The sequence below is a fragment of the Spinacia oleracea genome, chromosome 2, assembly GCF_020520425.1.
Source record: "Spinacia oleracea cultivar Varoflay chromosome 2, BTI_SOV_V1, whole genome shotgun sequence".
NCBI lineage: Eukaryota > Viridiplantae > Streptophyta > Magnoliopsida > Caryophyllales > Amaranthaceae > Spinacia > Spinacia oleracea.
This window is the reverse complement of record NC_079488.1, coordinates 75,180,424-75,252,512: the sequence shown is the minus strand read 5'-3', so window position 1 is coordinate 75,252,512 and position 72,089 is coordinate 75,180,424. Positions and strand designations below refer to the sequence as shown.

General features: G+C 35.6%; 1 protein-coding gene and 1 long non-coding RNA gene across 9 annotated transcripts in view; both read right to left on the bottom strand.

Annotated features, from left to right (window-relative positions):
• Positions 1 to 47,891: 47,891 nt before the first annotated feature.
• LOC110800726 (uncharacterized) lies at positions 47,892 to 60,718 on the bottom strand. 8 transcript variants are annotated; one of them, XR_008928007.1, is made up of 7 exons: positions 60,405 to 60,718; positions 52,818 to 53,261; positions 52,588 to 52,708; positions 51,796 to 52,009; positions 49,535 to 49,744; positions 49,291 to 49,440; positions 47,892 to 48,527 (listed from the first exon to the last, which is right to left on the bottom strand). It is a non-coding gene; the product is annotated as an uncharacterized lncRNA (long non-coding RNA). The 8 variants fall into 8 exon arrangements; XR_008928009.1 differs by having other exon boundaries at positions 49,595 to 49,744; positions 60,405 to 60,716; XR_008928011.1 differs by having other exon boundaries at positions 51,796 to 51,871; positions 60,405 to 60,716.
• A 6,579-nt stretch (positions 60,719 to 67,297) lies between these two features.
• LOC110800728 (probable sulfate transporter 3.5) overlaps positions 67,298 to 72,089 on the bottom strand; it is an 8,990-nt gene continuing 4,198 nt past the window's right edge. The window contains exons 3-12 of the mRNA XM_022006039.2: positions 71,894 to 72,065; positions 70,941 to 71,006; positions 70,275 to 70,388; positions 69,279 to 69,395; positions 69,060 to 69,186; positions 68,639 to 68,925; positions 68,330 to 68,520; positions 68,143 to 68,225; positions 67,891 to 67,967; positions 67,298 to 67,793 (exon numbers count right to left, since the gene is read on the bottom strand). Coding sequence (XP_021861731.1) covers positions 67,608 to 67,793; positions 67,891 to 67,967; positions 68,143 to 68,225; positions 68,330 to 68,520; positions 68,639 to 68,925; positions 69,060 to 69,186; positions 69,279 to 69,395; positions 70,275 to 70,388; positions 70,941 to 71,006; positions 71,894 to 72,065 — 1,420 coding nt within the window. The 3' untranslated portion in view covers positions 67,298 to 67,607. The remainder of the gene's footprint in view (positions 67,794 to 67,890; positions 67,968 to 68,142; positions 68,226 to 68,329; positions 68,521 to 68,638; positions 68,926 to 69,059; positions 69,187 to 69,278; positions 69,396 to 70,274; positions 70,389 to 70,940; positions 71,007 to 71,893; positions 72,066 to 72,089) is intronic.

Sequence of the window (72,089 nt, the reverse complement as noted above, 5' to 3'; positions counted from 1 at the left end):
AAAAACATAAATATGTGGTCTTGGCGCTTCCTTGAATTTTTTTATTAATCAAAGGTGTTATATGTACCCTTGATTTTTGTTTACAAGTCGAAATAGATTCACGACTTAAGTCTGGAAATTTGACCATTAAACGCCCGCAAACTTTTGGAGAAGTACAAGAAAATATGACCTAGAAAACTATAATAGTTTCTAAATTTTGTTATCAAGATACTATATTTATCTTTCATGAAACTAGTGTAGTCCTGCAGACATGATAATTTTGAGAAATATTTAAGAGAGCTTTTAAATAATTCATATATTGTCTTTGTGGTAGATGAAAACTTAACGAAATCCTGAAGAAAAATATTATGATCATGTTCAACTAGGTAAATCTCCCAGAAGTGAATGAGAAATTGTATGACTATAAATAGTGAAGATAATATCAATAGTCATTATCGAGAATGTGAAAGTAAAATATAGTATAATCATGGGTAAATAAATGAGTATGGATGTAATTTCAAAATACACATATACACACCAGAAGTTAGATTGTAAATAATGAAAAACATGTAAAAATTAATGATGAGAAAACTCAAATTTTATATTTTTGGTTGTTGCTGAGAAATATAGATAAATATTGGGCTCATTACACCAAAACATCTTGTTGATCTTTATTAGCACTCATCAAAAAATTATAAATTGTAGATAAACATGGTGTATGAAGATAATGAAAACGTCTGTCTAATATACATTGTAGCGCTCTATCCGACCCAAATTTATATATAAAAAAAATACATGCAAGGATTAGGGGGAGATAGCTCTCAACATAATAAAATTAGTGGTATATGATCGAGATGATAATACTACGATGTTATTTTTGGTACAAATATTTGTTCATATCTTATCAACTCGTTTCATTAGAATGAGTACAAGATTACATTATGAAGATGGATACTTTTGTGATATGTATCAAAAGTTTAATGGATACTCCAGAAGAGTACAATCTATCTTTCATAAGTTTTTTTTAGATTGTTTTGCTGTTATAATTGAGACACCATAAGTTTGTGTTGTTATATCACATCACAATATGGCCAAATTTATATTATCATAATTACAATGATCACTTTGATAATCTAACCAGAAGTTAGAGAATGAAATATTACCTATGATATTCATGATGTGATAATCTAGGCCATCCGGGTTTAATAACACCCGTCTCATGAGAATTTGAAAATTCTTGTCAAGTAAAAGTTATGTGCTGACACTCTCTCACATGTTGTATATATCCAAAGGCAAGACATAATGATGAGGTTGAGTTGTATTTCAATCAAAAATTTATAATGAAGCGATTGAGAAAATAAATATTTACAAGAGATATTAATGATTTTGAAAACTTGTATAATGATAGGTAATTTGAAGTTCACCATGTTTCAATGACAGCCGCTCCTCTCTCTCCCTCTCCTTTTTCTCTCTTCTCTCTTTTAGGGTTTTATTTTTCTGGCCATTTAGGCCGGAAGTAGTTTAATTTCTTAAGAAATTATACTATTTCCGGCCCTTCTTCTTGCTTTTAATTGTTTTCTCTTCACATTTTATCTTATTTTGTTTTCTTTTTTGTTTCGTTGTTCCCAATTTATTCTTGGGTTGTTCCCAATTTATTTGGGTTTTTCCTAGAGTTTTCTAGTTTTTTTTTATCCTCATCCATGGATGAGAATATTTTTAGGGTTTCAATAATTGAGAAGAAGATTTGGATTCATACAGGTTTAGGGTTTATCATCAACTCGTCGATCAGAACAATTCGTGCGCAGATTGCGAAGGGCTCTACTTGGAAAGATGTGAAATCATCGAAATCACTGCTCGCGTCAAGATAAAAGCGGTGGATTACGAGATGTGCTTTAGGATGTAGAATAGTAATTGTTTTGATTGTAACAGTTATGTATTTTCTTTGAATTTGTGGTATGCAGATCTATTTTATCATTGTAGATGCAGTATGGCTGATTATTAATGACATTGTTCTTCCCCGTCAAAAAAAAAAGTTCACCATGATAGTAAGTGACCTGGAGTTCACCGTAATGACAGTAGGTGACGTGAAGTTAACCAAAAAGTTTAACTTATTACAAAGACTTGATGATTGATTTAAGTATCATAAATAAGTATCATAAATTTTTTGATTGGGGCAATCATACGTCAACGCGAAAAGAGAAAATATGAAGAAAAACAACTGCATATCGCATCTACTCCCCATAATCAATGTTGTTCTCCAGAAGAAAACAAAAGTATGAAAAATTGATCAAAATACACCTTGAAAAGTGTATTATTTAGTTGGTGAAGAATTTTATGCCCCATAATATATTGAAAATATTTTCCCAAACTTAGGGGGAGACGAGCTAGAATAAGTTGGCAAAATTGAAAAATAATAAATTGATCATCGTATGATGTACGTGCCATCTTTATGTCCAAACATACTTCGAGGAAATAAATATTTATGTCCTCGAAGTATGTTTGGACATAAATATTTATGGCTTGTTTGTGTTAAACTGTTACGTGTTCAGAGGCATAAAGGTGTATAATGTACATAGTGTTCGATGTTACATATATTAAGTGTTGAGAAATATATATCTTGCCAATATCTATATCTATATCTATATTAATATTTTAAAACACAAAAAATTGATATCATGATGCCATGTGTCCACTCTCCTCTTGCATTTTTTTTCTTTCTTTAAACCATCATACCTTTCCTCTCCCTTTATAAATTCATTTTTATTAAATAATCGTGTATTTAATTACATTCTTATTTTTAGTAGCATATATTCCAAATCCAATTGAATAATTTGTATTTAATTCCAAACCTATCATCTACCGTTGTTTCAATGTTTTTTATTTCTCATTCTTTATCTTTTTTTACATGTGCAGATAAATTTGAACCATTTTTTTTTAATTAAGAGTGAATTCGTGTATTGCACGAGTTAAATTCTAGTATTATTAAATCTCTAAGGCAAGTCATGTCATCTCTCCATGAGTCGTGATGATTTGGCAAGTGATATGACATCGCCGGGCCATGTCATATGCACATATAATTGTTTATTGTATTCTCAAAAAAATGTTGCTTCTCATCCTTGAACCCCATGACCTCTCACATGTTAATGCAAAGTTTTATCCATCACTCCAACAATACAACTTATGACTCTAAAACAATGAAAAAAGAGAAAATTTGTTCTTTTGAATGTATAAAAATTCAATGCCCAATTTTATGTATTTGAAGTAACAATTTATGATAACAATTTTTTCCTTATTTTTTATTCATTACTAATCAAATCTATCTTTTCTAGAAATTTATTTAGATCAAACATAAAACCATGAAATTAATAGAGAAAGGAATAGAAAAAAAATGATACGCTTTCTTTTAGCTAATCATTTAATGTTTTTTTCCACTCAAATATATTTAAACTTTGTAACTCAGTATACAATTGTAACTTACCAAACTTTTTAAGTTATAAGTAAAGTACTACAAAAAATAAAGTTTTACACAAATAAAAATTACTCAAAATTTTAGTTAATTTATTCTTAAACTGTATATATAATGAAATTCATACGAAGTATTATTCTCAAATTGCATATATAAATAAATTAATAAGTAAATTTGAAATGAATAAAAAAATAAAATCACATGCAACACTCCAGGGCAGCGCCCGGACCACTAACTAGTTTGCTTAAAACTCTACACCTGATGGTTCCAACATAATGCGAAATAATTTTTTTTTATATGAAAAGGGCAAGATAATGTAGTTGATGATATTATTGAAAATAAAGAAAACACTAATACATAGTGTATGAAATACCCTTGAAGTGGTATAGATAACTGAAATAAAATAGCTGGCCTATGAGAAAAGTTTAATGGTACCGATTTAATATGTATTCAGATATCATTGATGAATAACATGCAAAATATATATTAACTAATATTTGATGATGCCGGTATATGATGGAACCGATATACATATGCGAAAAATAATGGAATTGAGAATGTGGGTCTGAAATATATGTTCTTGTTGATCTCGACATAATCATAATGAACAAAATGAGCTCATGGAACCGAAGTCCAAAAGGTTATAGATTTTAAAATGCACACTGTACAATGTTTTTCATTTTGAGTCTTACATTCATATGCATGTGTAATTAATGGGTAAATACATCATTTATCATACATTTAATTCATCTTACATTTTATCAATGTATCATTTTGATTTATCCAGTTATGAATTTTATATTGTATGCAAAAGTTTCTAAACTATTATAATGACGTACAGGAATATGCATCAAAAGCACAATAAGGCAAATTTCCACTTTGGTAGAAATTTATATGAGGAGATTCTTACTCCGTTGGGGTAGTAGTTGGAAAAGAAGTATATGATGTTGATTTAATAGCATGTTATAATTCATGCAAATAAGAATTTTTGAAGAGCTAATTATACATGATGTTCTTAAACATCTAGCCATTTGAGTTTTGCATATGAACATCCCAACATTGATGAGATACTATCAAAACTCTAAGAGAGTGTTTTTGAAATGTCGTCTCAACCAGTAGTTTGAATACCCGAGGGTTTTAAAATATACATATATTATATTCATGAAAGAATCCTTGTAAATATGAATCATCTTAAAATATAAGATAAAGGTATATAATGTCTTTCTAATGGATATTATTTTATGGTCCAGAAGAACCATAAATAACATTATTAGCTATATTATACCTCCAAGTTGGACAATGATATTGTTATTTATCATTTATTGCCATGAAAGTATGGCCAAAGAAAACTACCATTTATAACAACTAGAAGAAGGTATATATGTCTAATATGTATGGATAAGTTTTTTAATATCATGTACATGCAAGAAAATGCATTTATCACAGGTGAAGCTAAATTATTATTATATTAAGTATCGAAAAACTAAAAAACAAATGTATCGAATGAGATATAGAAAAACACATGATCTTACAGGTATTGTTTTCAAAACATTGGTGATATAAATATTCACCTCATCTGTTCAAGTGGAGAATTGAAGATTCATGTTAAACTTTGGAGAATCAATTTTCTAGGAACTCCATGCTGCTACATTTGAGAAGCTACTCAACAATATTGGATTGACTGCACCAGAAGATCTCGAATGATGTATTCGTCATGGGAGAAATACGCGTTGCACTCTTTTTCCCTTTAACCTGGCCAGGTTTTTAATGAGGCAACATCTCAAGCGTCTTATGAAGAAAGATGTACTCTTTTTTCTTCACTAGGTTTTTTATCGCACATGGTTTTCCTACTAAGGTTTTAACGAGGCATAATATTCGATAATGGACATCCAAGGGGGAGTGTTATGAAATATTATGTGGATGTCCATTATACCCCTAGTATATTTCCGGAATATTCTAGATATTAGGGTTTATTTTCTCCAAGAAAACCTTATTATATTGTATGTATATATACCACATTGTTCATGAAATAATTAATACACACATTTGTTCTCTCTAATTTCTCCCCCCTCTCTTTGCATTTCACAATATCACCATCTTTTTTATAAAATATTTAACTGAAATATTTATCTTCTAAAGTTAATACATAATTAATTAATCCTACACATACTCATTTAATAATCTAATATGCAATTTCTAACCTACCACGTATTACATATTTTAATATGCCAATTAATATGATAATTTTGACAAAATTATTCAATGTGCTAATTTAACCAAAATATTTAGTAAAAATATTTATTATTGATAATGACGATGTAACTAGAATATTATCAAAATCGTTAAACTTATATTGACATGTTTTATAACCTAATTGTTTTTCATACGTAGTCAATTTATAAAAAGAAGAAAGAAAAAAACGGTTTTTTCATGAAATGTCCCCGAGTTTTCGCGTAACGCACCAAGTATCACTCGTGTTTTCAAAAAAAACATAATATACCCCTATTTTTTTAAAAATGCACCAATTTCCCATCCTTTTAACGGAAGTCTAACGTCGTTAATCATTAGTGCTAATTTACATGTTTATCCTAATTATTAACAATTAACCTCTAAATAAACCAGATTAATACCTAACAAACCTAATGACTTAGTAACAAAAAAAATGAAAAAAATAATCTATTTTATTTATTTCTTTTTTTTCATTTTTTTTCTCTTTCCTCATCCCTTATCTTCATGTTTTCTCTCTCCACTGTCATTCAAAAATTTTACCTCAGTTCATTGGAACATTCCTTGCTCGCTCAATTTCTGAAAATGATCTTCATCGCGTAAAGTAGCTGGTTCACCTCACAATTATTGCTCCCTTTGAAAATTAAACTTCAATTCACTCGAAATTCAATTAAACTTCTCGAAAATCTAGGTTCAAAATTTTTCGCCAATTTAAAATCAAACTTATGATAAAATTCTGGATTCGAAAATATGAATTTAATCGAGATCTTCGTTGCTTCTTCAATGGAGTTGGATTTCTGAAAATCATCTTCATTATGAGAGCTTCATTGCTTCTTCAATGGAGTTGCATGAATTTAATCGAAAATGGGGGGGGGGGGGGGGGGGTTTGAGTTATGAATTGAAGAGGAGGGAGAAAATGATATTCGGCGGCAACGACGAGATGTCTTTCGTCTGCGCTTGGCCTCCGCAACTTTGTTAACTGTGCTCGAAACATGATATTGGATTGGGCTGAGATACTCATGGGATTAGAGGAAAATTCAATTTAATTTCTCTTTGCTGGAGACTACAAATCGGTTTATCGAAAACCTTGGAGATTATGTTGATGTAGTAGAGTATGGGGCATTATTGTTGCAGAATTTGGCGGATGCAAAGGGGAGGAGAGGAGAGGTGGGTTTGGGGTGGGGTTTTTGGTTTCCATGGAAATGGGAGAGGTGGTTGGTGTTCCTAGAAGTGAACTACTCCCTCCGTTCCATAATGTTCCTCACTTTTCCATTATGCGCGGTCTCCAATGCACTACTTTGACCGTTAACAATTTGAATTTCGTATTAGTTAAAATTATAAAAAAATGATATTTAGAAAATTTATATTGAAACGAATCCAATGATATCCCACAAGTTAACATTTGTACTCTTAGTCATACTATTAATTACGGTCAAAGTTTTTAAACTTTGACCATATGAATAGTAAACATGAGGAACATTATGGAACAGAGGGAGTACAAGATAAGGGTAGGGGGAGAGTGAAAATAAAGAAGAAAGAGAAGACAAAGAAAAATTAATGTTTTTTAAGGAAAAGAAAATTAAAGTTAATTAAGTTTAGTAGGAGGTTAAGTAAGTTAATTAACGGTTAATCACTAACGGCGTTAGACTTCCGTTAAGTCCAAGGGCATTTGGTGCATTTTTGGAAAAATAGGGGCATATTATTCATTTTTTTGTGAAAACATGAGGGGCTAATGTTTATTATGAAAGGATTTTTTGGCAGGAAAATTTTGCATCAGAAAGTAACATATGGCATTCCTAATGTTTATTTTAGTATAGAGTTATAGATATCCCTGCGCTGATGGTTTCCTAGTGTTTAAAAGCCATTTTCTTTTACCTTTAAAAAAGAGGTGAAAATATACGTGTACCAGTATACATCCGTTGTCCAAAGAATATACTTCCTCCGTTCCGGAAATATCGCACCATTTGTTTTTTACACTATTCACACTACATCTTTGGCCGTTTTATGTGATTCGTACGTAAGGAAATTTTAATCATGTGAGATCATGTTAGATTCGTATCGATATATATTTTCTAAATATTAATTTTTCATAATTTTTACTTGCACCCATTTTGAGATATTAAGAGTCAAAGTAGTGGTTAGATGAGTAAAAGTCAACCATGGTGCGATATTTCCGGAACGGAGGAAGTATAATATTAGAAGAATAAAAGGAACTTTTATTTTATCAACTAAAAAAATCATTTTACCACCTTTTAACTGTGAAGCTAACCACACTATTCACGGAGCCCACAAATTAAGCTTCTCCCCATTTTTTTTACCCAATTTATGCGATTTTATTCTTTACTCCTCCTTCTCATTCAAAATTTGACCTTCTTACTTACTGCTCCTCAATTCTCACCACCCACTTTTGCAATTCAAATTTCCAAACTAATCAAATTACAAACTTAATTATACAACATGTTTAAGAACATCGTGAAATTTACAAGGAAAATGCTATACTAGCCGTTGAAGTGGGTCCGATAATGTTTTAGTTAACTTTGCTGTTAAAAGGTGGTAAAACAGTTTTTTTTAGGTGGTAAATAAAAGTTTGAGATTTTTAAATGGTAAACCACGAATTCAATTTTTTTGAAGGTGGTAAAACACAAAAAATACTTATAAAAAGTAAGGGTATTTCCAGGTATATGCTAAAATTCTCGATCAAGAGAACTCATACTCCGCCGTTTCGAAATAATGGTTGCACTTGGGGGGCGTTTGGTTTGCGTAAGATAAAGGTAATGGAATCAACAAAGGAAAAGAAGGAGAATGGGAAAAAATTTCTTTGATGTAAAATGTTGTTTGGATTAACATCCTCTCTCACCCCCAGCCTCCTTCCTCTTCATCTTTCACTCCCAAACGCCCGCCTCTTCTCTCACCCTAACCGACGCCTCTTCTCTCACTCCCAACCGCCGCCTCCTTCCTCACCCCAACCGCTGCCTCCTTCTCTCACCCCCAACCGCCGCTGTGAATTTGAGGATTTAATGGTCTAATTCGACCTTGAAATCTTCAGATCAAGAGTTTTCATGCCCGAATTTGACTATTTAAAGCAATGAATAAGATAAAAAAGTGATATTTCATTCTTAGTCTTAATTTTTCTTTCAAGATATTTTAGGGTTGTGGGGGGGGGGGGGGGAGGGGGGTTTGGACAACAGGGTGGGGGCGTTAGGTTCGCGGTGGTTGGGTGGTTTTTTTTATAATTGTGGAAGGTTGTATTTCGGGTATTTTTTTAGTGTGAGAGGGGTGGTTGCGAGGTGGTTGCCAGTGGGGGTGGTTTCGAGTGGTTGGGTGGTGGTTGTGTGGTGTTTTGGTGGCGGAAAGTAGAATTGCGGGTGGTTTTTAATGTGAGAGGGGTGGTTGGGAGGTGGTTGTAGGTGGTGAGGGGTGGTCAGTGGCTGGTGGAGTTATGGTGGTGGGATTTCGGGTGGTCAAGGGTGTTGAAGGAAAGGTAATGGAAAATCCAGGGGGAGTAGAGTATCGATGTGAAGGAAATAATGCCCTTGGTCCAAGTATGCATTCTATGTTAAGTCTAATAAATGCGGTTCAGTATTAATTAACAAGTTAATAATTCAGTGAGATCAAGTGAGCTGAATGCCTAGCTAGAGGCCGCTTCAGTTCAAGTGGAATTAATGATATTAATCCACAGCTTACTCTTGACTGAACCCGTAGGGTCACACAAATAGTACGTAAACGGATCAAGTATTTAATGGCATTAAATACTCCATCTATGAATATTCGGAACCGACGGATCTTGGTTTCAGTGGGAGTTAAGATCGTCACAGGCAAGAAATGAATACTCCGGAAACGATGATATTGCCGGAAACGGAAATATGGATCGTATCGGAAATATAAATATTATCCAAGTCGTAGATGTTGCCGGAAACGGAAACATGGTACGTATCGGAAAATATTATCAGAAATGGAAATATTGCCAGAATCGGAAATATTGCCGGAAACGGAAATATTGTCAGAATCGGAAATATTACCGGAATCGGAAAATAATTCCGGAAACGGAAATATTAAATATTTGTTCGAAACGGAAATTAATTCCGGAATCGGAAATATTAAATATTGTTCGTATCGGAAATGAATTCCGGAATCGTAAAATTTAATCGGAAGCGCATCGTACGAATAAGAATCGGACGAGGCCTGCCGGACGAGGCCCAGCACGAAGCCAGGCCATCGCCCAGCAAGCCAAGGCGCCGCACAAACAGCCACGCCAGGCCCAGCGCAAGGCCAGGCCCAGCAGGCTGCGCAGCGCGCACAGCGCGCACAGCACGCGCAGCGCGCAGCGCGCGCGGGCGCTGCGTGGGCTGCTGCTCGCGCGCACGCATGGGGCCCATCGTGGCAGCCGTGCGTGTGTGTGCAAGTGTTTGTGTTCGTGCACGTTTCCTAAAACATGCAGAGTTCGGTTAATGATTAAATTCCTAATTCTATTTGATAAATTAATTAAAATTAGAGTTCTTGTAGGATTCTAGGTTTAATTAATTTGTATCTGAATAGGATTTCGATTCCCTTTCCATACCCCTATAAATATGAGGCTAGGGCTCACAATTTATAACAAGTTTCAAAGTATTCAAAAGTGAGTTTTTGAGAGAAAATTAAAACACACATCTTGCTCATAAAAGTGCCGAAATTTTCTAGTACCTTAAGGGCGATTCTAGTTGGTCAATCTTAAGGCGGATCCGGACGTACTGTGGACTATCTACGGAGGGACGACACTTGGAGTCCTAAAGACTTGTTCTTGTTCGGTTCGGGCGCAGCTAGGGAGGGCACGCAACAAAGAGTATGCATCTAAATTATGCTATATGATTATGTGTAAATAATATGTTGTCCTGGGTTAATGGTTGTTTCCGCATGATCTATGTAATGTCATATGTATCATAACCTAACAGTGGTATCAAGAGCCACTTATTATTTTCATAATCTAAATTGCATGAACATGGTTAAATATTACAAATTTGCAAGAATTAAAAGGGGTGATTAATTTTCGTAATTGTTAATTAATTGCAAATTGCGTTTATTTAATTATACGTACGCAGTTTTTCGGCAGTTTCTTCGTTACTCATCCGAATTGAGTGATTTTTGTGTCAATTCCGCATGTAAAAGGCATTCTAAAATTTTGACAAAAAAACTATTTTTCTGCCGAACCCAGAATTCTCAAATTCGAAGCCTAACTATGACTTTTCGAAGGTTTTAGTTTTTCGAATGCAAAATTTCGTAAATTTAAGATGTTAAATTAAATATTTGCGATTCTTGTTGATAAATCTTGAATTTTTGATTGACCTACTGCATATGTTTAACAAGTTTGAATGCCTAGTCTTGTTAATTATGCAATCTAATTTGTAATTATGATTAATTTGTTGAAAATTAGAATAATTTAGAATTAATTTGATTTTCATAAATTAATTGTAATTTAATTAGAAACCTATGATTAAAAACCACCATAAAAATTGTAAATTTATGATAAATTTTAAATTTTTATGACCTAGACTTGAATCCATAACAATCGGAAATCAATTGGATAATAAATTTTCGATTTTTCGCCCTAAAATTATGAAATTAATATTATTTATTAATTTGTCATTAATTTTAAATATAAATTTTAAATTTTTTATGCGATTCGTTCATAAAACTTGCACGCACGAAGCAATGGACGCTTCGTGTTACCCTTAAGGGGTGTTGTATAATGCGGGCATGCGACGACGAGCAAGGGAGCTCGTCGCCCGTGCGGCACGAATGCAATGAGCAAGGGCGTAGTGCACGAGCACAAGGCAGTAGCCCTGCCTTGTGTCGTGTGCCACGAGCAATGGACGAATGGGCATGGGCGAAGGGCGAGCCAAGGCAGTCGCGTGTGGGCAGCAAGCGAGCTGCGCCACAACGCGCGTTGCCTCGCACAAGAGCGCGCAGCCTCGCGCGCAGCGAGCGCAAGCTCGCGTGCCACGAGCGCTGCGCCCAGCATTGCTCGCGCGCACAACGAGCGAGGACTCGCGCGCACAGCCAGCATTGCTCGCGCGCACAGCGAGCGATGTCGCACGCCCAGCGAGCGATGTCGCACGCCCAGCGAGCGATGTCGCACGCCCAGCGAGCGATGTCGCACGCCCAGCGCAGCGAGCACCAATGCGTGCGGAGGCTTGCGATGGGGATGCAGCAGCTATGCGACGAGCGCATGGGCTGCGCGCACATGGCCAGCAATGGCTGTGTGCGTGCGGCCCATGGGCGTGCAACGCGTAGGGTGTTTGCGTTACGATTAAAGATCGTTTTGAATGTTTAATTTGAAAATTTCAGTTCACGTAATTTTAATTAATTTTAAAATTAATAATTTAAATTATTTTCTTGGATTTTAATTTTGAATATTGTAATTATAATAAATTTTATTTATTCTAATTATTTTACTAAAATTAAAATCATGAATTAATTTAAATACGACTGAAATTAAATTAAACTTTTTGGATTCAATTATAAATTTATATGAGCTTTAAATTTTAATTAAATTTGTATGTTTCCGGTTAGACTAGAAATACATTTTTATGTTTAAAATTAGTAAAGCATATAAATTTATTGGTTTAAGTGGGAGCGTTTTTTAGTCATAAACTCTTGATTAGGTCTACAAATCCTTAAGGTTAAAACAACTTGATTAGAATTAATAAGGACTGAATAATTGGTAGATTATTGGTGCCCTTGATTAATTGCTGCAAATGTTTACGTGATGCATAATGTGTTTTACTAACCAGCTATGTGGGCCATTCATGATAATGAATGGGTGAATGGTATATATTGTATATGTGTTTTGCAGGTTATGAAGTGACTAGTATGGCCCAAATAGGATAGAAAATATGGTCTGCGTACCATTAATTTGAATGTAATTGGTCTAAAGTACCAAAGTTATTTTTCAATTCAAATATGGTCTGCGTACCATCAAATAGTTGTAATTAGTTATAACTTATCCTATTTGAAGAAAATGGTGCCTCCCACGGAGATTTTCAAGACGGACTTTGAAGTCAAAGCTTCAAGATGAAGTCGGGCCATACTAGATCACATTTATCTTATGCATGTTTTAAGTTATTTATTGTTTTAAATATGTCTTAAAATGCATGAGATCAAAAGCTTGATTATGTTGCATGATTAAGGATTTTAGTTCACTTAAAATCTAACCAACATAGTAAGAGCCTTAAGTTCCAAACTTAAAAATTGAGTTAAAAGGTGCCATGCCAAAATATACACTTGCTTGGATATCCTTTACATCAATCTAGTAATAGTTTTCGCTCAGCGAGGTGTTACTTATTGGTCCTAAAGGGGCAAGGTACACAAATAATTGTGAGTACATGTTAGTTTTGGTGAAACTCAACGATATAAGTAAGGAGTCCTTTTATGTCGTGGCAAATTCGATAGGTTTACCTAATAAGTTCTTAGACGTACCTATCAACCAAGAATAGTTTCTAGACTATTAGCAAAAGGCTTTTGCTTACCTAAGATGTTCTAGGATTAAGTCGACAAACTGTGCTTAGTTCTTCAATGATTTTAGGATCTTGGAATCATTTTATTCACACCTGCCGGAACACATAACTTGAATAAAATGCTTAATAAACATTGAATTATGCATGTATGCTAGAATTTAAGTTTATTAAGAGAAACTGTGAATGGTTATTTATTTGTTTATTCTTTTCAATTGTAGTTTTAATATGGCAAACAACAATTCATTCAACATTCGATCAATTCTCGAAAAGGAGAAGTTGAACGGGAAAAACTTCCTTGACTGGCAAAGGAACTTGCAAATAGTTCTTATGCAGGAAGAAAAGGAGTATGTCCTAGATGAGGCGATGCCCGAAGCTGCAGGCGACGGGGTCACTCAGGCAGCCCTCAATCGTTGGATTGATGCCAACAAGGATGTGAAATGTCTAATGCTCGCCACCATGAGTGCGGATCTGCAGAAAACGTTCATCAACTCAGATGCTTTCACAATCATCAGTGAGTTGAAGAACATGTTCCAAGATCTGGCTCGAGTCGAAAGATTCGAGACTCATAGGCAAATTCTTGAGACCAAACTTAAGAAAGGCGAGCCCGTAAGTCCACATGTTCTCAAAATGATTGGACTCATTGAGAATATGAGTCGGCTGGATCAGCAATTTTCTCAAGAAATGGCTATAGACACCATCCTCCATTCTCTTCATAGCGGGTATGATCAGTTCAAACTGAACTACAGTATGAATAGTCTGGACAAAACGCTCACTGAGCTTCACGGTATGCTGAAGACCGCTGAAAAGACGCTCAAAAGTGATAAGCAGGATGTGCTTATGGTGCGTGGGGGCAAGTTCAAGAAATCTGGAAAGAAGAGGAATGCTAAGAAAGGTGGCAACAAGGCCAGCCCAACTAAGCAAACTGGCGCCAAATCTGCAAAGAGGAAGGTCAGTCAACCCACTTCTGAATCCGAATGCTTCTACTGCAAGAAGAAGGGGCATTGGAAAAGAGATTGCTTGAAGCTAAAGGAAGATCAGAAGAACGGAACAGTCGTTCCATCTTCAGGTATTTTCGTTATAGACTGTATACTTGCTAATTCAACTTCTTGGGTATTAGATACAGGTTGTGGCTCACACTTATGTTCCAATCCACAGGGACTAAGAAGAAGTAGAAAGTTAAGCAAGGGTGAAGTCGACCTACGAGTGGGAAATGGAGCACGGATTGCTGCATTAGCCGTAGGAACTTACTATTTGTCGTTGCCCTCCGGGCTAGTTTTGGAACTGGAAGAATGTTTCCATGTTCCAAGTCTTACTAAAAACATCATTTCAGTTTCTTGCTTAGATGCTAAGGGATTTTCCTTTTTAATAAAAGACAATAGTTGTTCGTTTTATTTTAAAGAGATGTTTTATGGATCTGCTAGATTAGTCAATGGACTTTATTTATTAGATCACGACAAACAAGTATATAACATAAATACCAAAAAAAAGGCCAAAAAGGATGATTCAGATCTCACCTATCTGTGGCATTGTCGATTAGGCCATATAAACTTGAAACGCTTAGAAAGACTTCAAAGGGAAGGAATTCTAGAACCATTTGACTTAGAGGATTATGGTAAATGCGAATCATGTTTACTTGGCAAAATGACAAAGCAACCTTTCTCTAAAGTTGGAGAAAGAGCAAATGAACTATTGGGTTTAATCCATACAGATGTATGTGGACCAATGAGTACAAATGCTAGAGGTGGTTTCAGCTACTTTATCACTTTCACTGATGACTTCGGTAGGTATGGTTATGTCTACCTAATGAAGCATAAGTCTGAATCCTTTGACAAATTCAAGGAATTTCAGAGTGAAGTAGAGAATCAATTAGGCAAGAAGATTAAGGCACTGCGGTCTGATAGAGGCGGTGAATATCTGAGCTATGAATTTGATGACCATCTGAAAGAATGTGGAATTCTATCAGAATTGACTCCTCCTGGAACACCACAATGGAACGGTGTGTCAGAACGGAGGAACAGAACCTTGCTAGACATGGTCAGGTCAATGATGGGTCAGGCCGAACTTCCATTAGAATTTTGGGGACATGCACTAAATACAGCTGCACTCACTATAAATAGAGCTCCGTCTAAAGCTGTCGAAAAGACTCCATACGAATTATGGTTTGGAAAGCCTCCAAATGTGTCTTTTCTTAAGATTTGGGGATGTGAAGTATACGTCAAACGATTAATTTCAGACAAACTTCATCCAAAATCTGACAAATGTATCCTTGTGGGCTATCCAAAGGAAACAAAGGGGTATTACTTCTACAATACATCTGAGAACAAAGTGTTTGTTGCTCGAGATGGTGTCTTTTTGGAGAAGGATCACATTTCCAAAATGACAAGTGGGAGAAAAGTAGACCTCGAAGAAATTCGAGTCGAACAACAAACTCTAGAGAATGCTCAAGATGACATTCAGGATGAAACTCAGAGATCTTTAGAAGAATCTGGTGAGAATCATGGTCAATCTAGAAATGTTACCCCGCGTAGATCGCAAAGATATAGATCTCAACCGGAAAGGTACTTAGGTATTTTGACGAACGAGAGCTATGACGTTCTATTACTTGAAAGTGATGAACCTGCGACTTACAAGCAAGCTATGATGAGCCCTAGCTCCAAGCAGTGGCAAGAAGCCATGCAATCTGAATTAGACTCCATGTCTGAAAACCAAGTATGGGATTTGGTCGATTTGCCAGATGGCTACCAAGCCATTGGAAGCAAATGGGTTTTCAAACTGAAAAAGGACAAGGATGGGAAACTTGAAGTTTTCAAAGCTAGATTGGTTGCAAAAGGTTACAGGCAAGTCCACGGTGTGGATTACGATGAAACCTTTTCACCAGTTGCAATGCTAAAGTCTATTCGAATAATGTTAGCAATCGCTGCATATTACGATTACGAAATATGGCAGATGGATGTCAAAACTGCTTTCTTAAACGGCGTTTTAACAGAAACTGTGTTTATGACACAGCCTGAAGGTTTTGAGGATCCAAAGAATGCTAAAAAGGTATGCAAGCTAAAGAAGTCAATCTACGGATTGAAGCAGGCATCCAGGAGCTGGAATATACGTTTTGATGAAGCAGTCAGTGACTTTGGTTTCATCAAGAACGCGAACGAATCTTGTGTATACAAGAAGGTCAGTGGGAGCAAAATTGCTTTCCTAGTATTATATGTCGACGACATATTGCTTATCGGAAATGACATTCCTATGTTGAACTCTGTCAAGATTTGGCTTGGGAAATGTTTTTCGATGAAGGATCTAGGAGAAGCACAGTACATATTGGGCATCAAGATTTACAGAGATAGATCTAAAAAGATGATTGGACTTAGTCAAAGCACTTATATCAATAAGGTGCTTGATAGGTTCAAGATGGCGCACTCCAAGCGAGGCTACCTACCCATGTCTCATGGAATGACTCTAAGCAAGACTCAGTGCCCAAAAACACTTGATGAGCGTAGACGAATGAATGGGATTCCATATGCATCATTGATTGGTTCAATAATGTATGCTATGATATGTACACGCCCGGATGTTGCGTACGCACTCAGTGCTACGAGCAGATACCAGTCAGACCCAGGAGAGGCGCATTGGACTGCTGCCAAGAATATTCTGAAGTACCTGAAAAGGCACAAAGATGACTTCCTGGTCTATGGTGGAGATGATGAATTAATTGTTAAAGGCTATACGGACGCAAGTTTCCAAACCGACAAAGATGATTTTAGATCACAGTCTGGGTTTGTCTTCTGCCTCAACGGAGGAGCAGTAAGCTGGAAAAGTGCTAAGCAAAGCACCATTGCGGATTCTACAACTGAAGCGGAGTACATTGCTGCACATGAAGCAGCAAAGGAAGCTATATGGCTAAGGAAGTTCATAGTAGAACTTGGTGTAGTCCCCTCCATTAAAGGACCAATAGCCCTGTATTGTGATAATAACGGAGCTATTGCACAGGCAAAAGAGCCTAGACACCACCAGAGAGTCAAGCATGTACTTCGTAGATTTCACCTTCTACGAGAGTTCGTTGAAAGAAAAGAAGTCGAGATAAGAAAAATTGGAACTGATGACAACATATCAGATCCATTAACTAAACCTCTGCCGCAGGCGAAGCACAACTCGCACACTGCAGCTATGGGAATCAAGCATATTGGAGAATGACTTTGATGTCTCTGTTTAATGTTTTAAAGTTTTAGAGTTTAAATCTTTGTAAAACATTATTGGTTAATCATTCACAATAAATGAAAAGAATTCATTTTTCCATTTAATTTGTGGTTTATTAAATGATGAGTCCCTTCAATTTGACGATATATTCAAGATAGACTGTCAGGACCAGTCCTGTGACTAAGAAATGTCTATCAAGTGAACTTGAATGTCAAAGGTTGAAAATGGTCCCTAATCGGAGTTTTCTATAAAATTGGACGCATAGAAAACGTTAGACGATTAGAATGCAAGATGACTAGTAGTTCTGTTTCTTGAACTATGTGGACATGGCAATGTCATAATCATTTGCATAGATACTTACTTTGGGAAGACTAGTATCGGACAAGACCTATGAAACTTTACTGTAAGAGATGAAAGTCTGTCATAAGTAAATTTCATTAAATTATTAGACACTAAATCCTCAATACTTGAGTGATTTGAGATTACTTGTTTGAGAACTGGTTGCCTTGACGTTGACCAACCGTCGCACCGTAAAAGGAGGCTATAAAGGCAACGCTCAGGTAATCACCTATCAAACGAAGTCTAATCTCAAGATCGCAAGATTGGGATTGTCCTCCCATAAATCGGGATGAGATGCTTAAAAGTTGTACAAGGCCACTCGGAGAGCTAGAAACTGTGAAATGCATGGCCGTGCTCGGATGAATCATAGGCTATGATTATCTGTTTATTTGATCAGTTGAACTCTGAAACCGAGGAACACCTCTGGACGTAATAAGGATGACAACTCTTACCTTATGTTCAAGAGCAAGCATCGAGCGACAAAGGAATTAGGAAATGCACACTTGTCCCTAAGGACAAGTGGGAGACTGAAGGAAATAATGCCCTTGGTCCAAGTATGCATTCTATGTTAAGTCTAATAAATGCGGTTCAGTATTAATTAACAAGTTAATAATTCAGTGAGATCAAGTGAGCTGAATGCCTAGCTAGAGGCCGCTTCAGTTCAAGTGGAATTAATGATATTAATCCACAGCTTACTCTTGACTGAACCCGTAGGGTCACACAAATAGTACGTAAATGGATCAAGTATTTAATGGCATTAAATACTCCATCTATGAATATTCGGAACCAACGGATCTTGGTTTCAGTGGGAGCTAAGATCGTCACAGGCAAGAAATGAATACTCCGGAAACGATGATATTGCCGGAAACGGAAATATGGATCGTATCGGAAATATAAATATTATCCAAGTCGTAGATGTTGCCGGAAACGGAAACATGGTACGTATCGGAAAATATTATCGGAAATGGAAATATTGCCAGAATCGGAAATATTGCCGGAAACGGAAATATTGTCAGAATCGGAAATATTACCGGAATCGGAAAATAATTCCGGAAACGGAAATATTAAATATTTGTTCGAAACGGAAATTAATTCCGGAATCGGAAATATTAAATATTGTTCGTATCGGAAATGAATTCCGGAATCGGAAAATTTAATCGGAAGCGCATCGTACGAATAAGAATCGGACGAGGCCTGCCGGACGAGGCCCAGCACGAAGCCAGGCCATCGCCCAGCAAGCCAAGCGCGCCGCACAAACAGCCACGCCAGGCCCAGCGCAAGGCCAGGCCCAGCAGGCTGCGCAGCGCGCACAGCACGCGCAGCGCGCAGCGCGCGCGGGCGCTGCGTGGGCTGCTGCTCGCGCGCACGCATGGGGCCCATCGTGGCAGCCGTGCGTGTGTGTGCAAGTGTTTGTGTTCGTGCACGTTTCCTAAAACATGCAGAGTTCGGTTAATGATTAAATTCCTAATTCTATTTGATAAATTAATTAAAATTAGAGTTCTTGTAGGATTCTAGGTTTAATTAATTTGTATCTGAATAGGATTTCGATTCCCTTTCCATACCCCTATAAATATGAGGCTAGGGCTCACAATTTATAACAAGTTTCAAAGTATTCAAAAGTGAGTTTTTGAGAGAAAATTAAAACACACATCTTGCTCATAAAAGTGCCGAAATTTTCTAGTACCTTAAGGGCGATTCTAGTTGGTCAATCTTAAGGCGGATCCGGACGTACTGTGGACTATCTACGGAGGGACGACACTTGGAGTCCTAAAGACTTGTTCTTGTTCGGTTCGGGCGCAGCTAGGGAGGGCACGCAACAAAGAGTATGCATCTAAATTATGCTATATGATTATGTGTAAATAATATGTTGTCCTGGGTTAATGGTTGTTTCCGCATGATCTATGTAATGTCATATGTATCATAACCTAACACGATGTAGAGGTATTTGGGGGTAAGTGAAAAAGAAAAGTGTGTAAAGGGAATGACAAAACCATCAAACAAACAAAAACAAATGGAGACAAACCCCATCATTAAGATCCCAACCAAATACCCTCTTTAACTTTTTACATTTCCCAATGTATGTTAGACTGTCAATATCTCTAATTTTGTATTAGTAAAAGTCATAAAAGTTGATATTTCAAAAGTATATATCGATACAAATCAAACAAGCTAGATCCCATACCATTATATTTATCATGCGTATAAATAAAAATGATAGTCAAAATGAAATTTGTGAATAATGTCAAAAGTCAACGTGCAATCATGGCGGTACTATGTACTACTACCTCAATGTCATAAAAATATTTACGGTTACTATTTACACAAATATTAAGACAAAAATAGAAAAGTTAGTTGAATATAATAAAATATGGATAAAGTAAGATAAATGTGTAAAAAGGTGGGTAAATGTAAGAAAAAAAAATGAATAAAAATTAAGAGAAATTAAGTGAAAAATTGTAAATATTTTGGGGTAAAAAGGGTAAGATAGTAAATTTTAATGTCCAAAAAATAGAATAAAGAAGTGTAAAAGACATTATGAAATAGATTAAAATAGAAAGTGTATAGATCATTTTGAAACGGAGGTAGCCTCCATAAGGATTTATCACTTCAACTAGTAGGCGAAAAGTGGAATTTGGAATTACCAATATGAGAAATTATGCATATCCCCCGCCTCCTAATAGCGCTAAAAGCCGCCCCAATACACTCAAAATCGCCCCATTAGTTTACATTAATACCCTTATCCCAACTTTTCATTTCTCTCTCCTCCCAACTTTCACCTCTCCCATTATTGCAGAAAAGACTTCCACCGGCGCTTCACCAACCAACCACCACCAATTGCCACACATTTGTCCGGAGAAAAGACCTCCACCGATTTTTTTACCCAGCTTTGTATTTCATAAGTGTATGCCATGGCTGGATCTCAAAATTTATAAGTCTGTACCATGGTACGAGCTTAAAATTCATAAGTCTGTACCATGGTACGAGCTTAAAATTTATAAGTCTGTACCATGGTACAAGCTTAAAATGCATAAGTATGTTACTTTTTTTCCGGAAAAAAAAACTCTTGTGAAGTCGTCGAGTTTCCGCCGATAGACTCAGACATGTAACAATATGCGGTGGACGGGTTGACACCCGTAGGTGGATGCCAGAGGTGATGATGGTCAGAAATGTGGTGGGAAGGTTAGAGGTAAAAGAAGGTAAATAAAGAAGATACATATAAGATGGTATATTGGTAAATAAATAGGGCGGTTTTGAATAATTTGGGACTGTAAATAGTAAGTCTCCTTAAAAAATTATTACCTGAATCCCGAGGGAAAAAGTGTAATTCAAAGTAACTTCCTTTGATCAAAAGTAAATGGATATACTAAGGTTATCATACGAGTCAGGTTAAGGTTTATGCAGGTCATTAGCGGTTTGGTTGGATGTTGTCAAGAATCATTAGCGGATTGATAATGTACGGGTCAATATACTAGCATGAAAAGGATGGAAAAGAAACTCCAAAATTAGATTTATTTTACGTTATCTATTTTCTTTTACCAAATTATTTGACTAACATTTAAACCCTGTATTGACCATGTCCAATAACATTGTCTACTAATAATACATCTAATAAAGGTAACTTTACATGACCCTGACCCTCTATAACTTTAACCAACGGGTTATCCCGACTTTAACCAATGGGTTATCCTGTAATCAGGTCTAATTTATACTTCGTATAACTTTTACAAACTCTTCAGGCCGTATACAATATCGTTTTTGAGTGAATAAAATATCTTTATTATTGAAATGCCTTGCTTTGGCACCTTATGTGGGTTTGACCCAAAAGGATGTCAAAATGCAATATTATTGTTTTGATGTTTTGATTGGTAATTTAAACTCCGTAGCAGCCAACTTCCACATCATCTGTTGTTACAGCTTGGATGAGGAATTGGGGAGTTGTTATGGATTAGAATTTAGCCTTTTGTCAACCTCATGACACACCCAAATAATTGACACAATAATTTCAATGATGTATTATAGCGGGAAAATTAAATTCAATAAATGATGGCCTCTATTTAAATACTAGGTAGTTAATTAATCTATATATAATGTCAATTCACAATAATGTCTTTTAATTTGTCCACCCTTATAATGAAAAGAGTCGATTTTATAATAAATCAACGGAGTTTTCACCATATCCGAACTGATTCTTAATGTACCTAGAAAGTTACCCCAACGGCAACACCCTATAATCCTATAAGGATTATCTTGAAGAATGGAATTTTATGAATGGACCAAAAGCATGAAGGATGCCACAAATTAGGAGTACAAAATCTAAAAAGACAATCATATTATTCAAAGGCACATAGCACATGTCATGATTGAGAGGTTTCGAATCATAAGGTTTTGTCGCACAATTTTTCAATAACATTTCCTACCTATACACATTCAACAAAATCATATCATTTGGTCTGATTTTTGTAATCATCTTATCATAATATTCCCTTTTATTTGTTCTTCTTGTTACTAAATACTCTAATTCCTTATCATCTTATACCCATGATACATGTCAATCAAAATGATTAAGCTTGGTTAATAAGCAAATTAAAATGTCAAGTCTAGTGATGTTTGAATTATTAAGCCTTGATTGCATTCTCTAATTATCTGTTAAAATTATATTAATTGTATTTATAAAAGTATGTTTAAAATATTTAAAAAATTAAGAGAAAAAATCATATATGTTGCCCTGAGGGTTACATATAAGAAGCTAGAAACAGAAACAATAATTTGTACTACTCCATAGGTATTAAACATTAACTATGCACGGTTATATGTTTTAATCAAACTTACATAATATAATTTGATACAGAAGTTGAAGGGGCAATAAGCTAATTAATTTATTCTACCAATGATGAAATATGATGTTATGAATGTAAGTAACATTAATGAAAAACATATGGAGAGTCATGTAATTTTTTATTTTTTTTCAAAGTAAAATTACGAATTCAAGGATAAATCAATTAAAGAAAAAGGAAAAAAAATTTAAATCTAAGAATGGACATATGGCAAGTAAATCATTGTGTTTTAAAATATTACTTCCTCTGCATTTCTAAGATAGATACAATCCTTAAACAACTGGATTTTAAAAAGATATACACTTTCCTTTTTTAACATGTTTTGGTCCCACTTCCATTATATTAATATTTCTCTATTTCTTGTGGTCCCAACACTTACTCATATCACCTTTTTACTATAATAAATAATTCACCCACTACTACACTTTCATCTTAATTTAAAAAATTCAACTCACTCTCCTAAACTATGTGCCGGCCAAAGTGTACCTCTTTTTAAAATACGGAGAAAATAGTATAGATTACACCGATCGACGCGCGATTTTGACATTCATGTCTAAATCAATTTCCATATATTTAAATAAAATACATAAAATATTTTGATGCTTATTTGTAAGCCTAAAGACTGCGTATATGATTATCAAAATAACAAAAAATGAGGTGGGATGAATAAAAGGGAAGCATAATAAAGACCTAACCAAGTACGGAGTACTACTAGGTTCATGAAATATGAATTAAACCATTTCACAAAGTGCCAACGGAATGATTGCATACACATGTGATTAGGGATGCTAATGAGCCGGGTCGAGTTCGAGTTTGGCTAAGCTCGACTCGAACTCGAAAACTCTTAGTCAAACTCGACTCGACTCGAAAACTCGCGAGCTTAAAATTTTTAAACTCGACTCGAACTCGAAAACTAAACCCGTGCTCGAAATTGGCTCGAAATCAGCTCGAAAACTCAAAGCCGAGCTCAAAAACTAAACTCAAGCTCGAACTCGGCTTGAACTCGACTCGAAGTCGGCTCGAAAACACAAGCACTCGAGCTAAAACTTGACTCATAATTGACTTGAAAACCCAAAATTGAGCTTTAATTCAACTTAAATCAAATTTAAATCTTATAAAAAGTAAGTTTATACCCCAAATCAATATATCCATTAGCCCAAATGAAAGCCCAATGGAAGTGATTTGTACACTTTCATACTCAATGAGTAATACTTATAACCCTTTTCCCCTTTCCTCCCTCACTTATTTACCAATGTGGGACAAAGTTAATATAACATTTTCTTCTTTCCTCCCTCACTTATTTACCCATGTGGGACAAAATGAATATACTTATTTCCTTCTTTCCTCCCTTATTTATGTACCAACGTTGGAGTAACGGTAAAAGACATTTTGACTGCCAAATAGTGTAATCCATATGGACGAATTAGATTTTTTTTTTTGTCCCTAATAACTTATTCATCCATTTTAGGAAGAAAAAAAATATTTTTATTAAAGAATTAAAAAACATAAAATGATGAATAAAAATGATAAAATAAAACATTTATATTTTTATAACAGTTTTTATTATGTATATATAATTCGAGCTTTTCGAGTCGAGTATCAAGTTGCTCGACTCGACTCGTTAAATTTTCGAGTCGATCTCGAGCTCGAGTCGAGCTGATTCGAGTCGAGTTTTGACCGAGCTTTGACCGAGTCGGGTTCGAGTAGCTCGCGAGTTCGGGGAGCTCATAAGCACCCCTACATGTGATCATTCATGAAAGCATTTTTTAATAATAATAATAACTTGTTTTTGGGCTCGGATTTACCCCGATTTACTACATTAATAACATTTGAATTTACTTAATTTTTTTTTCCCACAATGATAACATGAAACATGTCGATCATGTTTTAGTGGTAAAAGTATTATTGTTTAAACACAAGGCCGGGGGTTCAAACCTTATTCAAAGTATATTTGTCATCTTTTTTATGTTTGTGAAGATCGCATGGAATGAATGACTCATAAAAATAGCGTGACATGTCACATAAACTTCTTTAAAAACACATTTTAATCTATAGTATAGACTGGTATTTGGGCCCGGGCAATGCCCATAGTATTATGTGACTAACAATGAATTAATATATTTAATGAAATTACGTCTGATATTTTTTTTTCAAAAGATAATTTTTTGTATATATTAATATTAATTTGCAAAGATGACATATAAAATAGTCATAGCTCAATTGGATAACACTCTAGTGTTGAAAGTGGAGGTTGCGAGTTTGAATCTTAAGCAAACCAATTATCTCATTTTTTTAAATAAAAGTGGATTGATAAAATGAATTCATGGATTGAATGAGCGCGTCACGTGACATGTAAATGTTTATAGAAACGCATTTAATTTATAGTGTAGATTAAACTTAGTCAATAAGCAAATGCCAAGTGGATTAAAATGAACCTCTAGTTTTATCAATGGTGTATGATGAATTGATGATTATTATCTTTCACATAATTGAGACTTCAGAGTGTATATTTTTTCATGCCAACCTCAATCCGTATATCTTAATTAGTCTCTTAGAGATCATTACTAGAAGAATAAGGTAATACTTATCAATAACGCGTTTGAGACATACTACGATACATCAATTACTAGCCTTTTTACTTTCACCAACATTGCTTCTCGTTAATTCAGGATGCATTTTCTTAATTTTAAAAAAATAAGTTTCATGCTTATTTTGGCTCCGTTTTATTAGATTTATTTTGTTGAACTTATATTATCTGCACTTAACTGAACTATTTTATCTGGAAAAAAAAACTTATTTTGTCTAAAATAAACTTATTTGTGTATGAAAATGTCTGAAAAAAACTTATTTTTACTAAACTTATTGTTATAACGGATGCAAAGAAAGATTAAATTAACGTAATTAAAGAACGCAGAGATTTAACGTGGTTCACTAATAATGTGTTAGCTACGTCCACATGCAGAGGGGAAGAAAGTTTTATTGATCTTGAGGAATACAGATTACAGAATACGGCTAGGTTATGACCTAAAGAGTTTATATAGTATTCTCTAGACAGATGCGGAAAAGCCTAGAAAATAGGCCCAAAACAGATAACCCGTGTCCTAAATAACAGATACCGTAAAGTTCGGGGGCATCGGGGACCACGTTGCATCCCCGAACCCCTAAACCAGGGGCGTCGCCTTGACTTGAATACTGGGGCGTTGCAGTAAGGGGCTTGACCGATTCAAGGCATTATCTAACAAATGTCCACCTTGACTTGAATCCTCTCACAAATAACAGATGTACCAGATGCACCATTATAATGCCTGATGTACCAGAAACTCCTCTGCCTCAGATTTTGCCCTCAAAAAGGGCAATCAACAACTCCTAACATTTAGCAAGTTCAAACAGTGTTGAAACTTGCTATGTGGAACCGGCTTGGTGAACATATCAGCTGGGTTATCAACAGTACCCACTTTGTTCACCTTAATTCTCTTCTCACTTCTCAGAAAATGATACCTTACATCGATGTGCTTAGTCTACTCATGATGTACTTGATCCTTAGCTAAACAGATTGCACTGAGACTGTCACAGTACACTATAGCCTGATCATGATGTAGACCCAAATCACTGACCAACCCTTTCAACCATATTCCCTCTTTTGCTTCTTCTGTCAATGCCATGTACTCTGCTGCTGTAGTAGACAAAGTCACTGTAGGTTGCAAAGTAGCTTTCGAACTGACAACTGAACCACTAAGAGTGAAAGCATAACCAGTCATAGATCTTCTACTGTCAACATCTCCAGCATAATCAGAGTCTGAAAACCCTATCACCAAACACTCTCTATCACCTCCATAAATGAGACCAACATCAGATGTACCTTTTAGGTACCGAAAAATCCTCTTCACAGCTTGCAAATGCTCCTTTCCAGGTTCACCCATAAACCTACTAACAACACTAACAGACTGTCCTAGATCAGGTCTAGTGCAGACCATTGCATACATCAAGCTTCCTACTGCACTAGCATAGGGAACTCGAGACATGTACTCCTTCTCCTCAGCAGACTTAGGTGCAAAAGCAACAGACAGATGTGCATTTGCAGCGCTAGGAGTATCTATGGGCTTTGATGTAGACATGCCAAATCTTGACAAAATCTTCTGAATGTATCCCTTATGTGATAAGAAGAGCTTATTTTTCTTCTATCCCGATAAATCTCCATCCCTAGAATTTTCCGAGCCACACCCAAATCCTTCATCTCAAACTCAGCACTAAGGAGATCCTTCAACTTCTGAACATCAGACTTGTTCTCTGCAGCTAACAACAAATCATCTACATACAGGACCAGATAAATCAATGAACCATTTGCTGCCTTGCTATAGTAAACACAACAATCATACGGACTCCAAGTGTAGCCAATCTCTATCATATAGCTATCAAATTTCTTATACCACTGCCTCGGAGACTGCTTTAGTCCATACAAGGACTTCTTCAACTTGCAAGCATAATCTTCCTTACCAGGAACTTGAAAACCATCTGGCTGAGTCATGTATATCTCCTCTTCCAACTCTCCATGCAGAAAAGCTGTCTTCACATCTAGTTGTTCAAGCTCCAGATCCTGATGTGCAACTATTGCTAGTAGCACCCTGATGGAAGTGTGTCTGACCACTGGCGAAAAAATCTCATTGTAGTCTACTCCCTCTCTCTGAGTGAACCCTCTAGCTACTACTCGAGCTTTATACTTGATACCCTCAACTGATGTTTCTCCTTCCTTCTTCTTATAGACCCATTTACAAGTGATGATCTTTCTGTCTCGAGGTCTCTTGGTTAATTCCCAAGTCTGATTCTTATGAAGTGACTCCATCTCATCTCCCATTGCAGCAAGCCATTGGGTAGACTCAGTACATGTAACTGCTTCTTTGTAGGTGGATGGCTCATCAGGGTTAGGATCCACCTCTTCAGCAACCTGTAGTGCATAGGCCACCATGTCTTCAAAACCATATCTCTTGGGAGGCATCCCATAGTTAGCTCTCTTTAATCGATCAAGAGCCAAACTGTGCTGATTCGCTACTGGTAATGAAGAACCCGATGGTTCTGATTCTGACTGTGGTTGTTGACCTTCATCTTGTGGTTCACTCTCATCTAGAGTGACTTGCTGCTCCACCTGTTTCTCAACACTACCACTTTCTGACACAGCAATAGACTTCACAGTAGGGTTAAACATAGAATTTTCATCAAAGACTACATTTCTACTTAGTATAACCCTCTTTTCAGATGGGGACCAGATTCTATACCCTTTAACCCCATCCCCATAACCTACAAATACTCCCTTTTTAGCTCGTGGCTCTAATTTACCCTCATTTACATGATAATAAACAGTACAACCAAAAGCTCTTAAGCTAGAGTAATCAGCATGCTTACCAGACCACACCTCAATAGGGGTTTTGAGGTGTATACCTGTGTGAGGTCCACGATTGATCAGATAACAAGCTGTACTAACCGCTTCTGCCCAAAATCTTCTAGTTAGTCCAGCATTAGAAAGCATGCACCTAGCTCTCTCCGGAAGTGTCTGATTCATACGTTCTGCTACACCATTTTGCTGTGGTGTATCCCTGACTGTATGATGCCTAGCAATCCCTTCATTCTTGCAGAACTCATCGAACTCAGACCAACAAAATTCCAGACCATTATCAGTTCGCAGCCTTTTGATCTTGTTCCCTGTTTGATTCTCCACTAATGCCTTCCACTGTCTGAAATTCTTAAAAGCTTCACTTTTATGCTTCATAATGAACACCCAAGTCATCCTTGAGAAATCATCAATCATTGGCACAAAATATCTGTGACCCCCTAAAGACTCCACCCGGGAAGGACCCCAACAATCAGAATGGATGTAATCAAGTGTGCCTTTTTTTCTGTGTATACCTTTAGGGAACTTGCTGCGATGTAGTTTCCCAAAAATACAATGTTCACAGAATTCAAGATCAGTGACCTTGTGACCACAAAGAAGATCCGCTTTTGACAGAATTTGCACCCCTCTTGCACTCATGTGACCAAGCCTCATATGCCATAACTTGTTCATGTTCTCCTTATCAATCTCCGAGGATGCAACAGCAACAGAACCTGATAACGTTGAACCTTGAAGAAAATACAAGGTACCACGTTTTACACCTTTCAGAACCACATTCGAACCCTTGCAGACATGTAAAACTCCACCTTCACCCTGAAAACTGAAACCCTTGTTGTCTAACATACTCAAAGATATCAGATTCTTTGTCATAAGTGGAACATGCCTAACATCATTTAATGTGCAGAATTTTGAAGGAAATAATGCCCTTGGTCCAAGTATGCATTCTATGTTAAGTCTAATAAATGCGGTTCAGTATTAATTAACAAGTTAATAATTCAGTGAGATCAAGTGAGCTGAATGCCTAGCTAGAGGCCGCTTCAGTTCAAGTGGAATTAATGATATTAATCCACAGCTTACTCTTGACTGAACCCGTAGGGTCACACAAATAGTACGTAAACGGATCAAGTATTTAATGGAATTAAATACTCCATCTATGAATATTCGGAACCGACGGATCTTGGTTTCAGTGGGAGCTAAGATCGTCACAGGCAAGAAATGAATACTCCGGAAACGATGATATTGCCGGAAACGGAAATATGGATCGTATCGGAAATATAAATATTATCCAAGTCGTAGATGTTGCCGGAAACGGAAACATGGTACGTATCGGAAAATATTATCGGAAATGGAAATATTGCCAGAATCGGAAATATTGCCGGAAACGGAAATATTGTCAGAATCGGAAATATTACCGGAATCGGAAAATAATTCCGGAAACGGAAATATTAAATATTTGTTCGAAACGGAAATTAATTCCGGAATCGGAAATATTAAATATTGTTCGTATCGGAAATGAATTCCGGAATCGGAAAATTTAATCGGAAGCGCATCGTACGAATAAGCATCGGACGAGGCCTGCCGGACGAGGCCCAGCACGAAGCCAGGCCATCGCCCAGCAAGCCAAGCGCGCCGCACAAACAGCCACGCCAGGCCCAGCGCAAGGCCAGGCCCAGCAGGCTGCGCAGCGCGCACAGCGCGCACAGCACGCGCAGCGCGCAGCGCGCGCGGGCGCTGCGTGGGCTGCTGCTCGCGCGCACGCATGGGGGCCCATCGTGGCTGCTGTGCGTGTGTGTGCAAGTGTTTGTGTTCGTGCACGTTTCCTAAAACATGCAGAGTTCGGTTAATGATTAAATTCTATTTGATAAATTAATTAAATTAGAGTTCTTGTAGGATTCTAGGTTTAATTAATTTGTATCTGAATAGGATTTCGATTCCCTTTCCATACCCCTATAAATATGAGGCTAGGGCTCACAATTTATAACGAGTTTCAAAGTATTCAAAAAGTGAGTTTTTGAGAGAAAACTAAAACACACATCTTGCTCATAAAAGTGCCGAAATTTTCTAGTACCTTAAGGGCGATTCTAGTTGGTCAATCTTAAGGCGGATCCGGACGTGCTGTGGACTATCTACGGAGGGACGACACTTGGAGTCCTAAAGACTTGTTCTTGTTCGGTTCGGGCGCAGCTAGGGAGGGCACGCAACAAAGAGTATGCATCTAAATTATGCTATATGATTATGTGTAAATAATATGTAATCCTGGGTTAATGGTTGTTTCCGCATGATTTATGTAATATCATATGTATCATAACCTAACAGTGGTATCACGAGCCCCTTATTATTTTCATAATCTAAATTGCATGAACATGGTTAAATATTACAAATTTGCAAGAATTAAAAGGGGTGATTAATTTTCGTAATTGTTAATTAATTGCAAATTGCGTTTATTTAATTATACGTACGCAGGTTTTCGGCAGTTTCTTCGTTACTCATCCGAATTGAGTGATTTTTGTGTCAATTCCGCATGTAAAAGGCATTCTAAAATTTTGACAAAACTAGTATTTTTCTGCCGAACCCAGAATTCTCAAATTCGAAGCCTAACTATGACTTTTCGAAGGTTTTAGTTTTTCGAATGCAAAATTTCGTAAATTTAAGATGTTAAATTAAATATTTGCGATTCTTGTTGATAAATCTTGAATTTTTGATTGACCTACAGCATATGTTTAACAAGTTTGAATGCCTAGTCTTGTTAATTATGCAATCTAATTTGTAATTATGATTAATTTGTTGAAAATTAGAATAATTTAGAATTAATTTGATTTTCATAATTAATTGTAATTTAATTAGAAACCTATGATTAAAAACCACCATAAAAATTGTAAATTTATGATAAATTTTAAATTTTTATGACCTAGACTTGAATCCATAACAATCGGAAATCAATTGAATAATAAATTTTCGATTTTTTCGCCCTAAAATTATGAAATTAATATTTCTTATTAATTTGTCATTAATTTTAAATATAAATTTTAAATTTTTTTTATGCGATTCGTTCATATAACTTGCACGCACGAAGCAATGGACGCTTCGTGTTACCCTTAAGGGGTGTTGTATAATGCTGGCATGCGACGACGAGCAAGGGAGCTCGTCGCCCGTGCGGCACGAATGCAATGAGCAAGGGCGTAGTGCACGAGCACAAGGCAGCAGCCCTGCCTTGTGTCGTGTGCCACGAGCAATGGACGAATGGGCATGGGCGAAGGGCGAGCCAAGGCAGTCGCGTGTGGGCAGCAAGCGAGCTGCGCCACAACGCGCGCTGCCTCGCACAAGAGCGCGCAGCCTCGCGCGCAGCGAGCGCAAGCTCGCGTGCCACGAGCGCTGCGCCCAGCATTGCTCGCGCGCACAACGAGCGAGGACTCGCGCGCACAGCCAGCATTGCTCGCGCGCCCAGCGAGCGATGTCGCGCGCCCAGCGAGCGATGGCTCGCGCGCCCAGCGAGCGATGTCTCGCGCCCAGCGAGCGATGTCGCGCGCGCACTGCGAGCGATAGCTCGCGTGCGATGAGCGCTGGCGCGCGCAGCGAGCACCAATGCGTGCGGAGGCTTGCGATGGGGATGCAGCAGCTATGCGACGAGCGCATGGGCTGCGCGCACATGGCCAGCAATGGCTGTGTGCGTGCGGCCCATGGGCGTGCAACGCGTAGGGTGTTTGCGTTACGATTAAAGATCGTTTTGAATGTTTAATTTGAAAATTTCAGTTCACGTAATTTTAATTAATTTTAAAATTAATAATTTAAATTATTTTCTTGGATTTTAATTTTGAATATTGTAATTATAATAAATTTTATTTATTCTAATTATTTTACTAAAATTAAAATCATGAATTAATTTAAATACGACTGAAATTAAATTAAACTTTTGGATTCAATTATAAATTGATATGAGCTTTAAATTTTAATTAAATTTGTATGTTTCCGGTTGGACTAGAAATACATTTTTATGTTTAAAATTAGTAAAGCATATAAATTTATTGGTTTAAGTGGGAGCGCTTTTAGTCATAAACTCTTGATTAGGTCTACAAATCCTTAAGGTTAAAACAACTTGATTAGAATTAATAAGGACTGAATAATTGGTAGATTATTGGTGCCCTTGATTAATTGCTGCAAATGTTTACGTGATGCATAATGTGTTTTACTAACCAGCTATGTGGGCCATTCATGATAATGAATGGGTGAATGGTATATATTGTATATGTACTGTTTTGCAGGTTATGAAGTGACTAGTATGGCCCAAATAGGATAGAAAATATGGTCTGCGTACCATTAATTTGAATGTAATTGGTCTAAAGTACCAAAGTTATTTTTCAATTCAAATATGGTCTGCGAACCATCAAATAGTTGTAATTAGTTATAGCTTATCCTATTTGAAGAAAATGGTGCCTCCCACGGAGATTTTCAACACGGACTTTGAAGTCAAAGCTTCAAGATGAAGTCGGGCCATACTAGATCACAAATATCTTATGCATGTTTTAAGTTATTTATTGCTTTTAAATATGTCTTAAAATGCATGAGATCAAAAGCTTGATTATGTTGCATGATTAAGGATTTTAGTTCACTTAAAATCTAACCAACATAGTAAGAGCCTTAAGTTCCAAACTTAAAAATTGAGTTAAAAGGTGCCATGCCAAAATATACACTTGCTTGGATATCCTTTACATCAATCTAGTAATAGTTTTCTCTCAGCGAGGTGTTACTTATTGGTCCTAAAGGGGCAAGGTACACAAATAATTGTGAGTACATGTTAGTTTTGGTGAAACTCAACGATATAAGTAAGGAGTCCTTTTATGTCGTGGCAAAATCGATAGGTTTACCTAACAAGTTCTTAGACGTACCTATCAACCAAGAGTAGTTTCTAGACTATTAGCAAAAGGCTTTTGCTTACCTAAGATGTTTTAGGATTAAGTCGACAAACTGTGCTTAGTTCTTCAATGATTTTAGGGTCTTGGAATCATTTTATTCACACCTGCCGGAACAATAAAATCGAATAAAATGCTAATAACTTGTTTGAATTGCATGGTTGCTTTAATTTCAAGTTATTATTCATGATAAATGTTTAGACTTTGCATGCTTCAATGTATGTTTTAATTATTGTTTATAATTAAATATCTTGCACTGCAATAAATCCTTTTAGAAAGGTAACAGTAAATTTCCTCGATTGGTAGTGAATCCAAGAACGATTCACGGAAAAGAGAGAAAATGAGCAATTTAAAATGTACGTTTCTTATATCGACTTTTATGGTTGTTTTCGAATATCAAAATCGAATGGCAAACCAATTGGTGCTTGTGAATTCAAAATACACTGTAGTTTTGAGATCATAAAGCATTGAGCTTAAACGCTCAGCTTTACCAATGGTTAACAACCTAATATCTTTGTCCATTTAATTCTCGAATGAGTCTAGTCCCTAGACATTCGAATAGATCGATGCTTAGAGAACTTTAGAAGCTTCTGGTAAGATCATCTAGTTGAAACTTAATATTCAACATAAATTAAATGTTAAGAACCTTGTTGGGGTGACATTGGACATGTCTAACAAAGTATAAAAGTCAACACTAAAGAATTTAATTCTTAAGACTATAAGAAAGGGTACAAGAAATAGGAAAACGAGGAACAAATGAAAGGAATTTACGATTCCGTTTCTACCTATAAGTTTATGTTTAAAGAGGAGTGACCTAGCAATCAAACTTCCTTGGTATCATATACCGCTTGAGGTTCTTACTTCGGTAATAACTCAAACAATGGAAGCTAGGATACACTAATGACCTACAAGTGGGAAATGAAGCATGGCAATGCTACATTAGTTGTAGGGTCATCTAGTTTGTTTTAAGTCCTTTCAAAGGCTGGAACTTAATGGCTACTTTGTTCCATAATCAGCATACCTAAATTTCTGTTTCAAACACAGAAAGACTCACATTCAGAAGAACAAAAACAATTTTTTTGTTTGTTTGTTTGTTTATTTGAATGAAATGGTCAAATACAGGTTGAGTCAATATGCTTGATTAAAACAAACAACTCTTTAAAGAACTTTACTAGGTTCAAATCAAACCCTTGATTTGAGTTCCATTAATCTTTGGCATTGTTGCTTAGACCATATCAACAAGTTAACATTCATAAGCTCTATTTTGATGGACTTTTTGAAAGTTGGTTGATTTCTAGATCAACTTAAGACAAGCTAGTCTTACTTGTTGAAAGTAACAAAAGATATGAACTATTGTTAGAACGCCTAGACAATAGAGTTCAAAGCTAAAGAAAGGTTTTATGACTTTATTATTTCACATGGATTTGAGTGAATATAGGTTTATTTACTCAAATGTGATATAAGTTGAATCTGTTTGGCTAGTTCAAAGATTCAGAAGTATAAAATCCACTTGGCAAGAAATCATAAAGATCTAGGTTAGATCATGTTGATGATTACTTGAGACCAAATATGATCATCAATGATTGTGTGTTGTAATTTCACAATCTAGGTCCATAAGATATGGCATATCTAAGTTGGAATGATCGAAGTCGATTAGTACTTGATTCGATCAATGATGAATCATAAAGACTTTTCCTATAATTTCTAAAACAAAATGCTCAACTACCACCAAACTAAACCAAATTCGTCAAAGCTTTTGAAAAGTAATTTCAGAATAACTTTTCATAAAATATCTAGAGAGTTGCAAAACTCAGTGGGAGCTTAATGTTGTCATTCGACAAACTAAGGCCCAAGTCTAGATATATGTTTCATTGTGATTTATTCAAATGAGACACAAGGGTATTGTTTCTACCACGAATTTTTGAGAACATAATGTTTGTTTGCTCGGAATAATGTCCTTTTGGAGATTCGTTTCCAAAATGACAAGTGGGAGAAAATAGACCTCGAAAGTCTTCGAGGCGAACAACAAACATAAACGGACATTCCGGAGGCTTTTCGAAGTGCTTCAGAAAATCCGAACTTATTCTTTAAGGACTTTAAAAGTGGCTTTAAAGAATAGACATCTCTTAGAAGACTTTACAAGTGCTTCAAAGAGAACAGAATATTCAAAGGACTTTCAAGTGGCTATTGATATTCTATCGTTTGATGTTCTATACCCAAGTAGGCATAGAGTTCAAATCACTGGAACTATGAGATTCTTCTATTAGATAGTAAAGAAACATAGAGTTCTGGTCAATGAAACTATGAGATTCTTCTATTAAATAGTGAAGAAACCTACAACTTGCAGTCAAACTATTATCATGTAGAGTTTGTGACTTGTAAGAAAGCTATGACGAAACCCAGATTCCCTAAAATGGTTAGAGGCCATATATAGACTCAAATGTTTTTAATGGTTAGAGGCCATAAAACATACTCAATGTTTTGATGACAAAATTGAAATTGTTAATTTGCAAGAATAGTTTCACACCTATTGGTTGCAAGTTTGTTTTAAGGATAAAAACCATCAAACATGGAATTGTGTTCACACACAAAGCTAGATTAGTTGCTAAAGGTTACAAGCAAATTCATGACATGGATTGTGTTGAAACCTCATGCATAATCGTAATGCTCAAGTCTATAAATCAAGCAATGATTGCATATTGGTACATATGGCAATTGGATGACAAAACATTTTCCTCAATCAAATGTTGGAAGAAAACTATGTACATGGTATGTCATAGGATTTGTGGATCCAAATAAATGCTTGAAAAGAAAAGCTAGTTTATAAAATCTAACTACAGATTTAAGCAAGCAATTGGGAATTGGAATTGTATTTTAGTGAAGCTAATAAGTATTTTAGTTTCATAAAATATACATGATTCTTATAGATATATAAGAAGTTTAGTGGGAGTCATAAAACTTAATTGGTCCTATGTGTATCACACACATATCTCTCTATTGTGAAATAACATTCAAATGCTAATGACTTAGATTTGAAATTATTCATCAATGTTGGACCAAGGCGAAACTTAGTGCATACTGGGTATTAAGATCTATTTACAAAGATCTTATATTAATGTTTTGGATTAAGTAATGGCATTTACTGAATCAAACACGAAAGTCTCCATTGGAGATATTCGACCCATGTGAATAAATCTAAGTAAAAGAATGTTTGAACTATGTATAAGCATTTACTAAGTTAACATCAAAGAATCTAATGAGATTCTTCACCTATATTATATGTCAAAGAATTTAGCTGGATTCAGTATCTACTGAAATTGAATGAGCTAAAGTTACATGAATAGAATTCAATTGGGAATTATTCTGCAAAAGAATTTATCATGTATGATATAATATGAGGATCGCCAAAAACGTATCGTATGACTTTAGGCATGACGAACATATACCAATCTCTATTGATCTAAGTGAAGACCAATTAGATTGAGATCAAGAAAAACTTATGGTACTTGAAAAGGTACATAGGATTACTTCTTAATTCAAGGAAATAAAGATATGCTAAATATTGATGCTACACGCATAAACACTGGCAAAGGATCAAGAAAGACCCTTTGGAGTTAACCATTGATAAGGACGAGCTATAGAGCATCGTGTTTTGAAATAGCAACATGGATTGGAGACCATGAGTTGTTGCGTGGGAAATTAAAAATAGTAATTTCTATGTTCTAAGATATAATTGGAGAGTCTTCCACATATCTATGAACTGCTTGGATAGGTAAATCCAAACAAAGCATCACTAGCAACCTATACAGTTGAAGTAAAAGTAATTATTGCCTAAGAAGCAATAAAACAGGGTTGTTTAAAGTTCTTCACTGAACTTGGGTAGATCACCTATCTGCTGGCTTGATGGTTCTTCATTGAAAAATGCGTAGAACCACTCTTGAAGCAAGAAAAACGTCTGCTAACTTGATGGTTCTTCATTGCAAAATGAGTAAAACCACCATCGAAGTAAGAAAGACTAGATCACATAATAAACAAACTCGAAAAGATCTTATCATCATATCTCGAAGAACATTCGATGAAAAGGATATTAAGATTGGCAAATCATGATAACTAAACCTATGCAACAAGTGAGAAGCAACACTCACGTTGTAGCACTGGAAATCAAGCATAGCTTTGAATTCCATGAATTGTTTTAGAAGATGGGTTTGAGGCCCATGGTTATAAAACATTTGGGTTGAACATTTATCATATATGAAATGTGTTTTCATATTCCATTTAATCTTGGTTTAGTATTAAATGATGAGTCCCTTCAATTTGACGATATATTCAAGATAGACTGTCAGGACCAGTCCTGTGACTAAGAAATGTCTATCAAGTGAACTTGAATGTCAAAGGTTGAAAATGGTCCCTAATCGAAGTTTTCTATAAAATTGGACGCATAGAAAACGTTAAAACGATTAGAATGCAAGATGACTAGTAGTTCTGTTTCTTGAACTATGTGGACATGGCAATGTCATAATCATTTGCATAGATACTTACTTTGGGAAGACTAGTATCGGACAAGACCTATGAAACTTTACTGTAAGAGATGAAAGTCTGTCATAAGTAAATTTCATTAAATTATTAGACACTAAATCCTCAATACCTGAGTGATTTGAGATTACTTGTTTGAGAACTGGTTGCTTTGACGTTGACCAACCGTCGCACCGTAAAAGGAGGCTATAAAGGCAACGCTCAGGTAATCACCTATCAAACGAAGTCTAATCTCAAGATCGCAAGATTGGGATTGTCCTCCCATAAATCGGGATGAGATGCTTAAAAGTTGTACAAGGCCACTCGGAGAGCTAGAAACTGTGAAATGCATGGCCGTGCTCGGATGAATCATAGGCTATGATTATCTGTTTATTTGATCAGTTGAACTCTGAAACCGAGGAACACCTCTAGACATAATAAGGATGACAACTCTTACCTTATGTTCAAGAGCAAGCATCGAGCGACAAAGGAATTAGGAAATGCACACTTGTCCCTAAGGACAAGTGGGAGACTGAAGGAAATAATGCCCTTGGTCCAAGTATGCATTCTATGTTAAGTCTAATAAATGCGGTTCAGTATTAATTAACAAGTTAATAATTCAGTGAGATCAAGTGAGCTGAATGCCTAGCTAGAGGCCGCTTCAGTTCAAGTGGAATTAATGATATTAATCCACAACTTACTCTTGACTGAACCCGTAGGGTCACACAAATAGTACGTAAACGGATCAAGTATTTAATGGCATTAAATACTCCATCTATGAATATTCGGAACCGACGGATCTTGGTTTCAGTGGGAGCTAAGATCGTCACAGGCAAGAAATGAATACTCCGGAAACGATGATATTGCCGGAAACGGAAATATGGATCGTATCGGAAATATAAATATTATCCAAGTCGTAGATGTTGCCGGAAACGGAAACATGGTACGTATCGGAAAATATTATCGGAAATGGAAATATTGCCAGAATCGGAAATATTGCCGGAAACGGAAATATTGTCAGAATCGGAAATATTACCGGAATCGGAAAATAATTCCGGAAACGGAAATATTAAATATTTGTTCGAAACGGAAATTAATTCCGGAATCGGAAATATTAAATATTGTTCGTATCGGAAATGAATTCCGGAATCGGAAAATTTAATCGGAAGCGCATCGTACGAATAAGCATCGGACGAGGCCTGCCGGACGAGGCCCAGCACGAAGCCAGGCCATCGCCCAGCAAGCCAAGCGCGCCGCACAAACAGCCACGCCAGGCCCAGCGCAAGGCCAGGCCCAGCAGGCTGCGCAGCGCGCACAGCGCGCACAGCACGCGCAGCGCGCAGCGCGCGCGGGCGCTGCGTGGGCTGCTGCTCGCGCGCACGCATGGGGGCCCATCGTGGCTGCTGTGCGTGTGTGTGCAAGTGTTTGTGTTCGTGCACGTTTCCTAAAACATGCAGAGTTCGGTTAATGATTAAATTCTATTTGATAAATTAATTAAATTAGAGTTCTTGTAGGATTCTAGGTTTAATTAATTTGTATCTGAATAGGATTTCGATTCCCTTTCCATACCCCTATAAATATGAGGCTAGGGCTCACAATTTATAACGAGTTTCAAAGTATTCAAAAAGTGAGTTTTTGAGAGAAAACTAAAACACACATCTTGCTCATAAAAGTGCCGAAATTTTCTAGTACCTTAAGGGCGATTCTAGTTGGTCAATCTTAAGGCGGATCCGGACGTGCTGTGGACTATCTACGGAGGGACGACACTTGGAGTCCTAAAGACTTGTTCTTGTTCGGTTCGGGCGCAGCTAGGGAGGGCACGCAACAAAGAGTATGCATCTAAATTATGCTATATGATTATGTGTAAATAATATGTAATCCTGGGTTAATGGTTGTTTCCGCATGATTTATGTAATATCATATGTATCATAACCTAACAAATTTACCATCATGTGTCCGAATTTTAATTGAGCGTATTCCAACCGCCTTACAAACAGAACTATTAGCCATAGAAATATTGCCACCATCTACTTGCTCGTGGGTTATAAACCACTCCCTGCGCGGACATATATGGTAAGACGCTCCAGAATCAAGGATCCACACATCACTGTGATGCGTGTGCTCATTAGCAACTAGAGAAATATCCTCTTCAGAATTGGTATCAGCTGCCGCAGTAGTACTTGACGATTTATCCTGTTGCCTTTTCTTCTTGGGATAATCAGATTTCCAGTGTCCCTTCTCCTTACAGTAATTACAAACATCATTAGGTTTAGGACCCTTAGAAACTAGTTTCTTGAATTTCTTCTTCCCCGAATTTCCATGCCCATAACTCCCACTAGCTACTAACCCAGCAGCCTGATTATCTGTACTTGTACCAGTCGCCCTATGGCGCAACTCTCTAGTGTGGAGGGATGATCTAACCTCCTCTAGAGAAATAGTATCTCTACCAACAATAAACGATTGCACGGAATTTTCATACGATAATGGTAAAGAAACTAACAGAATTAAAGCAGCATCCTCATCTTCAATTTTAACATCAATATTACGCAATTCTAATAAGATTGTGTTTAATTGATCTAAGTGATCTCGGAGAGGCATACCTTCCTGCATTCGCAGACTGAACAGACGTTGCTTCAGAAGCAACTTATTGGTTAAGGACTTTGTCATATACAAACTCTCGAGCTTAACCCACAGACCTTGTGCGGTTTCCTCCTCCGCGACCTCGGTGATGATATCGTCACCAAGACACAACAAATCGTCGAGTGTGCCTTCTCCTCTAGAACGACCATCTCATCGGTGATTGGATCTGCCGACTTCCTAGCAAGCGGCGCCCACAGCCCTTGTTGTTTCAACAAGGCTCGCATCTTGATTCGCCATAAACTGAAACTATTACTCCCGGTAAATTTCTCAACCTTCACGTTAATTCCAGACATCTTTCTCAACGAAATTTTCAAACCCTAGAACAGATCCAGCTCTGATACCATTTTGTTATAACGGATGCAAAGAAAAATTAAATTAACGTAATTAAAGAACGCAGAGATTTAACGTGGTTCACTAACAATGTGTTAGCTACGTCCACAGGCAGAGGGGAGGAAAGTTTTCTTGATCTTGAGGAATACAGATTACAGAATATGGCTAGGTTATGACCTAAAGAGTTTATATAGTATTCTCTAGACAGATGCGGAAAAGCCCAGAAAATAGGCCCAAAACAGATAACTCGTGTCCTAAATAACAGATACCGTAAAGTTCGGGGGCATCGGGGACCACGTTGCGTCCCCGAACCCCTAAACCAGGGGCGTCGCCTTGACTTGAATACTGGGGCGTTGCGGTAAGGGGCTTGACCGATTCAAGGCATTATCTAACACTTATATTATCTAAACTTAACCGAACTTATTTTGTTTGAAATACGTCAAAATAAGTTTTACATAACAGAGCCTAAATTAAGATAAGTTGTGAATAAGTTCAATCAGATCATATAAATTAAATCTCTCAAATTTACTTTCTTTGCAATGAGGTCTAAGCAGGTTTCGTGGTCAATCAAGGCAACTAGTCTTTCTCTTTAGCTTCTTAAAGAACAAACGGTAGGTGCCAGCTACAAGGATGATAATGCAGCGTGCCAAACGGTGTGTAGAACATAAATAAATTAAAGGTCAAATTCCAGACGACGACTCCACACGTCAATGGCGTTAATCTTACGAATTTGGATGATCATTTTTGTATGCACACTAGTTGTAACTTTGTAACAAAATCGCGTATCTGTTTGTAGTTCTAGATTTTGACATTTGTAAGGCAATAATATTGACATTCTTTACTTGGTGTTTTATATTTCTCATGTTCAAACTTTTCATTTACGTATACAAAATCCAACCCGAATTACTCGCTACACTTTCACCGTTATATGTTTTGAAGGGAATTGTTTTATCGAGTGATACTTGAAACACTAGGTTGTCTATGAGATTGTCATACATACGCATAATGCCGCGATACGATGTCAAATTTTAACTATTTGATTAGAAAATACAACTAATTGATGAGAAGGTATAACTATTTGATTGTAGAGAATAATTAATTGAACATAACTACTCCCTCTGTCCCGTAATACTTGAAACGGTTTGACTTTTTGCATTATTCACATAATTCACTTTGACCATAACTTATTTCAAATATATGAAAATAAATGTTAGTATATAATATATTGTTAGCTTCATCTTAATATATATTTTCAAAATATTAATATTTTATAAGTTTTAATAACATGTAGTTAAAGATATTGGTGGTCAACGTTATGCATCGAAAAACGTGTCCAGTCAAAGTGTTGCGAGTATTCCGGGACGGAAGGAGCATTTTTCACAACGTGTAAATATTCGATAAGAAGTTGGTCTACCTATAAAACTTTCACATATAAACTTTTGTTTAATTGAAATCATAAAGCATAAAATTTTGTCAATGGGTTTTAAATTTGGGCCTTTCTCTAATGTTTGAGTACAATTGTATGAATCTCATACTTTTACTATATTACCTAGGATTAATCACTTTTAATAATCCAACCTTTGAGCCATTTTCCAAAATTAATCCAACCTTTAGATTATTATCTAATAATCTAACCTTTATACCCCTTTAACTAATAATGCACCCTACCTGTTACGAAACAGGTAAAGCCGGTCATATTGATGACGTGGCTTATGGCTGTTGTAAATAGTGTGAGTGGGACATTTAAAACACCACTTTCCTTTTATTTGTCCCCCTTTACATTTATTCCTCCTCTTCTTCTTCTCCAGATCCTTAGAAATCGCCATTGATGGCCAAGCTTCAATTTTTATTTTATTTACTTTTAATTCAAGGTTAATGGCCTTTCATGGATCTTTAGCAAGGCGATTAGCAATTCGAACTTTGATGTTTGCTCTTGTCACTTCGATTTTGCCCCTTTTGCAACTTGTGATTGATATTGATCCTGCAAAACCCATGTTTATGAGCTCTAATGGAGTAATGGATGTGATACTAAAGTGGGTTATTTTGACCCGGATTCGCTCTTTGGCAGTTTCTTAAACTCAATACTCCATTCGTATTCCCACATTTGAGATCTGTTAAAGGGGTATTCCCAAGTCCCGTTGGCAGCAATGCTTCAGTTGACTTGTTCAGTCGGTTCCCAGTTTTTTGGAGCATTATCGGTTAAAGGGGTATAAAGGTTAGATTATTAGATAATAATCAAAAGGTTGGGTTAATTTTGGAAAATGGCTCAAAGGTTGGATTATTAAAAGTAAATAATCATATTACCTATATAACTATTATAATATTTCTATGTATAGTTTTATGTTCAAGATCCGTCACTGTGTGTTTCTGTGTGACCCACTCATTAGACCTTTCTAGGATAGTTGAAGACATCCCCGGAAAAGGTAGGGTGAGATGACGATCTCCTCATTGAATGATTGGGAGACGAGGTTATGATACACACTAATGGCCTGTTCTTTTTGGTTGAATTTCAGGAAAATTTAGTTCAATTCAGTATTATTCAATTCAATTCAATAACATTCAGTTCAGTTCAGTTCAGTAACTTGAATTTAATTAATTTAATTTAGTTTAATTTAATTAAATTTGGATCGTTATTATTATTACTATTATTATTACTATTTATTTAATAATCTATTTATATTATTATTATTATTATTATTATTATTATTATTACTATTATTATTATTTAATGTTTGTGGTTTATATTCAATTTATTTATGTCCAGCCCTAAAAAACAGTGTCAAACAACACTATTAAGTAAGAACACTACATACAATCTACATATATCGTTGACCCCTAATATATTTTAACTATTATAGCTTTAACATATACTTCGTATAATAAAGCAAACTAATTAACAACTTTTAGGCCGGGCTAAAAAGGAACTTGTTAACAACTTTGAGAAACACTTATATATGGCAGTCTCAGGTAAGACTAACTTTTAACCAAATAGTTGTACGAAATAGCTTTTAATAAAATGGTTACACGGTGTGATCAAATATAATTATATTCAATTAAATAGTTACATTTTATTGTCCTATAATTATACTTTTTATTGCTTACATCAATATATAGGCTTATGCATATGACAGTATCACAGGGAAATAATACTCCCTATCCCAAAAGTAATCTTTATAGATATTGTGCTAGCGCTTGTTCTAAAGCTCCCCAGAATCAACAAAGTCTTCCAAACATATACATTCCCGTCACCGGCCCTGCTTGTGCCTGATGTGCGCACACAAGCGCCTCGACGACCCTCACTTTTGTCGCAAATAAACAAGAGTGTCGGTTCTAATCAAACACTCATTCGTGCCCCACGAACCCTAAGACACTCATTCCACACAAGGCTTGCGCCTCTGTCGTCAGAAGGCAAGAGCGTGTCGCACGGATCCGGTGTCAAATCATTCTGACCATCATACTTATGCATATGACAATATCATAGGAATTTACTGTTATAATATACGTACGATATTAGTATTCTAGAGTTAGAGTTACAGTGTGTTATATGTTTAAGTGTTCTAGCTAAGACATAAGATAACTTTATCTCATTTGGTATTTTATTAGCTAGGATAACTGCGTTATCCTCAAATACTTACCCCTCATAAACGGAGATAGTAGTTTACGAACATTGTCGACCTCAATTTTACTTGTATGACTTTGGAGTGAGTTGCTAGTTCCTTTCGTGTTTCATGCAGCTGTGATCTATGGTTAAACTTGGAGTAGTTGCTTTCTAGATAGCGAAGTATAAATATGCTTACTTCCAGTAGCCTGGATACACTTCGACTCGAATAATAACAACTCAATAATTTTCAACTTTAAAGCCAATTGGCCGAATGTGTCGTAATAATAAAATACAATAACATCGTAATCACACGTTTTGATGAAGAGAACGTTATTCTCTTCTATGCTTAGCTTGTGTTAAAAACAACACACCAATGACTACCAATTTAATCAAATTCAAAGACACCAAGGAATATATTCACCACAACCCTAATACATGGTATATTGGTATGTAATGTAACACTCTTATTACATTTCTTGATTCTTATCTTATGTCTAAAAAAAACACGTCGATTTCCTACTGAATTAAAATTACTTTTAATGTGTAATTTGGTTATTCGACATGTAATACTTTTTTTAAGGGAGTTTGATATGTAATACTTATTTACTATGCAATATGATTTTAGCGATCAAAATTGATTTTCCATTTCAAGATAAAGTAGTGTTTTATTTTCTAATGTGATCATTAATTTATCTTGGACTAAGGCCCTATTCTTTTGGAATTAATTGCAGTTTCATTATGTTCAGTTTCAATTCAATTCAGTTCAGCTCTATTCAGCTCAGCTCCATTCAGTTCAGTTCAGCTCTACCCAGTTCAGCTCTATTCAGTTCAGCTCCATTCAGTTCAGTTCAATTCATCTCCATTCAGTTCAGTTAAGTTCAGCTCCATTCAGTTCCATTCAATTCAGTTCAAAAGAATGGCATTGCGTTCATCTTATTCTATTTAAATTCCCGTTCGGTATCGTTTTTTGTTTTCAGTTTTCTGTTTTTTACAAAACTAAAAACCAAAATATAAAAACCACAAAAAATAGTTTCTAGTTTTTTGTTGTCAGTTTTCAAAATCAATATGATTACTATAAGTATGACTATTTTTAAGTTAATAATTCAATCAAAATCACATGACTTTTAGGACCAAAAAACTGAAAACTAACAATGATACCGAACTCTTTTGAGTTTTGGCTAAAATTACACGTAGGGATGGCAATGGGTCCAAGACCCGACCCAGATCCGGTTGGACCCGGTCCATTTTTAAGGGTCTGGCTCCAAATAATTTAGACCCTGTGGATTTGGGGCGGATCTGGGTCTTTGTTCAATGGGGCGGGTCTGGGTCCGGGTCCAAGAATTAAAGATCCAGATCCGACACACAGACCCATATATATAATTTTAAAAAAAAAATTATTAAAATTTAAATATAATTCAATCTTTACGTGCTAAACTTTATTCAGTTCTTATGATACTAAACTATTTAAAAATTATTTGATGTGACATATAAATAATAATATTAGAAACTTTAAATACTTATTGTATCACAAGGCTAATATGATTTTTTTCCTAAACAAAATTAACGAATATTTCATATTTAGTGGTTTTATTAAAGCAAAGTTACGTTTACATATAAAAAATGGGCGGAAAAATTACGTAGTATAAGAAAAATGAGGGACAAATTTTTTTAGAAAACAAATACGCTTAGACCCATTTAGGACCCAGATCCGACCCTAGACCCATTAGACCCAGTGGATCTGGGTTTGAATCTGATTTTTTTGGACCCAACGGATCTGGATCCACCTCTTAAAAAACGAGTCTGGTCTGGATCCTGTCGGACCCAGTCCAAATCCGACTCATTACCATCCCTAATTACACGTATAAAAGCTCATTGTCGTAGTTTTCACCAAAGATAATTAATGTTAATAGGCCGGCCAATCAACATATAATCGTATGCACGAGGGCAGCAAAAATGAATGAATGGATGATACGAAACAAAAGGACTAAGCGTGGTCCATTGCACACTAACACCACAAGACGTAAGTATAAGAGCCATGGTTTACCCTACCTTGCATATTGTCCCTTTAATTTCTAGATAAGATGATTTCCTTTTTATCATTATCAAATCAATTTATCCACATGCTTAATTAAAGCTTTAATTAGGTGTTTCATTTTCAGGTTAGCCTAATTTATATATCTAAGGAGTCGACATCGAAAAATGTGTTGACACCTCTAATTCGTTCATAGTTGATCATGCAGTCTACTACGTACTCTATAGTCTATACATATTCGCTTCTTTGCCAGCTTTTATTGGAAGTGAGAGAAAATGATAAGAAAATCTTCACCTCTAAAGAGCCCCTACTGAGAGTTTCATGACCTGAGATTATGAGGCAAATATTTATCACGGTCAAGCCTCATATCTAGATCTGTTATTAATATTACCTTTAGAAACAAGTAAACATTACCTGTGCATTGTTGAAGTTTCCTTGGTTTTTTTTGTAGTTATGTAGAAGTATTAATATTTGACTTCTAAACATATCCCATAGATTCATCAAAGTTTAATGAACTCATTTGAGGAATGGAGTTAATATAAAATTAAAAGTTGTGTAGTTGGTGAAATATAGTTGATATTCGTGTGTACTAGATACTAATTGGGGGGGAGATGGGTCCTTAAAATAAAGAACATGCCCTTAAAAAAAATTGTTGTCAAACCAAACCTTCCACGATCCACATGGTATCCACAAAACCGATTTTGGGTCCCTTAGCCTTAAATATGTGGTCTGTTAGTTCAGTTTTCAGTTTCTTTTTGCCATGCTGTTAGACAAAGACACATTAATCTTCAAAGGCAGAGAGAGAGAAAGAATGATCAGAATGAACCTGAATTACGGTATCGTTCAAGGTCGGGACGAAAAAACCAATTAAGCTTACAAGTTGAATATCATTGAATTTGAGTTTGACTCGTTTAATATCCGAACTATAATTTAAACTCGAGCTTGTCTGATGTTTTCATTATCAAACGAACCAAGCTAGAACTAAAGAATCAAATCTATAATGTTCACGACCAGTTATGTTCGTGTCCACCTCAAAATGCATAAGTCAATTTGGTAAGACACGCGCATGATAACATTCTATTCCTATTTATGGCGCGGATAAAACTTGAATCTTTTAGTTTATGCGACATCAACTAATTTTTTTGTTTGCTCGTTTAGCTGTTTGGGGTAAAGTTGAAGAAAAAAATCCAATAGTTAAGCAAGAGAACAACTACAAAACCACCATACCTATACGGAAAAATCCAATCCGAAATTCATCCGAATATTATATACATACGGATACTTTCCTTGTATGTCAAAGAACCAACTCAACCAAAAGCTTAAGCTGATGATTGAAGCCCAAAGATTAGTTTTATACTCTATCACGCCCCCTCACATGAAAGCCCATTTGGGCTTGAAGTGTGGATGCAGCATAGGCCTCCTCATACCTAGCGCGAAATATTCCACTTTGAAAGGAGGGGTGGATGAGATTCGAACCTGTGACCTTTGCGTCACGTTGGCTCTGATACCATGTCAAAGGACCAACTCAACCAAAAGCTCATGTCAAATGACCAACTCAACCAAAAGCTTAAACTGATGGTTGAAGCCCCAAAATTAGTTTTATATTCTATCATAGTATGTAAAATAATTGAATAAAGATTATCAAGAACCTACTTACTACATCAAGTTGGTGATCTCTGGACCAGCTTCGTCGCATTTAAAAGATATGACAGAAAACAGATGATTAATTACGAGGATTTGGTTGGTACTACAACTACTTTACTAAACCAGACAGTTTACTTAAGAAGCCATATGAACCTTGTAAGAGGAAGAGCCACGCTTCCTTGTAATGAGCAATATAAATTAAGGCACTCAGTTTTAACCACTAGGCCAAAATCTCATTAGGAGTAATGTGAATGGCGCGAAAGTATACAGTCCTTCAACGATGGCACGATTCTAAAAACACCCAATAAGATTGATATCCGTTTCATAATGATCTTATTACGGTGTAATTACTGGCAATCAATAGGATTATCTTAATATCGCTACGTATGCAACGAATATAAGCATATTAATATTACATGTAATTAACCAACTAAATTAACAAGATAATAATAGAATATGAAGCAGGTTCATCCACTCCTAGCAGCCATTGGTACCCCCATACAAAACAAGGGGAGCTTAACACATTTTAGGTGGCTTGGCTTTACGAAATTCCTTTACCACTTAATATCGCCTCGATCTCATGTGGTAATAGATGGTAATGGTAATGGTAATCGAGCAAATCCTGCCGTGAAACTTACACATTCGTTGCCAATATCGTTACCATTATACACCAACGGGGCGTTAGTAAAACGTAACTTCGTCCCTTAGCATTCACAGTTTCACACCCAATTAGCGTCTTCGAGAAGGTGTTAATGTTAGGGCCTATGATATTAATTAAGGCTAAAAAACAATGCATTAAAGTTGTAAGATATTTTATACTCATAGTATTATAAAGTTTCAGTTGAAACATACCATCAATATAGATATACTTACCAGTTACCAGTAGGTAGGAAGAGGCCAGGCTAATTAAAATTATCCGCACCAACAAAATAAACTCGAAAAATCATTGGACCTGCATAATAATCCAAGTCACCCAAAATAATTAAGGACTTTGGCAACTCATAGTCCCACCAAGATTAACACAAATCACACAAAAAGACACTAATTTACAGCTTAAGTGGTTACATTCTGAGCTTAAAGTTAACGACCGCCTTTGTTTTTGCCCAGAATTATCAGTTCATAGGTACGTAGAGTTAAGCCTGATGATTAGGCCTGATTAAGAATATTCTTTAAGGATGATTAACAACACTCAAACGCGTCGAAAACGGAGGAAAGCCAAAGATATTGCGCTACTTTTCTAACAAATAATTAACAGTAAGGAAAAGCGTTTAAGAACAGCATGACAATTTTGAGCCATGATAAACTTTTGGTTATGATAATATTAATCTCCATACATACTAAACTTACTTTATTGTTTAATCAAAGGCATATACAAAAAGGGAGGGAAGGTTCCTGGAGTTGTATGTATGTTAATGATCTAATAATTTTAGTAAGATCCTGTGGAAGATAGAAAAAAGGCGAATCTCTCAAATTAAACTGACCCTAACGGCCTAAACTCATCCCAATTATCTGAACTGTACCTTAATCAAAATTTCAAGAATCAAGTATCGATTAATTTATCATAACAAGGTAATTTCTTAGAGCATAATGTAGTCTAAATTAAATCAAAACATGACGTTAAAAGAATCTACCAAACCGAACAACTCTTTGCAACACCTAAAAAGGAGCGTGATCGAACAAAGTAAAGATGAAGGGTCGGAGAAAGGAAGTCTAACCAGTTCTTTTAGGGACAATTCATGGTTCTTTTTATGAGAGACTTTTGCTTCTGTAAAGTAAGGAATCACAAGAATAATAACCGGCCTAAACAAAGTAAGATCCTTTGTGGGGAGTCTTCGGTCTTCCTACAGATATGTAGCAGGCCACCCCTGCACCAAAAGATAAGAAAATAGAGGAAGTTATTAATCAAAACAGTTGAAAATTACACTAAATTTTTATGCATAAAAAAAACTAAGGACCCACATTTTAATAATAAAGCTCCTTATGATTGAATGTGAGATATTGTTGTAAGTTGGTACCTACATCTTTAAAAAGATGGGGCACTTTACAGGACAAACTTCCATAAAAATCTCTGAGTTTTTCATAGAAACACAAATAGCAGTGTCGGTGAGGAGAGATTGGTACGTAGCAGGGTAAAGATACAGTGCTTTTTTTGGTTGATTAGTCATTCAGCTGCAGGAAAATTCATCAGAATGGTGATACCGACAGCCAACTGATTATAGTAACTGAAATATAACAATATCTTGTTGTCGGTATATGCTAATTTACCACCTAATGGCTAACACAAAGCTAAAACACACAAAAACAGTGCCAATAAGCTTTAGTATCAAGCCTCCGAGAATTTCTTAAAGCAATTCTTTGTCGATTTTCTATGACAGATAAAAAACATAGTATCAGTTTCTTTCTAAACAAGAGGATACAAACATCGAATTTCTGTAAAGTGCCACGACAATAGGGACTAGTTTGGTAGGCGGTAATAAACAATGCTAATGTTGTACAGATAAATCTCATGTCAATGTACATAGTAATGCAACTTTACTTCCAAACATATGTATCAAACATATGTATCGTCATAAATTATCAGTCCATCAAACAGGTCGTAAATATTACTACAAGCCATTAATCCTACACCTAGTGAATGGAGAAAAGATGTTCAGTACATTAACATTTTAAAAAAACCTAATAGTAGAGGGGCCGGGGTGTTGCATAATTTCCGAAGTAGTTTATCAATCAATTGTACTTAATTCGTGTTTGTAGTAGGGTTTAGATATAAAAAATCTTCTTCTACATTGCAAATTTGCAACAGCAAAGCCGTACATACTTCTACCTAAAATTAAAGGGCATTCACAAGCAGATACTTTTCTTGACAATGATCTCAAATAGGAAGGTTCTAGTGAAGGAAATCCTACAAGTTGCACTTCAAAGAGAAAAGTATGATAATTTCTCTCTACGATGAAGATCCAGTTTTTTCACGATAAAACTAAGCGACCCCAGGTTGATAATGACTAAGTTTGGAAGTTAATATGATTTTGAAAAGATGTAAAAGACATTATCATCATCAGATGATGTATTAAGAGTTAAGACAGCTCGAATCTGATGTTCTAAGGTAATCAAGCAAAGTAGTCCCACTGACTCAAGAATAAAAGCTCGAAAATGAAAATTTGAGAAGAAGACAGTTTGACCCAAGACTGAGACAGTGAATTAGGTGTGAAAATTCAAAATTGTTGTCTGACTAGGACTTTAAATACTGGAACAGTTAAGAACCTCAAATCAATAATTACCATTAATCAATGCCGTTACTCCAACTCTCCATTATACCTCAAGTACCCGTGTCAGATATTCGACACTCCGGCATGGGTAAGACATTTGACACATCATTTTTGGGGCAAAATCATGAATAGTTCTACCAAACAGCTGAGTCAAGCTATTGGACATGTAGCCATGTCGAACACGAGTACCCAAGTCCGAGTAATGTAGCCAATAATCATGAATTAAGAAAATAAGAGATAAAATACAATAACTCGTGAAAGAATATAAAGCCTTGTAAGGAAATAATTCTAGAGCTCCTGGGCTTGTAATCATGTTGAAACTCGGAAAGATAAGAACATAATGACTGAATCACAGAGTCGCATATATGAGATTCAGGATAGCAACATTTTTATCCTGAGGATGGACTTCGAGCATGTGAGTATACCATAGACAGAGCTCATCAGTTTGTAACTACAATTCAAATGTTCTATTTCACCTGATAATAGTTTACAAAAGGCACAATATTCATTGTACACCACCACTACTGGCTAGCAGAAAGATTCACAGAAGAATATGTTTTCACCGTTGAACGGAAATAAGAAAAAACAAAAATATGTCTGATACTACCATTTTATGCAGAACTGTATGCAAGTAACTTCTAACTTCTAACCTTTTAGTTTTTGTATAACAAGGTAGTTGTTCGCAAAATGTGTTTATATGTGAAAAAAGGGTCGGTTGAGTGATGTTGTATCAACATGTTCTATAATGGTACTTTCAGTTATGAGACGAGGTGTGAATTCATTACAACCTATGTCACCACCCTTTGATGTTTCAGTTTCAAATTGTCAGACAGAATCTCATCCTTGCAAACCTCATATCACAGAAAAATTTAAGACCAGTAAAGCAACAAAACAATAGCAAATTGTCATAGATGAAGGTTCAGTTCGAAAGAGAATAAGGGATTGGAGACATACAAAAACTCGAAGGCTTGGCCTTGTTAATTCAGTTATTCCAGCTTCCCGAAGACTTATGCCATGATATAGCAAATATCTACATTGAAGAACAAAATAGTATGTACGTCAAGATTCTTCCAGATGTTGATGTAATTCAGCCAGATTTCAGTAGGTTACTTCCATCCTGATCACAATCAAAATGAACCTCCGGTACAGATACTATGACGGAGGAGTGCTGTAACAGAAGATATAGGCAAATCATAAAAACATGGTTCTCAAATGTCAAGAAAATTAAACTAGCTTCGTACTTCATTTTAATTAAGGCAGCTTGGTCACATTTTAAGGTAACATAAGGTACAATTTTTTTCTTGAACAATCAGTCACAGTCCTTACAGAGAGCAAGAAGGCCTTCAAAGTAGATATTACCACAGCTCTCTTTAGACAACACTTTTTATTAAAAACAATACTCTGTGGTACACAGTAAACATGAATCTTAGACACGGAAATTTGGAGAACACGGCAAAACATTTCAAACACATGAGTTCAGGGCTTGATGCTCAATAGTTGCAATCAGGGTTTCATTCACCCAGGTGTAAACACCAAAGCCAGGAAGTTGTATTCAGCTCGATGAGGTAAGAAATGATAAGCAGTTCCAATTGGTGCCAGCTAAATTAAGAAAAATCCACATTAATCAATAGCAAAAACCTTAAATTTAACCTAGATTGGACAGGCATTCAGTTGTTATTAACATGTTTGGTAATCATCATCATCAATGTAAATCATGAACGCACTGTGATCTTCGACAAATGCTACCTTCAGGAATCCTCTTCCCCAATCATCTAAACAATGATTTAGCTCCTGCCTTGATGACTTTTTTATTCCATGTTTACGTATAACGTGAAAATTCTGACAAGTACTTTTTCATTTTACTCTACTGCATCATAAAAAAAAAACATACGAAGTATTAATCTACATGCCCAAGATATGTCCAAACACATATAGCCAACAAAATTTTGAAAAATGCTATTAAAGTTGCTTGAGACCTCTAATTTTATTCACATCAGCAGCACACCAAGATATCCAAAGTCTCTAATTACTCTCCAAGCATGATTTAAACCCTGACATCTAGAGTTCTAGACATTAATAACCCAGAGGTTTATGTAAAATAGAAAGCCAGAAACTATAGTAAACCAAATGAAAATTGACATGCCATTTAAATATTACATCACATAAATTTTATGACAAGGGGTCAAGACAAAGTCCTCATAGTCTTCCCTACTCCTGTTGTTGTTTGTGGCAACTAATCCAGAAATTGATGTCAGAATTTTCATTCCCTAGTCGTGAATTGAGGATTCAGGTAACAAAACTACCATCGGCATCTTCATTTGGCAGCCTTAAGCACTTGGTCATCTCGAACAAGTAAAACAGCAATCAACACTCACTCAGAGTAAAGCCAAGCTTGATGCACATGCACCGCTTCATCCTACCTGATAACACAGGACATATAAGAATATAGCCCTTTATATAAGTTTCAACTAGGACATTTGCAGCTAGGGAGACTTCGCTCTTTCTTTTTCAAGAATCTCCACACAAAAGGACTTCTATGCTTGTTTTTGTAATTTGTAGTCTTGCTACCCGTTGGACTATACATTAATACTTCCCTTCAACTTTTGTTAAGATTCTTTGCCAGCTTGAAGAAGGATATTAACCATTAAGGTATAGTTTACTCCTTTCAGAATACGCTTGTCTGACCAGTTGTACGGTGGTATATTCCATGAAAAGGATGGAATATATGAGCCAGAAAGATCCTATAGCATTATGAGACTTCAGTGCAGTCCATTCCACGGTCTACACCCCAAAAAGTATCTTACAAACCTAATTTATGATTATTGCCAGAGGTTACGAATCTTGGGTTTGGTGGTCATCCACAATGCCTAAGCCGTTGGGCGACCCCAAGATACATCCCTTGTAAGTAAGTAGTCAACCAATCTATAGTCTCATACTCTCATTGTTAATTTGTTATCAATGGTATAATTACTTACTAGACAATCATGTAAACTTTCCCCCAATTTCCAAAGGAGAGAAACCAAAGTGTCTAATGTAAACTCAATAAAGGCCCTTTCCTACATTGATATAAACAGCAAAGTTTTCTTCACGTCCCTTTTCTGATGTTTTCCAAAACTCTTCAAGACCAAACCTAAGCCTTTGTAGCTGTTAAAATTAGATAAACTTGACGATATGATGCATGGCAAGGAGATAATCAAGGAAAGATATTAATATGTTAGAATGAGAAAAATATTAGGAATACCATTCGTTTATTAGTTTGTAATAGCATTATATAAATAAGTAATTCAATCTTGTAGAACATACACACTGAGAGATTCATCATTATCATTCATTATCATTACCCCATTGCCTCAAAGAGGCTCCCGCAAGAAGCGGGGTAAGGGGGGGTTGGACGTACGCAACCTTACCCCTGCAATTGCAAAGAGGTTGTTTCCAATTGACCCAAAAGCGATAACGGGACGACAAACGAGAGATTATATATATATATATATATATATATATATATATATATATATAATTATATTAAGTGCATTTTTTTTCCTCTCTATTTTATTGTTTGAAATTATTGTGAGAGTCCAACTCGCTTCAAACAAATTGGTATCCGAGCTAGTTTATAAAACATGGCAACAAAAAATAATGTCGTAGCGATTCAACAGCCTATACTCACGAAAGAAAATTATGATAGGCGGTCTCTTCGGATAAAAACAATTCTTGGTGCACAAGGAGTTTGAGAGATTGTTGAGAATGGTTAAACGCAACCTGAAGATGAGTCTAAATTAACCCACACGGAGAAAGAAACGTTGGAAAATTGCACTGACGATCATCCATCAAGGTTTGGATGATGATATGTTTGAGAAATTGCTAATATAACTAGTTCCTTCAAAATTCATATAAAGGAGTAAGTAGAGCTAAGAAGGTTCGCCTTCAAACTCTAAGAGGAGAGTTTGAATTCACAAGAGATTATACATTGTGAATCAAATGAAAAGGCTAGGTGAGTCAATGCAAGACTCTCGCGTAGTTGAAAAAATACTACGTTCTCTTGATTTTGATTTCAACCATGTTGTGATTGCTATTGAAGAGTCAAAATAAGGACTCATATTCTATGACGAATACGATTAGTGAATTAATGGGTATCTTTGCGCCCATGGGCAAATTAAGGATGGTTAAAATGGGGAAAAAGGAAAATGAGCAACAAGTGTTGCAAGCCAAAGTTTCTTTAATAATAAAAGATATACACGTGATAAACAAATGTATCAATCACATGGTAGAGTCGGCCAGCGAAGACGTGGTCGTGGCAGTGGACCGTGGACGTACAAAACTCCCAACATTTTAAAGGGCCGTTTGGTTCACTAAACTGGAATGGATTGATATGGTCTCATACCATGGGGGTATAAATTCAAAATCCCATAGCAACTTAAAGTTGTTTGGTTTAATCTTAGAAAGGATTTTAAATCCATTCATAATATTTGGTTCACTCTTAGAATGGATTATAAAACATCCAATGAAAATTTTAAATCCAATATAATTTAACTACTTCCTCCATTCCATAAATATTGCATCATGGTTGACTTTTGCTCCTCTAACTCTTAATATCTCAAATCGTGTAAGTAAAAATTATAGAAAAACTGATATTTAGAAAATATATATCGATATGAATCTAACATGACCCCACATGACTACAATTTTCTTACGTAAATGGCCAAAGTCGAAGTGTGAATAGTGTAAAAAACCAAATGGTGCGATATTTACGAAACGGAGGAAACATAATTTATCTAAAAATGATAAATTTTACATATAAAGTAAAATGAATCTTAAAAATAAGCAGACATATGATATTACTAGAAAATAGAAAATAGAAAAGGATTAAAAAAAGAAAAAAAATACCCTCTGAATTTCACATCAATTCAACCCCAAACATTTTGCAAACTTACGACTTTAAAAAAAAGTTACAACCATTCAAAGTTTTAAACCATAACGATGAATTTTGTCTAAAAACTACTAATTTACCGAAAAAGTCCATCAAAATATAGCTAGAATTCCAACATTATCGGAGAAAAGGAAAGGATTAAAGGGCGATTATGGTCGGATCTGAAGTGGTGGGTTAATATTGGTGAAGTGTTGCTTCTCTCTCGCAGGATCGAAGGTCGCCGGTAATGGTCGTCGGGATGGTCGCCGGTGATCTGGTCGAAGATGGTGGGCAATTGCACCCTCCTCTCTCTACTCAATTTTTTGTGAGTTAGGCTTCGTAACTTGGATGGAATGGATTGTGAATCTTGTGGTAAGAGGTGGGTATGAGATTCCAGGGATATAAGGTGGAGATAGAACCCCCTTCGTATGAGACTCCATTCCAAAAAAGCTTAACCAAACAATAAAATGGATGGAATGGATTTTTACTCCATTCCAACCCTTCCAAAACATATCATTGTAATCAACACCCTCTTTCTGTTCAAATTCCTTAGCCACTAGCCTAGCCTTATATTTTATACCATCGGTATTGGAAGGAACCTGTTTTCTTTTATACACCCACTTACAACCAATCGCAGTCTTTCCAAGGGCAATGGGACTACCTCTCATGTCTAGTTTTTATGAAGAGATTGCATCTCTTCCTCCATAGCAACCAAAAAAGCAATATTATTGTAAATAAGATGCGGACCCAAAGACTTTAAGTCTTATTATCATGCTATGGAGGAAGAGATGCAATCAGGATAATAAAATGTGGACCCAAAGGCTCTAAGTCTCTTGCAATTTGCATGTTCCCCTAACCACACTCTATAAGGTGTGTCTTCATCTAATAAGAATGTGGTGATCGATACACTATATAACAAGTTGTAGCAACCGACTCTGCCCACCATTCATTGCCTAAACCAGAATTAGAACGCATACACCTTGCCTTATCAAGTAGTATACGATTCAGTCTTTCCGCGACTTCATTCTATTGTGTGACTGTCCAGTGTCTCACGATGCCTTCCTGATCACAAAACTCCTTGAAAGCTCCCTCTGTGTACTCCGTACCATCATCGGACCATACAGTTTTTAGCTTTCGACCCGTTCTGTTCTCGACCATTGCTCTCCACCGCTTGAAAATGTCAAATAATTCATTCTTATGCTTGAGAAAATCAATCCAAGCATATCTAGAATAATCATCAACAAATGTAACAAAGTACCTGGAACCACCCTTGGAAGAAACTTTAGTCGGACCCCAAACATCCATATGGACATAGTCTAACAACACTCTGCTTTTGTGCTTGCTTATAGAGAACTTCACTCTGTATGCTTTTCGATACACACAATGTTCACAAAATTCCATTTGTGGTTTCTTCATGTTCTTCAACAAACCTTGTCCACTAAGTAATGATAGACCTTTTTCCGACATATACCCAAGGCGCATGGGCCCTATCCTCATGCATTCTGTTTGGTCTTTACTTCCACTGATTCCAACTTCACTTGTAGCAGTTGTCCCCAAAAAGAGGATAAAGATTACCGTGATGAATCCTCTTCATCACTACCAAGGAACCACATACTACTTTTAATACTCCAATTTCCATGACTATTTTGCAACCATTTTTCTTTAATTACCCAAGAGAAATAAGGTTTTTCCGCAAATCTGGAATGTGTCCCACATCCTTCAAGTTTATTATTGTTCCATCATTCATCATGACTCAGATAGTACCTAACCTGACAGTCTTGCAAGCATGATCATTTCCCATCAAAATTGTGCCACCGTCCAAACAAACATTGATAAGTTGTAAACCACTTTATGTTTAGGTACATATGGTATGATGCTCTGCATTTCTGAAAGGGAATAACAATAATCTTTCTCGTCATTTGAGACAAAATTTACCTCTTGTTTTTCTTGTTGTTTTCCTCTGGAGTTGTTGTTGTCCGACCTCTTGAATGTAACCCTCTTATTTGGGCAATTTACTTTAAAATGTCCAAACCCACCACATTTGAAACATGGTCCGCAATAGGTCTAGATTTTGATCCAGACTTTCCTCCCTTGCCTCTTCCTCTATTATTTGTCCTTCCTCTAGTTGTAAACAATCCCTAAGCTTGTTCCCTGTATTCTTCTCCACTGCTAGACATCATCCCACTTGTAGCAACCTTTTGAAGATCATACGCTAAAAGTGATGTTCTAGTTTCATCCATGGTTAGAGTATCACCTACAAGCATCAATGTTTGAACTAGATTTTCATAGAACTTTGGTAATGAAAGTAATAGCATGAGCGCTTGATCTTCCTCATCTATCTTCACATCTATATCCTTTAATACTGATATAATCCTATCAGACTTATTGATATACTCCCGAATTGAAGTGCCTTCTTCCATCTTGCATGTATACAATTTGGATTTTACACAGATCTTGTTTGTTAGAGTTTTCGTCATGAAACTTGTCTCTAACTTTGCCCACACGCCAGCAGCCGTTGTTTCTTCATTTACCAAGAATGCAACATCTCTCTCAAGACACAAGATTATAGTTGCTAATGCTTCAGGATCTAACTCTTCTCAATCCTCATCCTTCATATCTTCGGTTTTTTGTTCTTTTCCCGCTAGCGCTTCGTGCAGCATTTGCTAAATTAACAAACTTTTCATTTGCATTCTCTAATTTTGTCATGGAAAAATCATTTTTTCCATTGAACTTTTCAATTACATATTTCCCAACTTTTGTCGTTCCACTAGTACAAGCCATTATAAAAAAAATTCAAAATAAAAATTTAACCACTTAATATTTTGACGTTGGCTACTTGGCTCTGATACCAATTGTTAGAGCCTACATCGAAAATTTGGCTTCTAATAGATAATATGAAATCAAGACCTCACAAATTAATACTTCCTCCGATTTTTAATACTCGCAACGTTTGGAATTTTGACACTATTCACATATTCTACTTTGGCTATTATTGGTTATTTATAAGTAAGATGAAATATAGTCATGTAAGATCTTGTTAGATTCGTCTCAATGTGTATTTCCAAAATATCAATTTTTTATAATTTTTGCTTAAAGATAATTAAAAATATTAATAATCAAAGTTGTGCATTGACATGCGTGAAAACGACAAACGTTGCGAGTATTAAAAATTAGAGGAAGTAATATTTTGTGGATAACAAACAACCCTTATGAAGGAAATAAATAAATTTAACGTAAGAAAAAACAAATTTTTCTTAAACTAAACTTTTATGATGTGAATTATATTGAATGTTCATTATTGCTTCACTCCTCGGATGGAAATGCTACCATCACAAAACATCACCGTTGGCTTTGGGTTTCCAAAGAATTTTCTCTATTGTGCCCCCCGAAATACTAAGAGGATAAATAGGTGTCTAGGCATACAACTATTTAGAAGGTTATGTAAAGTTGGTCTAAATGACAAAACTTTTTGGATTTTCCTAATGCTGTTATCATACAATATTCACAAGCAAACTGCAGACTTTACAGCGTCTACAAACTGCAAGTTAAGTAGCTACGAACTGGCCCTAGTCCTAAGGATGAACACAGGATGATACCTTGTCCTTTATCTCTATTCCTGTATAAGGTCTCCAGGCTTGGCATGGTTCCTTATCATGATTCTTGTCTTAGCGGCTTAGCCTATCCTTGTAATTGGGTGGTTCCTTTAATCTTAATAATACAAATCGGGCTTAAGCTTCACCTAGAAGGGTGACTCAAGTTACAAGTACACCATCTATGTTTAAGATTTAAACTTCCACAAACTCTTCCATGGTTCATTTCTTTTACTCTCTTTCTACCTTAAGAACCACTGCCTAAGCTTCCGTAGTGGATCAAACACCCAAACAAAACTTTTCGCTTTTGTTCAATCCCTTCAAACGTCCACCAGCAAACTATACTAACTACTTAATTCTAGATGAGAACTTGTATAGAGGCTCTAGAGTCCTCTTTGCAGCCATGAACTAAAAGGTTAATGGATCCTGCGTATACAGATACAGAGATACTAAACTCATAACCACAAAATTTCTCACTGTATAATGAATGGTATTCTGAACATTCAAATACATTTCGCATAGTGCACACTTGGTTCACAGCTTTTCTTTCTTCCAAGAGTTTAACACTACATAAACGAAAAATTGGCATGTTCACATGGTTACTAAGTTTCCGACACCTCAACTAGACGAAGGAACACCCTAAACATTAATTGAAGAAATGGGGAAGTGGTCACTTGGCACATCAAAAAGACCTCATAGTGCAACACAATCTCGATTCCTACCGAGTTTTCGAATGCCACAACCTAATTCGATTTCCAATCTTTCTTCTTAGTCTAAGTGCAATCTCAACTGAATTAACAACAGCAATAACAACAAATTCAGCAAAAAAGAAAACAATAATACTAATTCACAGGATCAATATCATTATTCAGCAAAGCCTTCGAAATTCTGCCTCAATTATCCCATTTATGTGCTCTTGCAAATAAATTAAGCGTACTCTTCCCATTAAATTAAGCGTACTCTTCCCATTAAATTACTGAACTTTGGGCACAGTAATCACTTAGCAACTAGTAAAATCAGAAAAATTACACAACTTTAAAAAGAAATTAGGTTGAAAGAGAACGAACCTCCATATTATGCAGGAGCTATCCGCCGAGAGCAGAGGGAAGATCACAGTCTATCACAGTATCACCAGTCTATCACAGTCTAACTGAAACCTTCCCCCGTCCAAGTGATTCGAATCCGATTCCCGATCCAATTGGCCCAAAATGACGACTCGAAACTAATCCGAAACCCGAAAATAATCCGAATCGAAATCGAAACAGATTCGAAATTGACTTGACCTGATATGAACTGATACCTGAATTGACCTGAACCAAGTAATCGAACTGAATCGACATGAACCAAATAACAGAACCAAATTAACCCGAATCGCCTGACCCTAATATTAGTTAGTTCCTACATCATGACCTAATGTAACCAAAAAAATGTTCTAACTTGAAAAAAGCCGAACTAACCACAAAAAAATACTAATCCGATGTGAAATGACTCGATGTGACCCGAACTGAAATTGACCCGAGATCTTTACCCAAACCAAGCCCGATTTGACCATACATAAACCGACATAAACCGAATTGTACCCGATATCTGAAAGGACCCAACCCAAACTTGTATCCGCCCCAGAGTAGGAGGGATACGAAATGACCGATTAATCGAATTGAAACGATATGAACCATCCCTTTTCCAAGTCTAGAATTGACCCATCCAAATCATACCCAAAAGTCCGAAACTGATCCAAACCGGACGGCCCCGGATGCACCCTAACGAACACTACCAATCCAAAATCAAATACTCCTATACTTGTAGAGTTGTATAGTTGATGATTAATTCCCCACAATAAGTTAATTTTCGACGTACCCGACTCAACGGATAATTCTACTTATAGAACATGAATCGTACTTGAAAGTCTCTAATCCAAATCTGACATTTAACCAACTTGTTTCTCACCTCTCACCTCTACCTGATTGCTTTGATTCATATAGTAAATATGGGGAATGAAAATTCTTACAAAATGTAAATGAGTATAGTTGTTCACTTGTGTGGTTGGCAAAAACATATGAGAAAGTGTATTGGCTAGGAAATATCGCTTATGTTACTCGGATTCGAGTATACATGTCGAACACAGGTATGTGTTTAAGTGTTTTGACTCGCTATTTTGTGAAATCATGGGATTTTGAGCCACAATTAAGTGCCGAAGTGTGACAATGTTTCCGTAATTCATGTCCGAATATCAAAGACCTAACACGAGTACTTAGAAGTAAACTGAAGAGTCAAAGACTTAGGTGACTAAACAATTTATGGAAATAAAGCTTCTCACGACTAATTTGCGTTTTATAGCAAAATAAAAAGTAATTGTAGGAATTTTACTCCCTACACTCAACTAATTGGGTTTGGGCTAAATCAAAAGCCATCTTTTGGGATATTCTTAGGTTGATTAAGATTTTAAGAGACAAGGGCTTGGATTAGACCTGGTCCACATGGATAACAGTCAACCCGTATTCAAATACCCGGATTGAATTATATTAGAATAAAATGTGAACAATGCCCGAAGTTTTTAATGATTTACACCGATTTAATGAAATATCGATGGATTGATTAGTGGTTTAATACTATGTTTTGCAATTTGCTGCAGTTCACTTGAAGCCCATTTTTCACAGAAGCTTAGATGAATTAAAGCCCAATTTTCACATATTCTTAACTTGATTAAGAAAATGACATGAATGGAGGATACTAGATTAATAGTGGACTCATATGATCATATCCAACTACCCGAAGAGTTATTCGTATAAATGTGAACTATGTCCGAAATCCTTCATGATCCAAGTCTCCAGTATTGACCCAACACAATGAAATATTAATTCCTTTTTTCTTTTCTTTTCAATATTCCAGTTTTTTAGGCCCCTTTTGCTTCGACGGAAAACATTTTCCCGTAAAATAAATTTCCTATTTTTTTGTTTGTTTTGTTAAGGAGTAGAAAATAAGTTTTTTGGGGGGAAAACCAACTTTTCGTTTGAAAAGAAGGAATGCCACATTTTCCACTCTAATCTCTTACATTTCATTTTCCCTCCTCTCATTCTCATTTTTATGTTCTTTTTCTTTATAATTTTTCTTGTAACGAAACAAACAAAACTACTCCCTCCGTGATTTATTAGGAATCACATATGGTCGGGCACGGGTATTAAGAAAGAGTAGTAGAACGAAATAAAATAATAAATCAAGTAGGGTTGGGTAAATATTTTATTCAAGTAAAACAAGTGTGGACCATTAACTTTGGTGGGTTGGGTTTCTAAATGGATTGTTTAATATGGTGGTGGATTGTAGGTTAAATTAGATGAAGTATTATTTAATTAGATGGTGGGGTAGAAAAGTTACTAAAAATAGAAATATGACTCCTAATAAATTACGACCGGAAATGGTAAGTGTAACTCCTACTAAATTACAGAGGAAGTATTTTCCCTTCATGTTTCGAGCGATTTCCGGCAATAATGCTTGAAGAAGTCAAAATTCTCAAAATGTGTCTATTTTTCACAAAATTCTCTATCTACTGTCCACGTCATCAAGAAAAAAACGGTGTATTTTTTAATAAATCAGCACAAAATCGCCGATTCAATTAGCGATTTACAACAGTAGATCACCAATTCAATTGGAGATTTATGTATAAGAACACAAAAGGTCAAGTGGAAGCCCCTCGCCCTCTTCTCGTCCACCATACATGATACAAGCGACAACCACTTTCCATCTTGTGCGAGTTCATGGTTAGCTCTCTGTGACCTTCCCCACTCACCAATCACTGTCAATTTACATCTCTCTAACCAAACACAGACCTTCATCACTGTTGGCACCGTCTTCAAATCTTCGCCACTTCACTTATGACACATATAACTTGGTAAAATTAGGTTTACTTTAATTTTCTTTTCTTTCTTTTCCTAATTTGATGTACAATTGTTGATTGAAATTGATATTCAAATTTGAAATTGATAATTGAATTATTGTTTAGGTTTATTGAGCCCTTTTGTTTAAATACGGTAATCCGAAGTGCTTCTTACTTCCATTGATTTTTTTTTGATGCAAAGTGCAGTACGTTAAATAAAAATAGTTAAAAGGTTACAAGAAAGTTCAAGGAGGCTTATCCTCCAAAATTACATCCACAACATATCCCGAAGGGAGCTCAAAATACATTAAATTAGGCCTATCTATTACATCTGTACGACACATTTTAGCCATCTTATCCGCCACTTTGTTAGTGCACCTTGGAGCAAAATCCAACTCAACTCCCGGAAGGTCCCGCAAGAGGTCCCTGCACTGGTTAATACTATGAAGATTAGCATCAACAAACTGTATATCACTCAAGCGCTGCAAGATTGTTGGGAATCCAAGTTGATGACCACCTTTGGCCAGCCCCTCTCTTTAATAATCTGCAATCCCGTACAAATGGCTAAGAGTTCTCCCATTAATATTGATTGTAACATGCATTGTTGCTGAAAATCAAGAATCCAATTGCACAAATGATCCCTAAACACCCCTGCAATGTTACTAAAACATTCATACAAGACGTATCACAATTAAGCTTAAGGATATTCAAAGAAGGGGGGACCACCGAAGAGCCGAATTAAAGGAGTGTGAAATAGAGGAGTTTTTATGTCTAGAAGTATGAAATTCCCAAGCTAAAGCTTGAGCTTCCAAAATACACTTTCTATTGAAAATTATTGTTTAAGTTATTTTGATGTTGTTTTGATCCAAATAGTTGTGAATTGCTTTTTTTCAACTAAGAAACATATCACCAATTGAATTGACAATTTACTCATGAACGAAATCGAATTGGCGATGTATTGTTATCCGCAGAAAAAATAATTTTATTTTGAGATGGTTGCGGACATGAACAGTAGATTGAGAATTTTAATAAATAGGGGTATATTTCGGAAATATTAACATCTTCTAACCATTTAGCTCCATGTTTTCCTTTGAAAATGTTTTCGAAAAAACAAATAAAAACCTTTGTTGCAAGTTTTGACTTCACATTTTGCCTAACGTACATTTTTTACCATTAGGACCCCATAAGAAAGCTAGTCAAGTATAAATGGAATGATATTAGTGCTACAAGTCTGAGAGATCTGTTGTAATTTGCTAAAATTGCAGAATTGATGTGGATCTGTAATTAGATTTTCAAATTCATCTCTAAGTTTCACAAAACTAATCTGCAGTCCTTCAAAACAAATTCAAAGCTCAAAAACAAAACTTACTAATATTACGGTTTAAAAGTATTTTTTAAACATGAAGTAGCTAAATTGTTAAATTTAATGGGTTTTTTTAGCATTAGAGAACATTCAACCCAGAAATCTATCAATCCAGAAATTCAATCACTTCAAATTCATCTCTAAGTTTATTTAAGTATCAGAGGCTCAGATCTGGACTTCATCAAACAATTTGGCGCAGCAAAATTCAAAAAGAGGGCAAAATTGTACCATTAGCGGCAAATCAAATTAACCAGACTCAGATCTAAGCATTTGAGGAGAGATAAAATCTCAACCAAACAAACGCTAAAAACCCAGATCTAGATCAAATTGCTGCCAGGCCAAATAGCAAAATAATTACCCAACTTATTAAATTAGCCACAAAACCAAACTGAAATTGACTACTTTCGAAAGAACAAGCTTCATCACTGCCTCAAATTATTATTATTATTATTATTATGATGGTAACATAGTACTAGTACTCCGTATAAAATAAGGGGTGTTTGATTGGTGTTGTTGTTTTTGTTGTTGGATTTGATGATGATGAATATGATGATGGTATGAGGAAGATGAGTGCACAATTCTCAGAAGAATTTGCGCAAGCTGATCTTCATCATTGCTTTGAGGGCCGTTTGATTTGGGGTTTTGGAGAAATCATTGGCAAAGGAGAGTGGCAAACGGTCCTCAGGAACTCCCATGGGACTCTCCTTGCCTCTTTCTTGTTCTTTCGATGAAAACCCTAGTTTCTGTGTTCTTCTTGCTTGCTTTTATAGTTGTGTTATTGTCGTTTTTGCCCTTTGTGTTATGTTTCTGATGCGTACGAGGTGAGGGTATTAAAGTCTTTTCAGATTGCCCTTGTTTTGCATGTTACGAATACAAGTTAAATGGGCCGTGTTGGAATTTTTTTATTTTTTTTAATAAGGAAAGAAAATATAGGTCGTGTTTATATAAGAAACACTAACCTAAATCACTCAATAGGATGAATTATAAACTCCAGAAATAACCAAACTAAAGAAAAGAGAACACATCGAACACGTTGAAGAGAGAACAAATTGGTCATCGATCGGTTACAGATCGGGTCTTAACGGTGCGGTCTAATTAATACTACCTCAATTTCGTATCATTTGCATCGTTTCTTATTTGAGCAATATTTATCAACAAACTTTGACAAATTTTCTTTCACCATTAGGTAAGAAAATAATGTTAACAATTTCTCAACCAGTGAGATCTTGTTAAATTCGTATCAATCGAGGATTCCTAATATCAATCTTTTACAATCTTTACTTATACGCAATTAGAGATATTAATGTCCAAAGAAAAATATGTTGGAATACGTGTATAAAAAAGAAATGATGCAAGTATTGTTAAAAGATATTTTGTACGTCGACCATTGTGTATATTACAGACTGAATGCATAAACTTTTCTCGGGTCATTTTGGGTTTTTTGAATGTCGATGGGATCATGTCAATTTTTGACAATTGTACTTATTCACTTAAGAAACTTAAGAAAAATAAGGGGTAATTATATTCAATTAATAATTAGAATAGTAAATCTATACCTAGTATTTAAAAATTCAAACCATAGTGACATGTGTGACATGTGTCCACCTCCCCCATCATCTCCAACTTTTGTCCTTTTTTTTCTTTTTTTAATTGAGTCATTAAAATATTATTCAATATTAATACTTGTATTAAAATTGTGGCAACTTAAAAGACAACTTTGAATATGAAAACAATAAACAACTCAAAAGTCACCCATAAGTCCATAACATAAACATAGATTTAAATAACCACAAATCAACAAGTATTAGTACTTATAACTTAATAATCTTTTTAAATTCTTAACTTCATAAAATAACAAGAGTGTTATCAATCTCTCATCTCCCATTCCCCCTATAAATAAATTTGACTACAATTTTTTTTTGGTTATATCATTCGCACAATCAACTAATCAACACATACATATATTTTCAGAGGCAATATGCCTTTATTTTATGTATTTTCTACCTTTTCAACGGCTATTTTGTCGTACCTTTTTCAATGATTGTGTCTTAATTTTCCCATTTATTTTTATTATTTTGATTAGTGGCCATTTTCTTTGCTAGGTTAGAAGCAATTATATTATATATCACGTTTTTACTACAGTTGATTGTTACTCTTGTAGGTCGAGGGATGAGATTTTCACACTTTATATATATAATGCTTCCGTGCATTGCACGTGTCAAAATGCTAGTTAAGTTAAAGACGTATCAGTTTCTTATGTACGGAGTAAATAAAAACCAAGTCAATCAGACACATTTTTAAAGTTGAAAATTGCAGAGTACAAACATTAGCCATTGCCAGCATTTCTACTTATAACCATTTATCACAGTTCCAATTTCCAAAGTTAGGTTGACGGAATAAAACACTCATTTTTTGGAATATCGAGAAATTAACGTGCATTCATTTATGTACTCCATTTCAATCGAAAACGGTATTCACATACCGACCTTTTATTACTTGATAAAGTTGTCGGTCCGAACTTGGGGGTAATGGTTTCTGATTTTCTTTCATGAATAATGAATTATGAAGGCTGTTGAGTGAAAAATAGCGTGGTGAAAATTTAGTTTCTTTTATTTATTATTATTATTTTTTTTTTTTTTTGTAGAAGATGCAAGTAAAACTATTTCATACTTCCAATTATGAAATGCTGAAACGATGTGACAATGAAGTGTACTTTGTTAACTCAATTCTTGAAATGCTAGAAATTTCAATAACCATATATCAATTTTACAATTTCCAAAACTCTAGAAAAAATAAAATTCTCCATCATATGCCTCCTAAATTACATTTATCATCTCCACATTCTCCACACTTCCCTTTGTTCGACCTTCTTTAGAAATTAGAAGATAGAACAAATTCACTAATTGAGCCCCAAGTAAAACTATAACTGGGCCAACAATAGTTACATACTTTACAAAAATAAAAAGCCCACTTTGCATTTTACAGAAAAGGGCCTCCTTTAAAATCTATCCCTTTCTTTCCACAAAAAAGCAGGGTTCAGGCCTGTTCTAGCCCATTCAATTTACTTGGCCCATCAAATTTACTTGGGCCAGCCAATCTAAATCTGCATGACTCAACTGCATCATCAATTGACAAAAACACTGATTCTTTCCCAATTACATCAATGAACTTTGAAGCTGTCAACTTCTCTAGGACTGTAATCCTTGGATTTACCAACAACATCTGCATTTTTTCATGAACAACCATCAATTAGTCGCGATCACCTTCATTACAAACGCGAAATAATGAATCCGATAAGTAAATATTAGTTGAAAGATACCTTGATATCTTTAGCTCCTAGGAGTCTTTTCAATTCGTATAAAGCCTCTATTCCTGTCATGTCTATGGTTGTCACTCCTGTAAGAAAACCAAATTCGTCACTTACAACCTTAATTATATCAACTTGCATAAATTGTACTTGACCTGACCTTATTTTTCTTGAACTTATCTTATTTGAACTTATATGAACTTATTTTATCGTATCTTATCTTTCTTGAAATAAGATGGTTCATGAATGTACTGATGTACATACCTCCAAGTTCCAAAACAAGGTGTTCAACGGTATCCCCTTGATACTCGGTATTGAATTCTTCATCTCTAATCCACCTTAGAACTCTGCATGACATAAAACCCGAGTGTAAGGAGATTAGCCATAAGAAGATCTAGATCATAAGAAATTATGAAGACATTAATGAGGTTGACAATATGATAATAATCACCTTTCTCTAACATATGTGCTGTTTGAGTATAAAATTGGGGATCCTAGCTGAAGAATTAGGATTCCTGCAGTCCCTCGTGCTGTAGGGTATTGTTCAATGTCGCGGAAGAGACTTGTGTTGGGAATGTTCCCTAACTTACAAGTTGCTGGCCTTGCTGTGTATAGTAATGCCCTTACGATTCCCAACCCAATCTGTAAGAAATACGAATGCTGATCATGAGAAATTAATTAAACCATAGGAAGACTGCACGAATACTGAATACTGAATACTGAATACTGAATAGTGAATACAGAGGTTGTTCTTAATTACCGAGAGGCCGAGGCCAACATCCATACTGATGAAGCTGACTCCAAAGAAAGCAACCATACAAATGCAGAAGTCAAACTTATCCACTTTGTAGAGGTGAAATGCCTTGTCATATTCAATGAGACCGAACATGGCGGACATTATAATTGCAGAAAGGGCAACCATTGGAGTGTAGCTAAACAATGGTGCCAAGAACAATAGTGTCAACATCATGATTATCGCCATCACCACGTTCGACATTTGTGTTTTGCATCCTGCATTGAAGTTTACTGCTGTCTTTGAAAACGGTCCTGCATATATCAACATTTTAGTACTAAATTAAAGTGTGATTGAGACCCTGTTTTTTTGAGCTGAATTTACTGAATTGGATGCTAATGAACTGAAATAAAATGAAATTCAAAAGAAGCTACAATGTTAGACAAACCTGTAGTCAAGTAGCAAGAAGTAAATGAACCAACAATGTTCATAAGGCCAAACGCGATCATCTCTTTGTTGCCATCAGTCTGCTCATTCTTCATTATTGCGAAACTTCTTCCAATGGCAATTCCTTCCTGTTACATTTAATTTAAAACATTCCTAGCTAAGTTCAATTATCTGGAACATGAACATCAATATATATCAAGTGAAAATTTTGTGGCCTTACAGCAAGAGCTAGAACAGCTGTTAGGATTCCAGCTTTTATAGGTGCAGCAATGTACTTGGGATCAAAGTTCAATTGGTTAATGGAAGGCGGATTAATCCCTCTATTCAAATGACCAACCTGCAATATGCATCATCAACCACTATTAATTCAATAAATAAGTCGTTTCTGATGCAGGAAAATGATATACACAACTCTATGATTTATGATTCCATAAGATACTCATTCAAAGGAAAATACGTCAAACACTTCAAAGTATCGAATTATTGAAATAAACATGCTAGTATTTGTCATAATTTCCTACTTAGCTTAATGTTATATGACTAGTAGAGTAGTGAATCTAAAACGCCATCTATTATGTTTGCGTTTATACATCTAGATCGGCATTGACTTTAATTCTAAGTACACCTGGTTGTACCTTATTTATCATACAACCAAGCTAGACTATTTCTTCGCTCATGTACGGATGTATCTTGTGAACACATGGACAAGAAAACAATATTTTTGTACGGTGAAGATCCTCATGACCTCGTATATATATCATGGTGTCTCATTGTCTTGTGACGCTTTTGTAATACTAAGTAGACTGTTAAGGAAAACCTCATGACAACTTGTGATCTTGCTAATATTGCTACAAGTATAATTTTATGAATTTACAACCAAGTTTGGCTATTTACAAGCACCTTGTGACTTGTGAGCACTGAGCACGTACATGGACAAGAAAACAACATTTGTTGTACCTTGCGAGGTACATTTGTGACGCTTTTGTGCATGACTACATGTTATGGATCGTTAATTAAGGACGATCTCGTGTCAACTTGTGATCATGCTATTTTTTTTTTCCAAATCAATCACATTATAATCTTATTGTCAAAAATCAAAATCCTAACTAAGCAACATCCAAATATTAATATTTTAAGATTATTTTTGCAAAACAAGATTTGTCTTAATCAATGAATATAATCAAGAGAAGAAAATAACAAAAAAGAGGCAACTCACAATTTGGATACCAAATTTCTCAGCATGAGCAAGGTAAGCGAAAAGGCCGCCAGTTATGACAACTACCAGAGGAGCCATGGCTGAAATCCAAAATAGCTTTGGCCTCTTGTTTTTCTGTCAAACAGAACAAATTTAATCATTAAAATAATTAACTAATTAATTAATTAATTGCATGTACTGTATTATTGATATGATTCATGAAATCACGAGTTACAGAATCCTTCACGAGCCAATGAGCCATGCAGGGTGCATAGACCCATAGATCCATTTTTATTCTATACAGTTGTTCTTTTTTGTCAATACTCAAGCTTCCTTTGATTTAGTGGAAAAAACTTTCCAGTTAAAAATAATTCTTTGAAAGAGCAATTGGAAAAGAAAAAAATTACATCTTTTGCCAAAATAAACTATGAAAATTCATTGAAAAGAAATAATTATTTTCCAGAAAAATGTTCCATACCAAACCAAACACTTTATGGATGGTACTTCCACTGACGCTGACTAACCGGTCGAATTGACTTTAGGTCATTCTAAAGATTTAACTTAAGGTTATACGGAAGGAATCATTTTCAGTTCTTTTATTTGTACATAGTTACGGAGTATTGTTTTGGTAGGAGTTAAAATAGATTAATTCTGAAAAGTAAATTAAGGAAGAGAGAGGATTCGAACCACGTGTCTAGTGAATTGTAGGAAAGCAAGGAAGATGATACCAACAAGGGCACTCTGCCAATGCCACTGCAAAATAAAAATTCAAACGTCAAAATACAGTTATTCAATAGTTGTTGCCAAAAAGACTAAAAAAAATCATTCAATAATTGAAAAATTGACCATAGTTTTAGGGGGGTTGATCTGCTCGACTGCTCTAAAATCTCAATCATACGAGTAATAAAAAGAAAAAAAATCAAATTTGCAACTTAAAGCGTTGGGGTCCATTTCATCCAACTAAAACCAAAATTTGTTGAATGATCCAAGACTAAGCTTTTACCATGTACGTAGTACTATCAAAGGAAATAAGAAGTTTTATCACCAAATAATTATTATAAAAAGAAGTCATTTCAATGCATAGCTCATTAGGAAAAGGGTAAGGGAATCAAGGTTTGGAAATGTACGTATAGTATATCTTCGGTATTCAAATCTTGTGAGAAATACAACTGTTTATAAACTGACTAATTAAGGTACGTGTTACGACTTATCTCTTTCACGATTGAGTGGCTAAGCGGGAGAGCTCTAAGGCTAGGAATTCACCTTTTTAAATTATTTATATAAAAAAAATACAACTATTTATAGTCAATCTATGTCTTATCCCTTTGTATAATATTTGGACAAAATCATAAAAGGTGATGGTCTTTGGCCCCTTGGAGGCTTGGATAGTTGGATAACCTAATCATTTTAGTAATTACTTCTAATACCCTGTATTATGGAATACGAGTAATTCGAAATACCTGGTATTTTTTGTACACTCTACAATATTTTATTTTTTAAACAAGGTCCCCCAACTATTCGGAGTAATCTCTTTTTATAGATCAAGGAAATAGTAAAGCGACTGAACAAACAAAAACAGTAGGGTCTTTAATTAATCGGAAAAAACATAGCCATAAAATAAAATAAGGATAGATATGTACCTCATTTTTGTGGCTGAACAAGGTTTTCAATACTGAGATAAGATCAGTTTTAGCAGTAAAATGCGTTAACCCGAGAAAACCCTTCAATTGTTGCAAGATTATTATCACTGCAGTTCCTCCCATAAATCCAGTTATCGTTGAATGTGATAAGAAATCCACCAGAATTCCCAATCTGCATTTTTTCAATCAAACAAAT